We start from the raw sequence: 72,089 nt of genomic DNA on the forward strand, positions 1-72,089 counted from the left end.
CCAATCTTCAAACATAATATTATGCCCAATATCCTGTGCCCACTTTATCATAGCCGATTTAACCATTTCGTCTTGTGTGTTCCATTTCAGCAGCAAATTATACATTTTTGAGGGTTCGGCCTGCTTTCAATCATTCATGAATCACGTCCTGGGGCCATTGCTCTACAAGAACTGCGTAGCGTTCTTAGATGACGTCCTGGTGTACTCAGAGAATGAGGAGCAGCATGTGCGAGATGTAAGAGAAGTACTGAGCAAACTGCGAGAAAATCGGCTGTGGGTGAAACTGGAGAAGTGTCAGTTTCATACCAGGGAGGTGGAATTCCTGGGGTACCGGTTGTCTGACAAGGGATTGGCCATGGATCCCAGCAAGGTTCAAGCGGTACTGGAATGGAAAACACCAAAGACCAAGAAGGACGTGCAAAGATTCCTGGGCTTCGGAAACTTCTATAGGAAGTTCATCAAAAACTTTGCCCATTTAACAGCGCCCATCACGGATTGTCTTAGCAGCAAGAAAAAATTTGTTTGGACGGAAGAAGCGCAGCGGGCGTTCGAACACTTAAAGCAGGCGTTTGCGTCGGAAGAGCAACTTTTGCACGTAGATTTACAACAACCAATGAGAGTGGAGACTGACGCGTCAGACCGAGCGGTGGGGGCCGTGCTTCTCCAGCCGCGAAAAGATACGTCTGAATGGAGACCGTGTGCATTCTTCTCGCGGAAGTTGAACAAATCCGAGAGGAACTACACAGTATACGACCGAGAACTGCTCGCCATTCATGAAGCATTCCGAAGATGGCGGCACTTGCTGATTGGGGCGCAGCACAAGGTTCAAGTCCGAACTGACCACAAAAATCTGGAATACTGGAGAACAGCCCGCGTGCTGAACCAGAGACAAGTGAGATGGGCCCAGGAGTTCTCCAAATTCCACTTTGAGATTCGTTACGTGCCAGGCTCCGAGAACGTGAGGGCGGACGCTCTTTCCAGGAAACCTGAGTACTTAGAGGGGGAGGCAGCGCCTGAGGCAAGGCATGTAATCCCTGAAGACCGCTGGGTGTGTGGGGCGGCATTGGTGGGGCAGAGGGAGCTGATAGAGGGTACTGAAAACGATGAATACGCCCAAGAGAAACTCAGAGAACTCAGGAGGACAGAGGAGAACACAGGGGGGTTTGAAGAAAAGAACGGGGCGTTGTATTACAAAGGGGCACTGTACATACCCGATGGGGAACTGAGGGGCAGAGTACTCAAGCAGTTGCATGACAGCCCCACAGCGGGACATTTTGGACAGCACAAAACCATGTGGTTGGTTACCAGGGAGTTTTGGTGGCCCAAGGTGAGGGAGGACGTACGGGAATATGTCAGGGGTTGCGACAGGTGCCAGCGAGCGAAAGGGGAGAGGGTGGCGCCAGCGGGGCTATTACAACCCTTACCCACACCAGAAAGGCCATGGGAGGCAGTATCCATAGATTTTATGACGGACCTGCCAAAATCCAAGGGCAAGACGGCTGTCATGGTGGTGGTAGATCTATTAACTAAGATGTGTCATTTTATAGCCTGTTCACATGCGGTCACAGCGGAGGAAACCGCCAAGTTGTTTGTAGAGCATATTTTCAGGTTGCATGGCGCCCCCTTGAGGGTGGTCAGCGACAGAGGGAAACAGTTTACTTCCAGGTTCTGGAGGAAACTTATGAGCTTACTGCACGTGGAACTCAATTTCTCAACTGCCCGGCACCCAGAAACAAATGGGCAAGCGGAAAGGGCAAACGGGATTTTACAACAATACCTGAGGTGTTATGTAAAAGACAGAGAAAATGATTGGGTAGATAAGTTACCTCTAGCAGAATTTGCCTACAACAACGCGGAGAACGTGTCCACAGGGATGAGTCCTTTTCTGGCAAATTATGGGTGTCATCCCCGGGCATTCCCAGGAGAAGGAGGGGAGAGGTGGAGCGTGCCGGCGGCGGAACATTTTGTTGAAGAGATGGAAGCGATCCACCGTCAGCTTCAACTTAACTTAGAGAAAGCCAAGGAAGAATATAAGAAGCAAGCAGACAGAAATAGGAGGGAAGGTGAAACTATAAGGGTGGGAAACCGGGTGTGGCTATCCACCCAAGGACTACCGTTCAAGGGAGGGAGTAAGAAATTGAGACCCAAAAGATTGGGACCCTTTGAGGTCATACAGCAGGTCAACCCAGTAGCATTCAAACTCAGACTGCCCAGTCACATGAAATTGCACCCAGTATTTCACAGGTCATTACTGTCGCCGTACCGAGAGGGACGTGAGTGGGGGGAGAGTGAGAGAGAGGTCACCCAAACGCCCGTGATAGAAGAGAGAGAACGTGACATGAACGTGGCAGGAATCATTGATTCCAGGTGGAAGGGGAATCAGGTGGAATATCTGGTAGAATGGGAGGGGGAAGTAGAGTCGGAAAACACTTGGGTACCAGCAGAGGTAGTCAATGACGAGGTTTTAATAGAAACATTTCATCAGCGTTTCCCAAAAAGACCGCAACCCGTGGCACGATTTAGAAGGGAACACTTTGGGACCACCGATGAGGAAGGAGAGTTTGAAGGGTACCCAGAGTCAGGGGTGGGTGAGGAAGCCGACTCCGACGAAGAAGAGGAAGACGGGGAGAGAGACGGTACGCCGTGGCTAGAAGTGTTTGAATCCTCGGACGACGAGGAGAGTTCCTTCAGGGGCTTTCCGCCCTCACCGCCAGTGGGAGAGGAGGCGGGGGGGGTGAAGGGGGCCCTGGGGGGGAGGTGGATGTCAGGGAAATGCCATTGGAGGGACAGGTGGTGGAAAGGCTCCAGGAGAATAGGAGAGACTCTGCAGCAGAAGAAGGAACCAGCAGGGGGAGAGCAGGAGTTCCAGCGGAAGGGGAGTCGGAGGGGAGGCTCTGGGATACTTCTAGTGAGAATAGTGAAGAGGTAACAAGACCCCCGTTAGGAACTCCCACCCTTCGCCGGAAACTGTCACGCAGAGAGTCACGAAGGCGCATGTCCGTCAAACAGCTTTTATGTTGGAGTAAATTCCGTAGACGCCCACTGTCAGATTCTACCAGCGACTGACGGAGTCATGCTTTGGGGGCTCCGTTAGTGCCTCGGTTTGGTTGACCAGCCAAACCCCAGAGGGATCAAGCTTTTACGCACAAGCAGCTCATTATCCCATCACAACAGGTTTCCTGCCAGACAGGAGTCTGTTGTAGGCCGCCCCTTCTGTGATGTATGTATCGTTTTTCGCTGTATCGAATCGTATCCTTTTTGCTGTATCTTTCTCATTGACTTTAAGAATGGATCTGAATGTATTTTTCCTCAAAATGCTGTCCTTTTCTAAATGTATCCAAATGTATCCGAATGGGTTTTTGTATTTCCCCCCAATCTCATCGCCTAGAGAATGTTCCTTAAATGTAACAATCACTTGTTCCAAATGTATTTGATTCAAATGTATTTAAGGCCCCACTTTTCCCATGGTGTCCTGTTGTGTGGTCGGAAAGTACTCTTTATTGTTTGATTTGGGTTAATGTCAGAATAAAAGCGAGTTCCTTCAAAACAACACATTCCTTTTTATCTTACCAATTTCTCACATTGTAAGAAGCGGAAGAAGAAACCATAGAGAGCATTCCTATTTTCCTTCTGATCAATGAAGTCAAACGTTACAATTATCCATTTGAGAATGAGCACCTATAGGGAGAAGACAGATCTCAGTAAGCCAAAGCAAGGCCAAGACAACCAACCCCTTCTGGAATATGGTCAGCGTGTACAACATCTAGCTGAATCATCACCAGGATAACTAAGTCAGACTGGGGGAAATATCATTCTTCAGAACCAAGACATCATTGCCATGCTTTCCAAGTTACCTGAAAGTCACTAGAACACTTGCGAGCACAGAGCCAAGACGCAGCTGAAAGAAGAGAATCCTCTGTTCTTACGGAAATGGGAATCAGAGTCTTCAGTAGCCTAGTGCTTATCACTGTGCCTGCAAGACCTTGAAAGACACTGCTGAACATGCTGAACAACTTCACTCTTGATAATTTCTCACAAGTTCGAAGCAGCCCCGGTTCTTGTTAAGGGAGAAGGCAGGGCAATGCAGCTCCGTTGACATACTTTGCTGCCAAGGGGAAAGAGAAGAAGCCAAAACATGTTTTCTTTACCAAGCTTGGCACTGAGTGCGAGTTCAGCAAGTTCTGAATTTCTTCTGGTGCCAAGCCTCTCTCTTGCGCAATCTTTTCCACAGTCTCCAAAGGACTCTGCAAAGCTCCCTGCTTCCGTGAGGCACTATCTTGAATTAGGAAAAAGTCCAAGTGTGATTCAAATCCATTCGAAAAACCGTCCTCATGCATGATGGCCTCTCCAATGGCTTGCTTTACCATCAATTGGCAAGGGAGCCCCATTGAGATGCCATGGCATTTGGAAAACTCTGGAATGCTGGACTTGCCTTTTGCTTTCTTGCTCCTTCGTTCAGTGGGTAGGTAGGTGTAGGTCGGGGCAAGTCGAAAGCTTCCTTGAAATTCCTCAGCCCCAGCCAGCATTGCCAATGGGCAGGATGGTGAGAATTGTAGCTCAGCAACGTCTGGAGAGCCAGAGGTTACCCTCACCTGTTTTATCAGTTAGTGTGCTAAGATCTGGGCACAAGCCCAATTCAGCTGACGGTACTTAACAAGGGCTTGCTTTACACAAAACATGAGAGCTAATACACTATTCTGCTCCAATATACAAAACAGCCCCTTCTCTAGAGAAAGCTCAAGAAAATACAAACTTTGGGGTTTGTAGATGGTTGTAAAGGTTTCCATTTCACTAGTTGGAAACAGCTTCCAGGCTAGGCAGGACCAAGGTTGCTTTGTAACTGTTCCTGTCTGCCTGCTTGCCATCGTGCATATTTGTAAACCATTTCTGCCAAAATATCTACATCTGCAATAGTAGTTTCTGGAAGCAGACCCTGCAGTAGTGCACACTCCATGAAGTCCATATGAAGAGTGTTACGGAATGGAGGGGGGGGCATATGAATGAAGTCTTACTCCCGAGTAAGAGACGTAGAGCCCGAGGCGATGACCTCAAGGGAACCCTGCCACACTAGGGCTCCCCTCGCCCCGTCCCAACGTTGCACCAAGCACCGCACAAAAGTCCAAAACCCCGAGAAGAAAGCGCCATTTCTGACCCCGTATCCCGATGCTATACACGATTGATGCATTTTATGAATGAACAATGCATTTGTTTTTGTTTTTTTTAAAGATATTTATTAAAGTTTTGAGAGTTATACAGAAAAAAGAAAAAAACAATAGCAAAAACAAAACACAAACACAGAAAATAACAGATATATATATATATATATAAGACAAAATACAAAACTAAAAACTATTTAAAAACAAATAAGGTTTTGTTCCCTTATTTTCTTATAACTTACTTCCCCGACCTCCTCATACCTCCCCTTTCTGTATTCCAATTTCTAATTATTAATTCAACAAATCCTCTCCCTTAATTTTCATTTAATTTTTAACCTTTCTTTTCTTTTTACTTAATCATTACAGCTGAAAACCACTTACTTTCTAAACCAACATCATTCTAACATTCATTAATTTTGCAGTATTTCCTGAGATAATCCTTAAATTTCTTCCAATCTTCTTCCGCCGTCTCTCTTCCCTGGTCTCGGATTCTGCCAGTCATTTCTGCCAGTCCCATGTAGTCTATCACCTTCATCTGCCATTCTTCCAAGGTGGGTAGATCTTGTGTCTTCCAATACTTTGCGATGAGTATTCTTGTTGCTGTTGTAGCGTACATAAAGAATGTTCTATCCTTCTTTGGCACCAATTGGCCGACCATGCCCAGGAGAAAGGCCTCTGGTTTCTTCAGGAAGGTAAATTTAAATACCTTTTTCAGTTCATTATATATCATTTCCCAGAACGCCTTAATCTTTGGGCACGTCCACCAAAGGTGAAAGAACGTACCTTCATTTTCTTTGCATTTCCAACATTTATTATCAGGCAAGTGGTAAATTTTTGCAAGCTTGACTGGGGTCATGTACCACCTATAAATCATTTTCATAATATTTTCTCTTAGGGCATTACATGCCGTAAATTTCATACCGGTGGTCCACAACTGTTCCCAGTCAGCAAACATATCTTGTGCCCACTTGATCATGGCTGATTTAACTGTTTCATCCTGCGTATTCCATTTCAACAGCAAGTTATACATTTTTGACAAATTCTTAATTTTGGGTTCTAACAATTCTGTTTCCAATTTTGATTTTTCCACCTGGAAGCCAATTTTCTTGTCCAACTTGTAAGCCTCCATTATTTGATAATAATGAAGCCAGTCTCGCACTTTATCTTTTAATTTCTCAAAACTCTGCAATTTCAGTTTATCCCCTTCTTGTTCCAGAATTTCCCAATATTTCGGCCATTTGGACTCCATATTGAGTCTTTTCACAGCCTTTGCCTCCATTGGCGACAACCACCTTGGAGTCTTATTTTCCAGCAAGTCTTTATATTTCATCCAAACATTATACAATGCTTTCCTGACAATATAATTTTTAAAAGCTTTATGAGCTTTAACCTTGTCGTACCACAAGTATGCATGCCACCCAAAAATATTGTTAAAACCTTCTAAATCCAAAATGTCTGTATTCTCAAGAAGCAGCCAGTCTTTCAACCAGCAGAAAGCTGCTGATTCATAATAAAGTTTAAAATCCGGCAGGGCAAATCCCCCCCTTTCCTTTGCATCAGTTAAAATCTTAAATTTTATTCTGGGTTTCTTGCCCTGCCAGACAAATTTAGAAATGTCTTTTTGCCACTTCTTGAAACAGTCCATCTTGTCCACAATTTGCAGTGTTTGAAACAAAAACAACATTCTAGGCAATACATTCATCTTTATAGCTGCAATTCGACCAGACAAGGAAAGCTTCAAATTTGACCAGATTTCTAAATCTTTTTTCACTTCTGTCCAACATTTCTCATAGTTATCTTTAAATAAATTCACATTTTTAGCTGTCATGTTAATCCCCAAATATTTCACTTTCTTAACCACAGTTAGACCTGTCTCATTCTGAAACCTCTCTTTTTCGATAGCTGTTAAATTTTTCTCTAATACCTTAGTTTTTAACTTGTTCAGTTTAAATCCTGCTACTTGACCAAACTCTTGAATTAATTCTAAAACCCTTTTAGTACTAGATTCTGGCTCTTGTAATGTAAGTACAAGATCATCTGCAAATGCTCTCAATTTGTACTGTTTGGCTCCGACCTGTACACCTTTAACCAGCTGGTCTCTTCTGATCATGTTCAGCAAGACCTCCAGGGCTGATATAAAAAGTAGTGGGGAGATTGGGCACCCCTGACGTGGAATGAACAATGTATTTGCATGAGGATGCGCTCTAGCCTATCAGATGGTGTTGAATGTAGCCCTTCAGCCAATCGCAGCAATGCCATGGCTCTGCAGAGGCAGCTCAGCTCCAGCTGTTTTGCACGCTCCACTGAGCGCTGACAAGGTGATGACAGCTCCCGCTGCGAGAACAACGGACTGAGTCAATCGAAACCTCGTTACCCTGTTAATCCAATCAAAACTTGATGTTGTTTAGTCGTTTAGTCGTGTCCGACTCTGCGTGACCCCCTGGACCAGAGCACGCCAGGCCCTCCTGTCTTCCACTGCCTCCCGCACTTTGCTCAAACTCATGCTGGTAGCTTAGAGAACACTGTCCAACCATCTCGTCCTCTGTCGTCCCCTTCTCCTAGTGCCCCCCATCTTTCCCAACATCAGGGTCTTTTCCAGGGAGTCTTCTCTTCTCCTGAGGTGGCCAAAGTCTTGGAGCCTCAGCTTCAGGATGTGTCCTTCCAGTGAGCACTCAGGGCTGATTTCCTTCAGAATGGATAGGTTTGATCTTCTTGCAGTCCATGGGACTCTCAAGAGTCTCCTCCAGCAGCAGAATTCAAAAGAATCAATTCTTTGGTGAATGTAAGCGGTATTGGCTTAGGCATTGATTGGACCTGACTATATCTGACTCCTGCCCATTGTGCAGGAAGTCCCAGCAGGGGGAGCCCTGTCGATGCGAACCAACTCAAGCTCCCCCTGGTGCTCCCGTCGGGGTCGTGTCAAGGCCTTAGTCCCCCAGCCGGGCTTCAGACTAGATCAACACCCCCGGATTCCTTTAACGGAATACCCTTAAGCATGGAGGGGCAGGTGGTGGCCACACCTCCCCTCCCCCACACAAGGTCAAACAATGCCTAACCGCAATAGAATGTCCTGGGAGATTGAAACCAGTAGGAGAACACTTCAATCTCCCAGGACATTCTATACAAGATCTCAAAGTAGCTGTTCTACTACAAAGGAATTTCAGAAATAGACTGGAAAGAGAAGCTGCTGAATTGCAACTTATTACCAAACTTAAAACCATGGAGAGACCTGGTCTGAACAAAGACATTGGATTCTTATCTCATTATACATGACAAAGCCATTTTTCACCTTCTCACCCCTTGCTTTTTCCTGTAAGACCTATTGCAGTCGTTAAGAGTCGTCAACAGGCTCATCACAGCTATCACCCATTCCCACCACCCTTCTGAGTAATACCCCTCCCCACCTTCTCACTATATAGAAGGGTCTGGTGACTTCTGTTTCAGTGTATCTGAAGAAGTGTGCATGCACACGAAAGCTCATACCAAGAACTAACTTAGTTGGTCTTTAAGGTGCTACTGGAAGGATTTTTTTTTTGTTTTGACTATGGCAGACCAACACGGCTACCTATCTGTATGTTGCTTTAAGTGTATATTTGACATTCTTCAGATTGTTTTATTTATGTTTTAATATGCTGTAAACTGCTTTGATTTTTTTCTTGAAAATATAAAGCGCTATAGAAATGAAATAAATAATAATAATAATAATAATAATAATAATAATAATAATAATAATAACAATAATGTTCATTGAAATGTTGTGTCCAAAGACTGCAGCCGATGAAGAGATCACCCCTCCCTCAATTTTCTATCAGATTATTTAGATTTGGTAAATAATTCTTATTGCTATTCTTATTGTATTGATTATTATAATTGATTTATGTAGTTCTGACGGTTTAGCTGCCTTGAGCATGAAAATAGAAAGGCAGGATACAAACCTAATCTAATAAAGAGCCCTCCTCCTCCTCCTCCTCCTCCTGAGCCTGGGGCAGGACCGTAGCCTGAGAGAGAGAGGGTTGCACAGTTCCCTGATTCTTTTGGAGGAATTCCACACCACACATTTAAAGCTCTTACACCACTTGAAAGAGTCCAGGCTTTCCCTCAAGAATCCTGGGAACTGTAGTTTGCCAAGGGTGCTGAGAGATGTTAGATCTGTAGCAAACAGAGGTTCCCAGGATGTGTTGGGTGAATCTGTGACTCTTAGTGCAATGCTTCTTGAAATGTGTGGTTGTGACCATTGCCCTCATAACAGCACTGGGGTTCGGATTGTAGTGTGTGTGTGTGTGTGTGTGTGTGTGTGTGTGTGTGTTGCAGAATGGTTTAATTAGCTCATTCTCCTCCTAGCACATCGTCTTCATTCAACTCTGGCTGTTGAATGAATGCTTTCTTATAATCATTCTGATGTTTAAGTGGGCTTTGGCCTCCTTCCAGACAGCAGCTTGAAAGGGAAGCAGAGGAAAGCTCAAATGATGACAGAAGGCAGGGGCATCCCACAACCAAGAGTTTTGGTTTGGATGTGACACTTTGAGACTTCCCCAAGCCATCCCGAAGCCCCCATTTCACTCTGGTCCATCTGAGTATCTCCTTTCCACCCATGCCTCCCCTCCCCCCCAAATATTCACAATTAAGAAATCAGAAAACAACCCCCACCTCTCTTTCGACAGAACTAGATGGAATGATCAGGCATAGCACCTCCTGCAGAGAGGATAAAACCAAAATGTTTCCAAGGGACACATTTATCAAGCAAGATATCTGCCCATAGCTCAGTCAGTAGAGTGTGAGACTCTGCATCTCAGGGTCGTGGGTTGGAGCCCCACGTTGGGCAAAATATTCCTGCATTGCAGGGGGTGGACTAGATGACTCTTGTGGTCCCTTCCAACTCTACAATTCCATGATATCCTGTGAGGAGTAGTCTGAAGTGAAGGCAGAAGACAGGAGTTGATCATCATGTGAGCTGCGCACAGGTGGGCTGAAGCGAGCTGCTGACCAGTCCTGTGGAGCCTCCTTTTATTGAGACAAATATGCAAGCTAGGCAGATACATTTTGGCCTGTGACCTTTACACACCTTTGGTCCCGAGATCGTGGGGTGGTACAAAGTTATTTTGGCACCTGTTTCCACCGCGTCATTTTCCCCTTGCACAGTGTATGACGAAGGAGACAAAAGGTCTCAGGGACAAAGGTTACAGACAGGACACCGCAGACTGCTGAGACCGCAAAAGGTCAGACAGAGGGAACGATGTTCCAGACAGCCATGACTTTGTCTGTGAGGGGGAGTATGCTACGCACCCCAGGGTCACGCGTGCAGGCAGACTGTGGCTGCCTGCTGGTGGGGAGTGTGCTCCCTCCGGACCCCACTGCCCACTCCGCGATTATCCCTACAGTAGTCAACTGAGTTTTACTCAAAATCAACACAGCCACGTAATTTGTGCCCATCAATTTAAATAGGTCTGCTGTGGAAAGGACTGATGTTGACTACAACCCTGATGTTTTCTGATTATTTTACAGAGCGTTTCCCTCAATACCAAAAAATGGAGGCAGAGACAATTTACTGAATTTCAAAACCACCGAAGCTTTATTGAATGAACGAATCAGTTTATTACAGTCACAAACCAGAATATGGACTTCTACAGAGATAGAGAAAATGTGGAAGAAGAAGAGTTTGGATTTGATATCCCGCTTTATCACTACCCTAAGGAGTCTCAAAGCAGCTAACATTCTCCTTTCCCTTCCTCCCCCACAACAAACAGGTGAGTGGGGCTGAGAGACTTCAGAGAAGTGTGACTGGCCCAAGGTCAGCCAGCAGCTGCATGTGGAGGAGCGGAGACGCGAAGCCGGTTCCCCAGATTACGAGACTACCGCTCTTAACCACTACACCACACTGGCTCTCATATATATGTAGGTTAAAATCAAAATCTATAAGCTAGAACACAGTAAAGAATACAGATGTGAAACTATTAAAATGTGTAGTTTAAGACCTTAACCGCTAATTTAAAATATGCATGTCAATGCTTTATTATAATTAAGGCAGGTAAAATAATTATTACTCTTAATAGTAGTCATTGCTATGAGGCTTCTTGAAGCAATTCAGAATACAATCAACATTAGCAGAACACTTTCCTTTACAAGGACAACTTAAAAAGCAACAATTTAAAAGCAATAAAAAAGTAATATTGCATAGGAAAGAATTCTAAAACAACAGCAACAAGACACAATGAAACAGCAAGCAACAATTGCCACTCCATCATCGCTGAGCCTTGAAACTTGTGTCTTCTCCCCATAATCGAAACTGACATCAAGTCTTATGTCATCTGGAAGAGAATGAAGGAGAAGAGAGATGAATTTCTGCCACCTTTACTGATTCACCAAATTGACCTGGCCCCCATTTACAAGGAGGCTTCCAGGGCTGGGGTTCTATTTATGGATCCTGCCTTTGGTGGCAACGACTCCTTCCAAGCCTGCAGTTTGGCCATCTTTGTGCTGTGGCAGGATTGCACAGCCACATGACCCAGGAGGTCTGCATCAAGCAAGGATGCTGCAGCTACTGAGTGGGCTCTCCTTAGTCTGGAAAGTGCGACTGAGGGAAGCGGCTGGCTCAGGGGGCGTGACCAGCCCTATTTATCGCTGGCGGGGCCGGGGATCTCCCTCTTTTGCCCGACTTGGTTTTTCGCCTGGGGGGGGGGGTGCGAGTTGACGTGCATCAGCAGGACTCCCCCTACTGGTGGTTAACCCTTCCCGGACCTCAAGCGGACGGGCTGAAGCCGGATAGTCGGTTAGGACCAATGCCTAAGCCAATACCACTCATCACCTGTAACCAATAAAGTTGTGGCCATATTTAGCCCATTGACCTGAAATAATTGTGGCATGTGTCTTTATTTCCACAGGCCCCAAACGGCTCTCCACAGGAACACAGTGGTGCATCTCATGTATGTGGGGGGGATTCCAACACTCCCCCCCCCCAATCCCCAGCAAAGGAAAGATAAGGGAAGCATTTCCAGCATTTAAAAGAGCCCTCAGCACAATGCTGTTAGGACAGCAGCCCTGCCTGGAGAGCGAAGGGGGCTGCTAGGAAGGTCGTCAAAGCATCAAGGCATAGATGAGCCAAAGAATGCAATGAAAACTCTCTTAGAGTCAGAGTGACTGACAGGAAGACTGACAGAACCCCTGTCTGTTGCAGTTGATGGCTGAAGAGTTGAGAAACGGAGAAGGGGTAGAGAGAGGGGGGTGTATAGTGGCTAGAATTCTGGACTAGGAGGACCTGGGAGATCCGAGCGCAAATCCCCACTCAGTCATGAAGTGCACTGTTTGATGTTGGGTCCAGTCACTCTCATCCTAGCCTGCCTAACAGGTTTGTTGTGAGGGGAGAAACAGGGGGAAAGGCAAGCCATCAATGCCACCTTGAACTGCTTGGATGAAAAGTGGGCTACGAATGTAATAAAAAGCATCCCCAAATAATGATCATGGAAGGTCTAGTCCAACCCCCTGCAATGCAGGAATCTGCAGCTGTACCTTCTGGGAATCGGGCCTGCAACCTTGGTGCTATCCGCAGCTCCCTCTAACCAGCTGAGCTGCAATGAGATTGGAGGGAGAATGGGAAGGCGGGTGGGAAGAGAAGTTAAGCTGTTCAGGAAGGGGTTAAATTCCATGGGGATGCTGGCCGTGTGGGGGACCCCAAGCCCTCGCCCCAGAAGATTAAAAGAAAGAAGCAGAAGACATCCTACTTACAGATTCACGATGCTGGCCATCTCTTCAGCTGAAATCCCCTCCTGTTTAAACTCAACTGCTTTAAAATGCTCACACAACACTAACTGTGAACCTTGCCTCCAACCCTATTGCTACTCCTCTCTGTCTAAAGTATACAGGAAAATAGGTGCACAAAATATACAGAGGAAAATGAAATGATAAAGTGAAAGCATTTGCTGAAATACAGTAGAGAACTCACGCCTCCCGAGTTGAGGGAGGCCTTGCTTTGCATGCAGGAGATCCCAGGTTCAGTCCAGGATCTCCACTAGACAGGGCTGGGACTGCCCCCGTCTGAAAACCCTGCAGCGCTGCTGCCAGTCAGTGTAGGCAGTGCTAGGCTAGATTGACTCTGTCAAGTGCAACTTCCTATGAATGCTCCTCTTATACGATTTCTCGAGACACAAGCAAGCTACCTTATCAACGAGTTGTGAGAGTTCATTCATGACTTTTAACAAACAGCAGAAACCATTTTATTATTTCTATGTGAGTACAGAAATCCTGAATATGAAAGGAAGGAAACCTCCTGCCTCTGCAATAAAGGCAGCTGCACTGCTAGGTGAGCTGTCCCGATGCCAACTGAAACAGACCCTCCAAAGGTGAAAAGGGAATTTTGAGCATCTGAGCACAACTGGGCCGTCTTCTGCGTTAACGTGAAGTGCAGGAAGTGATTGCCTTGAGCAGGGGTAGGCAAGCGAAGGCCCGGGGGCCGGACAGTCCGGGAATCAATGTGTTTTTCCATGAGCAGAATGTGTCCTTTCATTTAAAATGCATCTCTGGGTTCTTGGTGGGGCATAGGAATTCGTTCATTTTCTCTCTCCAAAATATAGTCCAGCCCCCCACATGCTGTGAGGGACGGTGGACCAGCCCATGGCTGAAAAAGGTTGCTGGCCTCTGGCCCTTGCTGATTCTACTGAGTCCATCAGTAGATTGTTGTGAAGTGACCTGGCATTTTTAATGAAGTGCAATATAGGCTTGTCTTACATCTTTAACAACAACAACAACAACACAGTAAATTGCACAGAAGAATTCCATGTTGCCTGTGGGAGCGGCTGGGTAGACCTCTTTGCAGCTGCATGATCCATGCATTTGATCTATAAGCAACTGGTCAATCTTCATAATTGGCTCTGGCTTCGTGTAGGAGATTGAACGCATTCTTCTAGTTCTCAGCCCTGTATTCCACCCCCACCCCCCTCCTCCTATACTCGGACGGTGCCGACTACTCATCTCTACAGAGTGAAATGTTTATGAGTCCTGCAGATCTAGTCTCAGACGTCAAAGCTCTACCCCAAAGACGGGGGAGCCTGTGACCTTCTAGAGCATACATTTCTTTGGACTGCTATATGCTGAAGTGAACAAATGTTTTGTCTGAAACCCTTGAGAGCTTCTGTGGGCCGCCCTAGAGACCACTGGGCTAGAGGGATCATGGGGATGACTTGTTCCACAACAGCAGATGGCATGCAGAAATTTAAACTGTAGCAAAGGGAGGTAAACTGTCTAGCTAGCATGCACTCCTCTTAGCCAAAGCCCCAAGAATTGCAAGCGTGGAGCCACACAAACACGCCTGATCTCGACACTGTCTTGGGGGAAACTCCTGATGCTGGAAAATTCATGTGCTCAATTTCTGCTCATTGAGACAGGAGCCAAAGAAAGCACACGCAGAGTAGGGGAGCTCATAAAAAAGGTTTCTTTGGGAGGGGGTGGGTTGAGGTTTGCTCCCATGTGAAAGCGAAAGAGCAGGCTTTCACAGAGAAAAGAGCAGAGTAAGGCGGAACCTACTGGGACCCGTGCTTTCCAGGCACGCTGACGGGAGGGATGAGTCCAGCATTGCATTGTTGGGTCGTATTTCCAGTGACAACTATTTATGACAGAGGTTTACAGAAAATTGATCTAAACCCTCTGCTTGTAAGAGGCTATGGGCATTTGAAGAAGCCCATCATAATCTTTACATGAAATGTATCTTTAGAACACCGGTGGCGTCATGTCCCCATTTGTTGCCTTAGTTTCTCCATCAATGCACCACCCACAATTTGCCATCATATTGGCATCAGGTGTTCTCCAGGCCAGTGAATGTCAGCAACCCCTTCTTCTCAAGCTGCTTCCCCAGTTTCATCCAAAATAGAAAGAAATGCCATTTGGTGGCCCAGTGAGAAGCTTTGGGAAGTAATGAAATACATTTCTGAAAGTTACTTATGGATGCACAAGGTCACCACATCTTTGCTTAAGGTGAATGGAAAGGAACATTTCCCCAGGCGGCACACCACTGTCCCCGAATCTCGTCCGCTGCTTGGTCATTTCAACAGATTGTGTGTACATTTCAGAAAGCTTCCCCTTGCCTACAAATGAAGTGCATGATTTTTCAAAAACTTATTAATGCCCCGTGCTTTTACTTCTGGTGTGGTAAAAAATGGCAGAATCTGGCTATCATTTAAAGCAGTGTAAGACGCTGGTTTACGTTTCCCCTCACATTTGGTGACTAGGTAGGGATATGCAGTTTTGTGTTTTGTTTTTTGAAGAGTTGCTAAGGAGTCCTGCTGCTTCCGAGTTTTATTTTGGGGGTTGTTGTTGTTTTTGTTTACAAAAAGGTAGTCCAGTTGTAACCCTTTTCTAGGTACAATTCTGTACATTCTGGTACTACCTGTTCACTCATGGTCCCTCCAAATCCCTTTGTTTCTTTTAGCAATGTGCCCTTGTGTATCTGCACAAGCTTTTCAAAGCCTGCTACCTTTGCTTACAGAATTTCTCCTGAGGGGCGCTTTGAACATGTCCCGTAATACATGTGGATAAAAGGAATCGCCTTTGTTAATTTCAAAAGCCATTTTATTTCTTCCATGATTTTCCTCTCTTGTTAATTTATTTTGTAAAAGCAAGTGGGGTTTAGTCACCAAAGAGGTGGAGTCTGTGGTTTTGCTCAATAGGTCATGGTCATTTCAAGAGCCATAGGGCCTGAGATGGTTCCAGCTCTAATTTACGTGTAAGATTAGGAGTCCAAGAATGTGGAATCAGTACTGCAGAAGGTCAGTTCTGACATACTTCCCCCCTAAATAGTGGGTGAAGTCCTTTTGGAAAGGACTCAAAGGTTTCAAAGTGTCAAGTTTTGCTGTACTGAAGGACTGTCCATATCTAATCTATTAGAACACTGAACCCTCCTCCCCACTCCAGGAATTTTGCTATCCAGTTGCTCATCTCATTTCCATGGAGGACATTCCAAGAAAGAAAAGTGGGTTTGAATTTGGATAATAAAAGTTTCCAGTCGAGTAGATTTATATATTTTAGTGAAGGTAAGCAACTTAAAATGACCCCAGACCCAGTAAAACTCATTACAAAGAGAAGAGAAACAACATTTAAAAGCAGATACAAATAATGAGGCATTATTCTTTTCTCAAGAAGCCAGCAAAATTTCATCTTTCCTGTTTTATTTTAAGCATGCTTTTTATTCAAGTTTTTAACAAACAACAAGGTGGTAAGCTGCTGACTATAGGCAGACCATCCTTTCTCAAGGGCCATTCCAAATGGGATGAGGTACATCCTGGATAGCATGAAGAACAATCCAGCCCTGGGGTGCATAACGTGAGGTCGAGGAATGCCACAATGGAGAGAAGCCCCTCACCAAGAGAGCTGGCACAAGGGCTGAGAATTGTATCCCGCCTGCTTTCCACAGTAGCATTCCTACTACCCTTCTCCTGATTTGGGGCAATGGGAGAGTCAAATCATTCCCCGCGTCTTCTAGTGGCGAGTCTCAGAGAGCCGCTTTGCTAGGGATAGACAGACAATGGTTGGGAACACTTGGGTTCTTCTGAGCCGCTCTAAGGAAGACCGTATGCTGGATGTCCCACCCGCTGCGCTCCACCAAGGTGCCACTATACTCACAGCAGGAGCTCGTAAGAGCGAGTCGGTAGCTAAGATATAAATCAATTGGGACGTTTGGAACCTGCACACCCCAAAACTGGTACTGGATTCCAGCCCACACCCATCCTTTCAATGGTACCCTCCCCCTCAGCTCACCTGGTGGCAGGCATTCTTGAAGAGGTGGTCCACCAAAAGCCAGATCTCCTTGGCCGCTCAGTGGAGTCATCACCATCCTGGGGTACGATATCCAGAAACTGCTTCTCCTGGAGGTCCAATGACAAGGGGGACTGGCATGAGAGCCTGACAGAATGTGTGCCAGTATGCATTCTTTCCTTGCTCCAGCTGGGTGGACAACTCTTGCCCTCTGAGGCCAGAACTAGGGCTGGGTGATAGCTGACTTTCAACACGGTGATATATCACTAGCTAAACATTGCAATACACCAATATATCACGATGTCTGAAATAAGATGGAGCTATGTAGAGGCATTGGCTGGCTTCACGGTTTCCCCCGCATTGTGATTTCGGCTGCCCCCTGCAGGAGGGCAGGGGAAAGCTGAACCGGCAGAGTCCACAGGGGCTGCAGGAATCTAAAGAAGCATTGTCTGGCTTCACAGTTTCCCCCCACATGGTGTTTTTTGCATAGCACACACACACACATCATGATTCGCAATATATTGCCAGGTCAGAAATTATGAAACCAGTCTCACTATCTAGACTTCAAGCTGATTTGAAAATATATCGCCCGGCCCTAGCCACAGCAAGCATCTCAAGTGGGGAAACAAAAAACTAATTGCTCGCACCCCAAATCCAAGCTCCCCCTCCCCCTATTAATATGCAGCTAGTAATCCTCCCACTCCGGATGTGCAGTTCACCCAAAAGCTTACTGAATATGCAGCTGTGGACATGAGGTTTGGCTAACATTTTATTTAAATTGTTGGAACCTGCCCTGGGACCTTAGGGTGAAGGGCAGGAAATAAGTAACAAAAACAGCAACAGAACATGGATGGGCCTTCATAGGTTGATGGGCTGCAGCCCCAGCCAGCATGATGAGATGAGGGGGTCACATGTTCACCACCCCTTGTCTAGAGCACGTTGCAGAGGCAGGGGTAGAAACTGAGCAACAGCTGGAGCCCCAGCCCACGACTTTGTCTGGGCAATGCAGCACACAGCAGCTGGTGAACAATGCCTCCGGCCTCCTTCCCATCTTCCTCTCCAGGAATGTTCAGGGTGGTTATTTCTATCTCAAGCTACCACATTCAAGAGAAAGAGAAAGAGAGGAGGGGGGAGCAAGAGAGCTTTAGGAGCACAGCAGTGGCAAGCAGCCCATCACTGAAAGTGAGGCATCTAATGATAAGCCTGCATTTTTATCAAAGCTTATATATTTTATTAAGGCTTGCTTGTATTTAAAAATGAGCTTTAAAAAAAGGATTTTCAAATGTTTCATGCCAGGCAGAGAAAAAACCTTGGCTTTTCTCCTAAGACAAGAGGGCCCCATTGATTTATAGTAGAAAAACAATTCTCAAAGTCATAAAAAGGGGAAATTACATATGCTGCCCTTGCAGGCTGAGAAAACACAATTAGGAATGAGTAAATAGTAAAATAATACCAATGTGCCTCCCAGTAAAATGAGCCATATCTTCTTCCTAAGGTTGAAAGGCCAAGAGCAGTGAAAAAGACAACTGACTTGGCTGGAAGAATGAGAGTATTTTTTGGGAAATCTTTTAAAACATTTAGCTGACAGAAAAGAGAGCATTTTTGAAAAGTCTTTTCTAAAGCTGTTTCTTTCTTAAACTGAGAGAGTTAAAAAGGGCAATAAATGTTGGGAAAAGGCAACTGGCTTGGCTGGAGAAGAAGCTTCTTTCTACTTTATTTTTAGGCTGGAAAGGGGGGTGAAAGGGGGAGGTGTAAACTGAAGAGGTTTCTTTTTAAAAGCTGTTTTTTTACTGAGTTCCTTCCTTTTTACTTTGAGAAGCTTTATTCTTTTAAGAGGCTACCTATGATAATGTATGAAATATAATAGCTTAAATATATTGGCTTAAATGTAATTATGCAAAGGATTTAAGGAATGCTAGATTCTTATTTCATATGGTTGTAAGAGTTGTATTTATCCTGAAATTAAGTCAGCCACCAGCCTAGCCCCCCTGCCAGACAGAAGACGCCATCCAAGCACTCTTGATATATAGTTGTCAGGCATTTGTTTAGAAACCTTAAATGAAGGAAATCTTTCAATGTTGATGTGAACTCAAGATCCTTGACATCTGTTGAACATAAAAATGTAAGATTAAACATTTGTTTTAGAAGGCAATAGGGCAAGGAGGGCAAGAGGTGAGCTGGTAATTAAGATTCCATGTAAGATATATTATTACTTATTTGTCATATATATAGCTCTTTGTCTCCCTTATAAGGGCAAGGAAATGGGTGTATCTTTTGTGGGTGTATCTTTTGTGATTGGTTCTACCAAACAGCCAATAGGAATTTCAACCAGGCTGATTGGACAGAGGCAGCCACAGGAGGAGCAAAGGGGGCTGGATTAAGGGAATATAAGTGCTGGCCAGGATGGCAGGAGGCCAGGCCAGAGCTTGGTAACCATATACCACTGAGCCTCTCATTTATTTGTCTGACAAATAAATTAATATTTTAATTTCTCTATTGCTGCGTTGAATATTTCATTCCAGCTAAGCGTTAACCACAAGCAGAGGTGCTACATTTTATGGTGCCCTGTGACTCGGATAAGTGGTCTGCTGGAACGCAGTCCCTTCGCCCTACTGGGCAGGGTACAAGAGAGAGGACAACTGCTTACCCAAAGCGCGCACTGGTAAATTTTTCCAGGGGGAACGCAGAAGACTCGTCTGTCTGATACCCTGCTCACTGGCGGCGACGGACCGGGGGAAACAGGGAACCAACCAAGGGTAAGTGCACAAAGGGATTTTTGGCCCTCCAATTAATTAGGAGGAAGAGAAGTCTTGATCAAACTTCTGCGTCTCAGTAAGGGGAAACTGAGTACGCTAGGTGGTTGGGTACATCAGATGGTGGTCTGGTGGAGGAAAAGGGAAAATTGGGAGGTAGAGTGTGGTGAAGTATCCAGCGCATTGTATGTGTGAGAAAGTACAGAGCAATCTGTAGCTGACCTGAGTGTGGAGTGGGCAGTACTTCGGTTCCTAGTGAGGCGACTCCATCTAGGCAAGGAAACCCACAAAGCGCGTCTGTGAGTGACTGAGTGGATACTTCACAGGGCCATACAATGGGAGTTGGGGGTTCAAAGGGGGAAAATACACCTCTTGAGTGTATGTTAAATAATTTTAAGAAAGCCTTCTCAGGGGCATATGGAGTCAAAATGACGCCAGAGCGCTTGAGAACGTTATGTGAACTAGAATGGCCAAAACAAAGTACTGGATGGCCATCCCAGGGAACCTTTGATATAAATTTAGTAAGCAAACTTTGGTCTGATATCGCCAAAGAAACTGGAGGGTGCCCAGAACAATTTCCATATATAGATTCCTGGCTGAGCACATTAAATAAAAATCCTCCATGGATAAGGGAATGCAAAGTCAAACGATGCAAATTATTGGCTGTAAAAGCCGAAGCTAGGAAAGGAATCTTGCCAAATAAACTTAAACCCATTTTTGAGGGGCCAGAGGAAGAGGTGCTTCCACCCCCACCCTATGCTCCACATCGAAGGGAGCCTAATCCAAACACTCCACCAGTTGTAACCCCAAGGCAAGAAAGTGGAATGAATAATGGGGGTGGAGTCACAGAGCTTGATTCCTTGATAGATTATGATAAATATCTTCAGGAGGCATTGGAGTCCTATAATAAAGCCCAAGCAGAAGTGGTTATTCCACCTGTGACTCCTAATAGACCTCCATCTACAGTCTCCTTTAGTGGAACAACTGATTGCCCACCCCAAACCCCTGTACATCCAAGTCCCAGAGAAATATTACAGAAGTTACAGGGAGACCTTAATCGGTCAGCAAGCAATACAGCCAGGCGTATAAAGCTGCTAAAAGAACGCCTTGGAACAGATACCATCCCTTATGATTTGAGGCCCCTAGAGCAAAGTGAAGAAAAAGGTCACGTAGTAGCCCCTCTTAGAAGAGTATTTGATGCACTTGAGGAGCCTGTGCTGGTTAACGGGCAACCCGGACCACGGCCACCTCGAACTTCGACCCTGCAGTACATTCCATTCACAACTACAGATCTGATGAATTGGAAAACACACACCCCATCTTTTGCAGAAAAACCTCAGGCTATGATGGACTTGGTGACTTCAATAGTAAATACTCATAGCCCTACTTGGACAGATTGTCGCCAGCTCCTAAATACTCTTTTCACCACTGAGGAAAGGAGAGACATAATTGAAAAGGCACAGATATATTTGCGTGAGCAGGCCAGAGTGGGAAATATTTTTAATATTGACCGTCATCTCCAAGACAACTTTCCCTTGGAAGATCCTAATTGGGATCCAAACAATGCAATTCACCTGACCAGACTTACCACCTACCGCCAGACGCTTGTGCAAGGTATCCGCAGGGCATGTCAGAAGCCCACTAATATGTCTAAAGTTTCAGAAGTAGAACAGAAACCAAATGAGAGTCCGGGAAACTTTTTAGAGAGGCTGCAGGAAGCCTATCGTATATGGACTCCTTTTGACCCTGAAGCCCCTGAAAACAGTAGAATGATTACTGCTACATTTGTGGCCCAGTGCGCTTCTGATATTCGTAAGAAAATTCAGAAATCAGAAGGATGGGAAGGGATGCTGATGAGCCAAATTATGGCCATTGCACGCCGAGTTTATCGGAATAGGGATGAGGCTGAGAAACAAGAGAAGAAGAAGTGGCAGAAGGAAAAGATGGTGATGCTAGCCACAGCAGTGAAGCAAGACCACCGCCCCTTAAATGGAGGGAGAGGGCGAGGAAGGAATCCACCATTGGGAAGGAATCAATGTGCAAATTGCAAGAAGGAGGGTCACTGGAAGCGGGAATGTCCTGAACCCTTGAGGTTGGAAGAAGTACGCCCAGGCCCAGGCCCAGGCCCAGGCTCCGGCCCAAGAAACCAGGGACGGGGACGGGGAATGATCCGAGATGGAAGATATCAGAGACCAGGACAGGGACGGAGTAGAGACAATTTCATTGGACTGGCAGAAGAGGATTTTACCCAAGACTAGGAACGACCGGACTCCATAAAGTTAGGCTTCCAGGAGCCCACGGTCACGATTCAATTAGGGAGCCATTTAATAGACTTTATGATTGATACTGGGGCTGAATACTCAGTACTCCCAGAACTATTGCAGAAAAAGGCATCCAAAAGTGTAGTCATTAAAAGTGCCACTGGACAGTCAGCTAAGAGGTCTTTCCTCCAACCTTTGGAATGCCAGATTGGGGGACATCGTTTAACCCATCAGTTTTTGTATATACCTGAGTGTCCAATACCTCTCTTAGGCAGAGATATGCTGTCCAAATTGCAGGCCCAAATCACCTTCACTCCTCGAGGTCCAGAAATGAAACTGCCATCAAAAGCAGCAGGAATAATTACTCTCTCAGTACCTAAGGAACAATCATGGCGCCTAATGTCAGCCTTGCAAGTCCAACCCACATTGGATACAGAATTAAACAAGCTCCTCCGAACTCTACAGGTGCCACCAGGAGTATGGGCCGAAAATAGCCCACCAGGAATGGCTAAGAATATAGCTCCAATTGTAGTAACCCTAAAACCTATGGCTACCCCTGTATCTGTAAGGCAATATCCCTTACCCCGGCGAGCAGCAGAGGGCATCCAGAAACATTTGGACCGCCTATTAAAATATGGTCTGCTTAAGCCTTGCCAATCAGAATGGAACACACCCCTTTTGCCTGTTCGAAAACCTGGGACAGATGAATACAGGCCAGTGCAGGACTTGAGGCTCGTAAACCAGGCTATCGAGACCTTGCACCCAAATGTACCAAACCCATATACCTTGCTGAGTTTGATCCCACCAGAAGCAACATTTTTTACTGTATTGGACTTGAAAGATGCATTCTTCTGTTGCCGGCTGGCACCACAGAGCCAACCTATATTTGCCTTCCAGTGGGAAGACCCTTTGACAGGAACAAAAGGCCAGCTAACCTGGACAAGATTGCCCCAAGGATTCAAAAATTCCCCAACTTTATTTGGCACTGCCTTGGCGAGGGATCTAACAAGTTACCCCTCAATACCGGGAGAAAAGGTGGTTCTGCAATATGTAGATGACCTTATATTAGCGGCAAAGGATTTTGATACCTGTAAAGAAGGGACAGAGGAACTGCTCCACTTGCTCTGGGAAGCTGGCTACCGAGTTTCCCAGAAAAAGGCACAGTTATGTTTAGAAAAGGTCAAATATTTGGGCTTTGACATCTCACACCAACAACGAGCATTGAGACCAGAGAGGAAAGAAGCTATTTGCCTTATCAAGGAACCTACCACAAGAAAACAACTTAGAGGATTCCTGGGAACAGCAGGGTTTTGTAGACTATGGATACCTGATTTCAGCAGTCTGGCCAAGCCCTTACATGAAAGCACTCGAGGTGCAGAAAAGGACCCATTCGTATGGGGACCTGAGCAGAAACAAGCCTTTTTAGTTATCAAACAACGACTTATGGAGGCACCAGCCCTTGGATTGCCTAATTCGGAAAAACCCTTTCAGCTGTATGTACATGAACAGAATGGGATTGCAGCGGAAGTCCTGACCCAGAGACTAGGAAGTTGGAACCGTCCAGTAGCTTATTTGTCTAAACAATTGGACTCAGTAGCAAAAGGATGGCCTCCATGCCTAAGGGCAGTAGCGGCCACTGCGAGCCTTGTCAAAGAAGCTGATAAATTTACCTTTGGCCAGACGATGTATGTGAATGTACCTCATGCTGTTCTGACACTCATGGAATATAAGGGTAGTTATTGGCTAACGAACCCAAGGATGGCTAGATACCAAGGCCTATTGTGTGAAAATCCCAGGATTCATCTACGAGTAGTGAATATGCTCAATCCAGCGACTTTGCTGCCCCTACCAGAGGTAGATGATGAAGAATCACATGATTGTCTCCAAATAATGGATGAAGTTTATTCCAGTAGACCTGATCTGAAAGATGAGCCATTGAAAAATCCAGATGTTGTATATTATACGGATGGTAGCAGTTACCTGCATGAAGGTGCCAGACGAGCAGGATATGCTGTGGTCACCAATGAGGAAGTTGTGGAAGCTGAAGCTTTGCCTGCTGGCACCTCAGCACAAAAGGCTGAACTTATAGGCTTAACTAGAGCTCTGCAGTTGGCAGCTGGATGTAAGGCAAACATCTATACTGATTCTAAATATGCCTTCTTAACCCTGCATGCACATGGAGCTCTATGGAAAGAAAGAGGTCTAATCGGAGCCCACGGGAAGGCCTTGAAATATGGACCTGAAGTAGAAATCCTGTTAGAAGCAGTATGGGCTCCAGAACAGATTGCTGTAATGCACTGCAAAGGTCATGGACGAGGAAGGGATCCAATAACCAGAGGAAATCATGCTGCTGACAAAGCAGCCCGAGAGGCAGCCCAAAAGCCTGTGGGAGGATTTATAGCAGCCCTCATACCAGAGGTAGTTCCAGAAGAAGTTAAACCTCACTATACCCCAGAAGAGAGGAAGTGGGCTGAACAGGAAGGAGCGGTTGTGAAGGACGGTTGGATGATCCTGCCGGACAATAGGATTTATGTACCTCATCATCTAGCAGGCACAATTGTAAGAAATTATCATGAATCTACTCACCTTGGCGGTACTGCAACCAGAGAGAGTCTCAGTCGGAAGTTGTATATTATTAATCTATCACAATTAGCAACTTGCATTTCACAGAAATGTGTTCTTTGTGCTAAAAACAATCCCAGGCAGGGACCGGTACAACCTCCTGGAATTCAGCATGTGGGATACGTCCCCATGGAAAGCCTAATTGTGGACTTCACAGAGCTGGTCCCTTCTAAGGGATTCAAGTATCTCCTTGTGTTTGTAGATACTCTTACCGGATGGGTTGAAGCTTTTCCCACCCGAACTGAAAAGGCACGAGAGGTAACTAAGAGACTCCTCACTGAATTGATCCCGAGGTTTGGATTACCTAGATGCATTGGAAGTGATAATGGGCCAGCGTTCATTGATCAAGTAGTACAAGAAGTATGTCGAGTCCTACAAGTAAAATGGAGACTGCATGCAGCATATAGGCCTCAGAGTTCAGGGAAAACTGAAAGAATGAATCGGACTCTGAAAACCCAATTGGCAAAATTAACCCAGGAAACGGGATTGGGATGGGTAGATGTGTTACCCATAACACTGTTTCGTGTTAGGTGTGCACCCACAAAAAGACTTAAGTTGTCACCTTTTGAGCTCCTGTATGGGAGACCGCCCTCCTTTGTTCAGGATATTCCAGCTGATCTTAAACAAATAGGAGACTATGTGACACAGGGACAAGTGCAATCTCTCTCCCGTGTTTTTGTTTCTCTTAACAGGTGGGCCCTCGAACGCACGCCGTGCAGCATTGCCGAGCCGATTCATCAGTTCCAGGCTGGCGATAGCGTATGGGTGAAAGAGTGGAAACGCGATCCACTTGCACCTAAATGGCGTGGACCTTACACCGTCTTGCTCTCTACTCCAACAGCGGTGAAGGTAGCTGAGGTGACCCCCTGGATTCATCACTCTCGTTTGAAGAAGTCTGAAGGCAGTTGGACGTGCAAAGGTGACCCCTCTAATCCTTTAAAACTGACTCTCTCCAAAAACCCCTGTATCTAGCCCTACCGGGAACGGGCTAGGTCACGGGCAACATTTGACGACCGGCCTGCTGCAGCCACTACCTGGAAGCTGGCTGACCTGCGCACGCCTGAAGCTTGAGGAGCGTCTGAACCAGCGACTGTGAACGGGAAGATTCTCTTATACAATCGATTGACTGCCCCCTTGTGGAACAATTATAAGTGATATTACTCATTGGGGATCCTCGGGATATATGTTTTGGTCTTGGTGGTTCCCCATTTCTGTCATTGGGGGAATTATATTGGGGCTAATAATTATTTGCTATCACAATAAGGTAATCTTTTGTGGAAGGAATGCATATGCTAGACATCAACATGATTTCATTATTAATCCTGATCCCTTGGGAAGGGGAAGGGTCCATGAATCTGACCAAATTTGCTAAATATGGATTCCGCCATGACCACAATATGTGGGTAGGCTTAGCTGAGATGGTAGCCAATGTTGCAAATAGGACTAATTGCCTTGTTTGCTCTCTTGGGCCAGATGATTCAGAGGGAGGTATGCCCTTATTACCAATACCATTAAGTGCCATTGGTATGGTAAGCGAAATGCCACACCAAACAGAAGTACAGAATTTCCCCGGTTGGAACTCAACTAAACCAATACGAGTTATACCTGTGCAAGGGGAAATCTGTGTGCATAAATCATCAGATGCAGCTGATCCTACCATGATAGGCTCTTCTCATTGCCACTATACTTGGGATTATATTAAGAATAGTCAAACCTGGGCAAACGGTACTACGTATCGAACTCGGAATACCTTGCCCTGTGCACCTCCTTTTATTCATGCATGGAAAGTGGTGTGGAACATAACTGTGACAGAAAAAGGCAATCTAACATACTGCACTGTGAACTCTCTACCCCTTTTGATATTTCGCCTTATGCACTCCACGTACCAAAAACCTCAGACCCGATGGTTGTGGTGGATATGTGGAGAATGGGCATACAAGAAACTCCCTTCCAAATGGAGTGGGACTTGTTTCTTGGGTTGGGTATTACCACCAATGTGGATTATGCCCACTAGTTCGGTCAAGCGTACACGAAGAAACGCTGATATTTCTCATATAGCAGGAGGAAGTACCCAAAGTTGGAGCGGTACTGATGATTGGCCACCAGAGCGCATTATAGCCTATTATGATCCTGCCTCCTGGAATCCTGGTGAGCTCATACAAGGGGCACGGGATCCTATTTATAATCTAAATAGAATAATTCGATTGCAAGCAGTAGTGGAACTTGTAAGCAATGCAACGGCCCAGAGTTTGAGACTTATTGCACAACAGTTGGATGAAAGTAGAGCCGCCATTTTGCAGCTGAAAATGGGAATGGATTATGTACTTGCCAGGCAGGGAGGCCTATGTGGAGTCTTGAACTTGACAGGGAATGCCTGTTGCTTTAACATTTCAGATAATGGTGAGGCAATCCGTGTGTTGGCCACAAAGATGGAGAATATAGCACATGTCCCAGTACAAACATGGGAAGGATGGGATATGGGATGGCTCACCAATTGGTTACCTAATGTCACAGGACTCAAAGGGATACTATTGTCTTGCTTGTTTTTCTTGACAGTAGTAGTAATGGTTTTATGTATGATGCCATGTATAATTTCATGTTTTAGAAGTACAATTAGCAAGATGGTTTCAAATGAAACTCTACCTCATATCATGGCCCTATACAGAGCTTTACCTCAGGAATATGATGAAGGTCAAGCTATCAAGGACACTTGGGATGAAGGTCCTTGAGCTTGAAAGGGGGGAATGAGGCATCTAATGATAAGCCTGCATTTTTATCAAAGCTTATATATTTTATTAAGGCTTGCTTGTATTTAAAAATGAGCTTTAAAAAAAGGATTTTCAAATGTTTCATGCCAGGCAGAGAAAAAACCTTGGCTTTTCTCCTAAGACAAGAGGGCCCCATTGATTTATAGTAGAAAAACAATTCTCAAAGTCATAAAAAGGGGAAATTACATATGCTGCCCTTGCAGGCTGAGAAAACACAATTAGGAATGAGTAAATAGTAAAATAATACCAATGTGCCTCCCAGTAAAATGAGCCATATCTTCTTCCTAAGGTTGAAAGGCCAAGAGCAGTGAAAAAGACAACTGACTTGGCTGGAAGAATGAGAGTATTTTTTGGGAAATCTTTTAAAACATTTAGCTGACAGAAAAGAGAGCATTTTTGAAAAGTCTTTTCTAAAGCTGTTTCTTTCTTAAACTGAGAGAGTTAAAAAGGGCAATAAATGTTGGGAAAAGGCAACTGGCTTGGCTGGAGAAGAAGCTTCTTTCTACTTTATTTTTAGGCTGGAAAGGGGGGTGAAAGGGGGAGGTGTAAACTGAAGAGGTTTCTTTTTAAAAGCTGTTTTTTTACTGAGTTCCTTCCTTTTTACTTTGAGAAGCTTTATTCTTTTAAGAGGCTACCTATGATAATGTATGAAATATAATAGCTTAAATATATTGGCTTAAATGTAATTATGCAAAGGATTTAAGGAATGCTAGATTCTTATTTCATATGGTTGTAAGAGTTGTATTTATCCTGAAATTAAGTCAGCCACCAGCCTAGCCCCCCTGCCAGACAGAAGACGCCATCCAAGCACTCTTGATATATAGTTGTCAGGCATTTGTTTAGAAACCTTAAATGAAGGAAATCTTTCAATGTTGATGTGAACTCAAGATCCTTGACATCTGTTGAACATAAAAATGTAAGATTAAACATTTGTTTTAGAAGGCAATAGGGCAAGGAGGGCAAGAGGTGAGCTGGTAATTAAGATTCCATGTAAGATATATTATTACTTATTTGTCATATATATAGCTCTTTGTCTCCCTTATAAGGGCAAGGAAATGGGTGTATCTTTTGTGGGTGTATCTTTTGTGATTGGTTCTACCAAACAGCCAATAGGAATTTCAACCAGGCTGATTGGACAGAGGCAGCCACAGGAGGAGCAAAGGGGGCTGGATTAAGGGAATATAAGTGCTGGCCAGGATGGCAGGAGGCCAGGCCAGAGCTTGGTAACCATATACCACTGAGCCTCTCATTTATTTGTCTGACAAATAAATTAATATTTTAATTTCTCTATTGCTGCGTTGAATATTTCATTCCAGCTAAGCGTTAACCACAAGCAGAGGTGCTACAAAAGGAGTTGGCAAGGATGGAGAATTTGATCCCCTCATCCCCAGGGCAGCTGTTGATTAGGACCCAGTTCATCCCCCCTCCCCCCCCGCCAATACTCCCCGCCCCTGGAGAGAGAGAGAGAGAGAGAGAGAGAGAGAGAGAGAGAGTGTGAGTATTGGTGTGGGGAATGACACATGCTGTATCAGAGTCTTAGTGCAAGAGTAGCTGGTGCATGCTAAAGAACACAGGAGCCTTGCTGGGTTAGATCAGCATTCTGTTCCCACAATGGCCAACCACATGCCCTTGGGAGTCCATAGGGACACGGGGACAAGAGCACTCTGTCCATCATGTTCCCCAGAAACTGGTAATCAAAAGCATGTGGTTTGTGATAATAGTGGCAAGAAATAGCCCTGACCGGAGCCACTGATCAACATATCCTCCATGATTCTAAATGTCTACAGCTGTCCAAATTGACAGTCACCACGGTCTCCTTGTGGCTAGGATAATACACCCAAGTTGATCTGATTTCGAGAGGAGTGACATTTCCCTGAGCCACCCCAAAGCAGCCACTACCGCTTCCCAAATGCCAGTGCTCAGGTGGTGAGAGTAAGCCAGAGTGGCACAGCCTGTGCAGCAGTTGCTGAGCACAGAGACAAGGAGAAAACTGGCTCTTGGGGCCAGAGGGGGCTGGCGCCTGCATCATGAGACTGGGCTTTCTGCCTCCCGTGCTGCCAATCGCAAGCGGACCCAGAGTCAAGCAGCGATGGCAAATTCTGGTTTCGTCTCCGTTCTCCTCTGCCGAGTTCTACAAGGGCCACGTTGAGACTAGGGGAGAGACCAAAGCAGAGAGCTAGAGCCACCACCTGGACTGGATTTGAGTCAGAAGGCAGGCAGGTGCGGGTACCTGAGAGGAAAGTCCGGTTGGTGGGGTAGTGCCTGGTTTGCCCTAAGGGACCAGCTGCCACTGCATGGAGCAGCTGCTGATCGTTGACAAGGGCAACTCCATTTACGTGCCTTCGAGGCACATGCACACTGCCGCAGAGCTGGAAGGGGCACTGGAGGGGGCAAAAATGTCCCCCCCCCAAAAGCACAAAAGCGGCAAAGTGGCATGGAAACAGCATCTCGACTCCCTCCCAGGAGCTTTGGCACCGACCTTTCAGACCTGTGGAGAGTTGGAGCAAGGAGTTTTGCAGGGAGGCTGCTGGTTTTCAAAAGGCCTTTCAAAAGGGCTTCCGGGAGTTTAGAGGGTGTTTGCAGGCTTTTCCAATGCTGCCCCCAATATACGCAATTTCATTTAAATGCACGGCACCTCGGAACGCAACCCCCGTGTAAACCTGCTTTGAGCCCGCTACAAGAACATCTAGAGGATAGCAAACCAACTGTTACCTTTTCTAGGAAGCCGTCTTCTCCCTGAGATCAGAGGAGGAAGGCAAGAGCAACAGACAACCAAGGGTGTTAATGGCACAGGCCCTGAGAAGAGAAAGAAACAGCCCATTGGCTGAACAGAATCTGGGCAGATGGCAGGGAAATGCACACGGTTCAGTGGCCCTGCGAAAGGGCAGGTGGGAGGACCAGAACCTGGGATGACTCAGTCAAGGCAAACAAAGGGCATGAACAGCACACAGGAAGCGGATGCAGAGCTACAGAAGCTGAAGCTGAATGCAGCGGAGGACCCCCAGCCCCCACATTGCTGAGTGGAAGAGCAGCTGTTTTCCAAGCAGGCAAGCAGAGTGGGAAGGGTAGACATCCAGCACATGAACCTGCCAGGTAAATCAACCCCTTTCCCTACCAGGTCAATAAGTCTGGTGACGGGAACTCCGCCAAGCGGCTGCCTCATCCAGCACAAGGCTTCCAAGGAGGTCCCGAAGCAGCTTGGTAGGTAGCTCCCACCGATGGTGAGGAAATAGTCCTTGCCAGGGTCAAGGTGAAGGACAAAGATAGCCTCAATCTTCTCTTCCTTGCTGACGTACACATCCAGGGAAATGTCCACCGTCTCACCTAAAACGGGAGGAGGTCAGGTAGATACACTCTTGGGCACAGCCAAGTTGCCTTGTCTGTAAATTAAAAGTGAAGACGGTGAAGAATTGAACAGAAGGACACAATAGGAGGCTGCTGGATCAGGCCAACGGCCCATCTAGTACAGCATCCTGTTCTCACAGGTGTATGGGGCAAACCTTAACTTCAAGAATTAGGAGAAGAAGCGACTCAGTTCCCACCCCCACCCCACTTTCCTCTCTAGTCCTCCAAAGCAGCAGCTGCACAGAAGATGGTGACAGGATACTGGGGGGTGAGAGAAAGTGATCCTAACAAAAGAATATCAAAAGGGAAAGGATTTTTGCGCCCCCAATGTAACTTTCTTTTTTAGTTTACATTTCATTGAGTTTTTAAAGGTTTGGCTAGTTCTATATGTTCCCCAAGATATTTTTGTGCCTCCACAACATAAAAATACGATTATTTTTTTAAAAAAGTAATTTTTGGACGGACTGCTCTCACTGGTTCCCTGCGATGCCAAAAGGTGTTTGGGGACCCTCCAGCATTGCTTGGCTTCAATTCATTTGTCTGTGTGTCTTTGTTTAAAGCTGGTCACACACACTTTTACACTTTGGGCTCAGCTGCTTTGACGTGTGGCCCTTGGAGGCTTGAGCATGGGGCAATGCAGCCCACAAATGTTAAGCCTCCCCTGCTCTACCAAACTCCCAAGGTTTGAGGGAGGAGGGTTGGGAAGAGGAGGGGAAAAGGAAGGCCTTCCCTAGATGAGCCTTGGGGTCCCTTTCCAACTCTACAGTTCTCTGATTCCAGAGAGAGACGCGCTGGGCTCCAAGTATCCCTCGCAGGGCTCAGCACGAAGCCATGCCTTCCAATACTGGCTGTCACTGAGCTTGGGGATAAAGGAGAAGTGGAGGGTGACCTGCCCGTTGTTTGTGATCTGGAACCTCTCCTTCTGCAGCTGCCGGAACTTCACATTCTCAAACGGAAACTGCAGAGCAAAACGGGGGGGGGGGGGGAGGAAAGAGAGTGTTTGCCTTCAGCAGAGGCAAGGAAACGTGCTCCAGGGGGGAGTTTGTCCTTGGCCCCGGCCTCTCATTTAGGGGACTGCACATGCCACAGGTCCACGTGGGGCTCTCCAGATATTGCTGCACTTGCCACTGGCCATGTTGGCTGGGGATGATGGGAGTTGTAGTCCAGCATCTGGAGGGCACCACGCTGGCGACCCCTGGAGTCTTTGCCTGTGAGGAAGAGGAAGAGGCTGCCGCTCAGTGGAAGGGCATCTGCCTTGCATGCAAAGGTCCCAGGTTCTATCCCCAGCATCTTCAGGTAGGGCTGGGAGAGATCCCCCGGAAATCCTGGGGAACCGCTCAAGACTGAGCTAGATGGGCCAAGGCCTTCTTTCCCCCCTGGTCTTTTTGCAGCAAACCCTCTTTAAGGGGTTGGAGAGGATCCTATTCGTCCTTACCTCCCTCCAGGGAGGGAAGGAATTCGTTCTCCATCCTGTCCATCAACTGAACAATATCCTCAATCACTTTCCGGTACCGTCGGTCATCCACAACCTTCACCTATCGGGGGGGGGGGGCAGAGCACATTTGTTGGGGCTATGGACTAAAAAGGGGGGGCATGAGTTAAGAGCAATAAGGCCTGATGCACCCCCTGTTCCCAGCCCTGAAAGAGGCAAGTACTGTAACTCTGAGAGCTTCCCCAGGATGGCAGCGGCTGTGACTTCCAGAGCCAATGGGCTGAAGCCCAATGCTCCAAGCCAAGTACCACAGAAGCTCCATTGCATGAATGGAGCCAACGGTTAAGGTATACAGTTCAGCCCATGTGGTCTGCCATGCCTGCAGGAGCAGCGTGTACTCAGAACAGTGGAGAATGGAAGCCTAGGGATTTAACAGAGCCAAAACCTGCCCACTCCTTGCACCGGAAGTCATTGGCCAAGGAGGAGCTCTGTGGAAAGGGGCCTGGTTGTTGGTCAGGGCCTGCCCAGATTCGAGGAGGTGCCACATAGCAGGCAACTAAAAAGCCTGAATAGACGATAGCCCTGGCCAGGGCAGGTGTTACCCTGTGAGGAAGAGGGAGCTGGCGGGCTTGTGGTCGCTCCTTTTCAATTCCATGTGGCTTCGGTAGCTGAGCTGATTCACGCTGCCTCCTCGCCAGAGGATTGGCTCACACCATGCTGGCACACGGCACTTCCCACTGCAAGGAGACAGTTGGACTGGCTGAGGCAACACACAAGGCTCACACAGTCAAACTTTGGCTCCACACACGGCCTGTGATCTTGACCACGGTCAAGAGCTGGAGATGATGGGGCTTGGGAGTCCAACTTCTGAAGGGGCGGACCTTGCAGGTGTGCAGGCATTTTGCCTCATGGAGAGAGTTGTCAGGAAATCAAAAGCTGCCTTCTACCAGGTCAGAATGATTTTCTGACCTCCCCCAGTTTGGATTCCTACATTGCAAGGGATTGGACGAGATGACCCTCGTGATCCCTTCCAACCCCACAATTCATTAATTAAGTCTCCTCTGGCTGGCAGCAGCTCTCTGTGGCCCAATCCTTTTTCAGGTGGAGGTGCCTTTCAACTTGAGACTCTGCATACAAAGCATATGGCACACCACCAAATGATGATCCTTCCCCAAAGCAAGGGGCCCCGTTATTCTTGTTCAGACACTATTTTTTCAGTGACCCAAAAGACCCTTTCTGGCACCTGAAATGCTGCCCAAAGGAGCCTGCCGTTTTCCGGCTTCGTCACTACATGTTCCGCCTGTCCTTTTGATTTCCCCATTACCACAGCAAGAGCAATGAAACTAGCAGGCCTAGGTGGCTTCTGACAGTTGTCAAGAACCACAAGAATATGCCACATCCTGGATGGTGAGGCTCAATGGCTACTAGCCATAATGGCCAGAGAACATACTCCACCAAGAGAAGCAGTATGGCTTGGAGGAGGGGAGCGTGCTGTTGCACCCAGGTCCTGTTTGTGGGCTGCCCGAGAGGCATCTCATTGGCCAATGTGAGAACAGGATGCTGGGCCAGATGGACCAATGGCCTGATCCAGCAGGGCTGCTCTCATGCTCTTATGCCCTGGCAGACTCATCTTGAGAGAGCACCAAGTCTCATTCCCAGACTTCCTTGACACAAACAGGATTCTCTGCTTAAACACGCCATGAAACAGGATGCTGATTATCAGGACAAATGTGGGGGAAAGGCTGCTTGTGGAAAAGGAGCCAAAACATTTCCAGAGACTTTGAGCAGGGATGGCTTGAGGAAGACAACATATCACAGCCTTGCATTTCACAACTCGCCTAGCAGCCTTTGGCAACCGGGAATTCCATGCAAGCAAAGTGAGCAGGTGAAGGAGAGCTGGATCTCTCTCTTCCTCCGTGGCTTGGTGTCCATTCTGGCTGCAGAGGAAAGGAAGTCCGTCCAGCCCTCAACTCTAGCCCTCCTCCAACAGCTTGCTTAGCAGAAAGCCATGTTTAAAATATATGTTTTACTAGCCTGCTCAGGAGGATGGAAAGGCAGGACACTACTAGCATCTCAGCAGACTAGGAAAAACAAACAAGCCTTGCAGAAGAATGATTGAGAGGACTTACTTACAAAGGCTCAACTATCAAGCAGGATCTGTTTTAGAGTCGAATTTGTACGTCGGGATGAACTTGATCTCTCCCTCTGTGAAATCAGCAAAAGCTGTCTTTTGGGTACGCTGAATGTTTAGCTAAAGCCAAAAAGAAATCGCTTATCAGCAGAGAAGCAGAAGACCCCCTGTTGCCTGACAATGGAGTCTATTAACAGCCACTGTTGTGCTGGAAGACCAAGGTGAAGTACTAGTAGGTTAAAGGTAAAGGTAAAGGGACCCCTGACCATTAGGTCCAGTCGTGACCGACTCTGGGGTTGCGGCGCTCATCTCGCGTTATTGGCCGAGGGAGCCGGCGTACAGCTTCCGGGTCATGTGGCCAGCATGACTAAGCCGCTTCTGGTGAACCAGAACAGCACACAGAAACAGCGTTTACCTTCCCGCCAGAGCGGTACCTATTGATCTACTTGCACTTGGACGTGCTTTCAAACTGCTAGGTTGGCAGGAGCAGGGACAGAGCAAGGGGAGCTCACCCCGTCGCGGGGATTCGAACCGCTGACCTTCTGATCGGCAAGCCCTAGGCTCTGTGGTTTAACCCACAGCGCCACCCGCGTCCCTACTAGTAGGTTAGCCAAGTGCAAAAAAGGGGTATACCTGCTGAGATCCTATCTTATACCCAATTCTTAAAGGTACAGGATGCTTGTGCATTTTTGCCCCATGTCATCTTAAATTACTTTGCTGCATCACACGACAGGAAAATCCTCTAACTCAGGAGTAGCAGACACGTGGCCCTCACAATGCTGCAGAACTACAATTCCCATCATCCCTGATTACTGGCCATGATGGCTGGAGCCAACAGGAACTGCAGCTCAGTAACATCCGGCAGACCACAGGTTAGCTATACCTCCAATAGACAATCTTATATGTACCAATAATCCATACAAACTGTTAACAACCACCAGAATACACCCCCGACACTAAGAGCAACTGCAAAACCACCCTTTTGCATCCTACGTTGGCTCCCAGGACGTTTCTGAGCACAATTCTCAGTGTTGGCGCCAACCTTTAAAGCCCTAAATGGCCTCAGCCCTGAAAGAGTGTCTCCATCCCCATTGTTCAGCCCAGGCATCAGGGTCCAGCACCGAGGGCCTTCTGGCCTTTTCCTCACTGTGAGAAGCGAAGTTACAGGGAACCAGGCAGAGGGCCTTCTGAGTAGTGGCACCTGCCCTGTGGGACACCCTCCCGTCAGATGTCAAGGAGATAAGTAACTATACAGCCTTTAGGGAAGTTTTTAATGTTTTATGATGGTTTTGCATATGTTGGAAGTCCCCCCCTTGCCTTCCTTGCAGCATCCTTCTCAAAGGGCTAAGGCACGACTACGCTCACAGAGTTTAAATCCACCGTAAGGTGCAGCAATCAGGCCTGTTTCAACACAAAATACCAATGCTCCTTATGCCAAGTGGGAGAAAGGTCGTCAACATGATGAACACACAAACCTTGGAGAGAAAAATGTAAAACAAAAAGCACCAGCAATTTAATTGGACTTAATGGAAGTCTCTGCTGATAAGAACATGTGAGCAACGCAGATTTTCCAGACAGATGCAAAACCTAGAGCAGGAAACCTTAGACCTTTCGATATTGCTGGACAGCAGCTATGCTGGGGCTGATGGGAGTCCAACAACATCTGGAGCGTGTGCTGAGCTAGGAAAGCCCTCTAACTGGGAAACGGCAGAGCAGTCCTACTTATTCCAAGGCAACCCTCCAACTTAATTGGGACTTGCTTCTAATTCAGGTTGCACAAACCGGCAACCTTAAAAAGCATTTGTAGAAGTCGCAGTCATCCTATGTTATAGCTACACTTTGCTCCTAACTGCCTGAAAGTGGTTTCTCTAGCCTAGGCTGGGGTATCCCAGACAAAGGAAATAAACAGGGCAATATCCTAAACCACCACATATAACACAAAGATGTCTCTCACCTGGTCGTAGGTCAGAAGTCTCTGAAGCTCATTTTTAGTGATCAGATGACAATGCTGGAAAAAAGCAAAGCAACCACAGCTACAGGCTAGCTCACGGGGTCGGGGGTCGGGGGTCGGGAGGCAGCCTGCTGCCACTTCCTGCAATATGTAGTAAGACTGATAACTAGGATTGGGCAGTATGATCATATTAGGCTAGTGCTCTGTGAACTAGACTGGCTCTTGAACTGCTTCCAGGCCCAATTCAGAGCATCCCATTTGGCCTTTCAAGTGTTTCAAGGTTTGGGGAAAGGGTACCAGAAGAAGGCCCACTTATGTTTGCACTGCCTCTCCACTGACTAGAATCCCTTTCCCAGGGAACTCCTGCTCTTTCAAGCATGGCAGGGCCTTTTCAGTCATGGCACCCGACCTTTCAGAATAATCTCCCAAAGAGGTTCACCTGGCCCCTGCTTTGATGTCCTTTCAGCAAAGACTTTTAGAATTTCCCCTGGTTCTTGAATTCATGGGCAGGGCGCTTGTGGCCCTCCAAACCCTGCTGTAGTACACAGGAACATGGGAAGCGACCTTATATTGAGGCAGACCATTGACCCATCAAGCTCAGGACGGACTACATGGACTGGCAGCAGCTTTCAGGCAGAGATCATGCCCAGCCCTAGCTGCACACACTGGTGACTGAGCCGGGAACCTTCTCCATGCAAAATGGCCGCTCTGCTTTCGCGTTACTGCCCTTAACAAACTGCAACTCCCACCCCGATCACTGGAGAAGTTGCCCACATTTGCTATAATCTCATCTAATACATCTCTGCCACTCGGTTTATGTTGCTCTCTCCTGGCTGCTCTAGTAGAAACCTTAGTGGTGCAGCTGCAGCAGCAGGGATCGCCGACACTGCACCCTCCTGGTGTTGCTGAAGTGGAACTCTCATGAGCCCGTCAGCAAGGCCAATTCTTAGCAATTATGGGAATTTTGGTCAATCAACATTTGGAGAGCACAATGCTGCCTGCCATAAAGAAGGCTGATCACCGAAGAATTGATGCTTTTGAATTCTGGTGCCGGAGGAGACTCTTGAGAGTCCCAAGGACTGCAAGAAGATCAAACCTCTCCATTCTGAAGGAAATCAGCCCTGAGTGCTCACTGGAAGGACAGATCCTGAAGCTGAGGCTCCAAGACTTTGGCCACCTCATGAGTGGCCAATGGATCCAAACTACAAGAAAGAAGATTCCACCTAAACATTAGGAAGAACTTCCTGACAGTAAGAGCTGTTCGACAGTGGAATTTGCTGCCAAGGAGTGTGGTGGAGTCTCCTTCTTTGGAGGTCTTTAAGCAGAGGCTTGACAACCATATGTCAGGAGTGCTCTGATGGTCTTTCCTGCTTGGCAGGGGGTTGGACTCGATGGCCCTTGTGGTCTCTTCCAACTCTATGATTCTATGAGAAGAGAAGACTCCCTGGAAAAGACTCTGATGGATGAATGTATTGCCAAAAATGTTATTTTTGTTTCAGTCATTGCAAATTCTGGACAAGATGGACTGTTTCAAGAAGTGGCAGAAAGACATTTCTAGATTTGTCTGGCAGGGCAAGAAGCCCAGAATAAAATTTAAAATACTAACTGACGCAAAGGAAAGAGGTGGATTTGCCCTGCCAGACCTTAAACTTTACTATGAATCAGCAGCATTCTGCTGGTTGAGAGATTGGCTGCTTCTTGAGAACACAGACATTTTGGACTTAGAAGGTTTCAACAATGTTTTTGGGTGGCATGCATATTTGTGGTACGACAAGGTTAAAGCACATAAAGCATTTAAAAACCATATTGTCAGGAAAGCATTGTTTAATGTCTGGATAAGATACAAAGACTTACTGGAAAATAAAACCCCAAGGTGGTTGTCACCAATGGAAGCAAAGGCTCAGAAAAAACTCAATATGGAGGCCAAATGGCCGCAATATTGGGAAATATTGGAACAAGAAGGAGACAAATTGAAATTGCAGAGTTTTGAGAAATTAAAAGATAAAGTGCAAGACTGGCTTCATTATTACCAAATAAGAGAGGCCTATAATTTGGACAAAAAAAATGGCTTCCAGGTGGAAAAATCAAAATTGGAAACAGAACTGTTAGATCCCAAAACTAAGATACTTTCAAGAATGTATAACTTGCTGTTAAAATGGAATACGCAGGATGAAATGGTTAAATCTGCTATGATTAAATGGGCACAAGACATTGGTCATAACATTATGTTTGCTGACTGGGAACAATTGTGGACCACCGGTATGAAATTTATGGCATGGCATGTAATGCATTGAGAGAGAATATTATGAAAATGATATACAGGTGGTACATGACACCAGTCAAGCTTGCAAAAATATATCATTTGCCCAACAATAAATGTTGGAAATGTAAAGAAAATGAAGGTACATTCTTTCACCTTTGGTGGACGTGCCCAAAGATTAAGGCCTTCTGGGAGATGATCTATAATGAAATGAAAAAGGTATTTAAATATACCTTCCTGAAGAAACCAGAGGCCTTCCTCCTGGGCATAGTCGGCCAATTGGTGCCAAAGAAGGATAGAGCTTTTTTCATGTATGCAACAACAGCAGCAAGAATACTTATTGCAAAGTATTGGAAGACACAAGATTTACCCACCCTGGAAGAGTGGCAGATGAAGGTGATGGACTATATGGAATTGGCGGAAATGACTGGCAGAATACGAGACCTGGGAGAAGAGTTGGTGGAAGAAGACTGGAAGAAATTTAAAGACTATTTGCAGAAACACTGTAAAATTAACGAATGTTAAAATGATGTTGGATTGAAAATAAGTGGCATTAGCAACAAAGTTATTAAGAATATGCAAAAATGAATTGATAATGGTTGGAAATAAAGAGTTATAATATGTTAAGATATAGAGATAAGACAATGAATGAGGGTAAGGATTTGCTGATTTGATTATGTAAAGGGGATACAAAAAGGGGAGGTGAGAGGAGGTCAAGGAAACAAGCAAATGAGTTTAAAGTTATAAAAAAACAGATTTGTTTTTATTTTTTCTTATTTTCTTTTTGTCTTTTGTCTTTTGTATGTTGTATTTTTATTTTTATTTTTTCATGTATTTTTGTACTTATGTTTTTGTAAAACTTTAATAATTATTTCTTTAAAAAAGAGAAAAGACTCTGATGTTGGGAAAGATGGAGGGCACAAGGAGAAGGGGACGACAGAGGACGAGATGGTGGGACAGTGTTCTCGAAGCTACCAGCATGAGTTTGACCAAACTGCGGGAGGCAGTGGAAGACAGGAGGGCCTGGCGTGCTCTGGTCCAGGGGGTCACGAAGAGGCGGACACGACTAAACGACTAAACAACAACAAATGCTGCCTACCCTGAGCTACACACAGGCAGGAAAGTTACAGAAACGTGACTCAATTTGCTTCTCCAGATAGCGGAGACCAGCAAGTTACATCAGCCAAGGCTCTCTCCCTCCAAGCCCTCGAAACGCACTCGTGTTTCATGATTGTCAGCTGCGGCAGACCCTGGTCAGGGGGCAGGAAGCTCATCTGGGCACCGATATCCTTGTAATCCTGGTTTCGGCGCCCGAAGTCTTCCACGTGGGCAGCAAGGTGGGAATTGACCATGCAGAAGCTGGTATTGTTGCAGACAAGCCTCACGGCCACACACCCCTTGTTACCCTGCAGGGGCGGAGCAAAGATGGCTGTTAGTGAGCAAGCAGGAAAGAGGGGGAACTGGTTGGCAGAGATTAGAAAAACAGACAGACAGACAGACAGACAGACAGAAAGATCGACGTAGGGAATTCCGCTGTCAGGGTCTACTCCCCATCTTCCCCATGATGCCTGTGGCCACTGTCTCCCTCATCACTTCCTTGATGCGCCTGAGCTGGTCCTTCCTGACAAAGATGAGCACCAGCTGCACCTAGAAGATGCAAGTTACTGGGATGTCTACCAGCTCTGTTCATTGCTTGCTGTCCTGGGCCGGCTGGATGCAGATAGGAGTGGCAGGTGGCACCAACTGGGGATCCCCCAAGGGAAGAAGGCTCAGAGCCAGGGAACTGGTGGGGGGTCGTCCGAGGGAGAAGAGGGAGCAGACTGTGAGCAAGAGGAGGTGTTGGAAACTGAAGAGGCAGGAGGGCAGGAAGATTCTGTGGCAAACAGCAGCCCAGAATCCGAGGCAGAAGTGGAGGCTGGAGGCGGGGGTCAAGAGGCAGAGATCAGGCAGGCTGCTGAAGAAGCCAGGGGGTCTCCCCATCCTGCTGCGATCAGCTCCCCTCCCTGCTGGTCTCCCAGAACACAGAGAAATTAAGAGGAGGGAGCAAAGACAGGCAAGGTGTCAGAGTCTCAGGATGCTTGGGAAGGACCAGGGGGAGGAGGAGACTTCAGAGAGTGGTGGGTGGGTAGCAACCTTCAGCCTTCACAACTACCTCACTGGGGCAAGACCTGTTGGGAAAGGTTTCTGTGATCACGAGGCCTGCACGGTTTGGGTTTCTTTGAATAAAGAATGTGGGCTTCTTTTGAATAAAACACCACTGACACCAGGTGTTTTTTCTTGCTGACCTCCTCCTCCTCCTCCTCCTCCTCACTCCAGCTCCTGACAGCTGTCTGGCTGCTGAAGAAATGGGTGGGGTTGGACTTACTTTCTTGTACTTGGATTTGGAACGCAAAGCCTTTTCCACAGCTGTCAGCCACTCTTGCTCCTTTGTCGAGTCCAAGTAGAAGAAAGCCTCTGTGCTCAGGTCCAGCTCCTGGAACCGAATGCCCAAGTGCCAAAGAGAAGGATGTGGAAGTGCAGGAATAGGACTCCAATCGGAACAGACGTGCTGGTCAAATATGCAAAGACAACAGGAGTGTGCAAGGGCAGGCAAGATCAGGACCAAGAACAAACAAGTAATACCAGCCACTTCTTCCTCAGCTTAGCTATTCGGGGCCCCAAAGGAGCTTTGCTAATGAAAGAAAAAAAGCTTTTCCCTTGTATTTTTAAAGATGTGTCAGCCAGCCTGATATCTAAGCACTATCCCAGTAGCCACAGGCAACCAGAAATTCTTTGAAGGCAAGTGAGTTGGTTGATCTCTCCATTCTTCCTTCACCTGGCAACCTGGTTTCCAGGCTGGCTTTCCGGGAGCAGAAAACCACCTCTCAGATCTGTTGTGCCAAGCTTGTTTGCTAGAAGATTACCCCGTAACACCCTTGTCCTCTTTGCAAACCTCCTAAAAGGCTAGCCTTCTGTGTTTCCATGCTGGCCATGAAGGAATGGGCATTCCCGACTCTGAAAACAGCACAGAAATACAGCCTGTCTAGTAAAGGGGTAAAAAGAGCAAGCTAAACAGCCTCTGTAAAACAGTAGCATCTGAAGCTGCTAACCACATACTGATAAACATATCATAAAAGGAGACATGAAAAACAAATGGCCACTGGGTACTACTAACAGTGGGACACGGGTGGCGCTGTGGGTTAAACCACAGAGCCTAGCACTTGCAGATCAGAAGGCCGGCGGTTCGAATCTCCGTGACGGGGTGAGCTCCCGTTGCTCGGTCCCTGCTCCTGCCAACCTAGCAGTTCAAAAGCACGTCCAAGTGCAAGTAGATCAATAGGTGCCGCTCCGGCGGGAAGGTAAACGGCATTTCCGTGTGCTGCTCTGGTTCACCAGAAGCGGCTTAGTCCTGCTGGCCACATGACCCAGAAGCTGCACACCAGCTCCCTCGGCCAGTAAAGCGAGATGAGCGCCGCAACCCCAGAGTCGGTCACGACTGGACCTAATGGTCAGGGGTCCCTTTAACTTTACCTTACTACTAACAGTACGAGGAAATAACCAAAGCAAAAACTCAAAAACTTTGTTTGAAGTAGTAAGCTTAGCATTATAAGGATGACCCACACCAAGTGTTGGGGGGGGGGGTGTCACACCTCCCTTTCCTCCAGCACAGCTTTTAGGAGGAGTTCCAAAGGTTTTGCTTCAGTTTTGGATTAACTGCATCTTGTCACAATGTCTGAAGCTGCACAAACCGCTTCATTTGAACCATGGCTCCTTGAAACAAGCCCATTTCCAATCGTGGGTTTACAAAGCTGGTCAAATGAACCACCTTAGGATCTGGACACACCAAACTGTGGTTAATTTAAAATCCAAGTGGAAGCTTCCCAATAGGCTTGGGGTGGGGGAGAGGTGTGCAAACCTGGAGGAGAGGCTGCCGTCCTGCTCATAATATGAAGCCACGGTTCAGTATGTGGCACCAAGGGAAATTGCCCACCACAACTAATACTTTCAATTACCCACCCATGTGGCCTGAGTGAACAGGACAGACTTTGCCTGGCACCCAACAATAAAGCTGTCATGTAGATGTCGCTTTCTCCAGCCCCAACTCTGATACAGGTTATAATAATAATAATAATAATAATAATAATAATAATAATAATAATTTATTATTTATACCCCGCCCATCTGGCTGAGTTTCCCCAGCCACTCTGGGCGGCTCCCAATCAGTGTTAAAAACAGTACAGCATTACATATTAAAAACTTCCCTGAACAGGGCTGCCTTAAGATGTCTTCTGAACGTCAGGTAATTCTTTATCTCTTTGACATCTGATGGGAGGGCGTTCCACAGGGCGGGCGCCACTACCGAGAAGGCCCTCTGTCTGGTTCCCTGTAGCCTCACTTCTCGCAATGAGGGAACCGCCAGAAGGCCCTCGGCGCTGGATCTCAGTGTCCGGGCTGAACGATGGGGGTGGAGACGCTCCTTCAGGTATACAGGACCGAGGCCGTTTAGGGCTTTAAAGGTCAGCACCAACACTTTGAATCGTGCTCGGAAACGTACTGGGAGCCAATGCAGATCTCTCAGAATCGGTGTTATGTGGTCCCGGTGGCCACTCCCAGTCACCAGTCTAGCTGCCGCATTCTGGATTAATTGCAGTTTCCGGGTCACCTTCAAAGGTAGCCCCACGTAGAGCGCGTTGCAGTAGTCCAAGCGGGAGATAACTAGAGCATGCACCACTCTGATGAGACAGTCCGCGGGCAGGGAGGGTCTTAGCCTGCGTACCAGTTGGAGCTGGTAGACAGCTGCCCTGGACACAGAGTTAATCTGCGCCTCCATGGACAGCTGTGAGTCCAAAATGACTCCCAGGCTTCGCACCTGGTCCTTCAGGGGCACAGTTACCCCATTCAGGACCAGGGAATCCTCCACACCTGCCCGCCTCCTGTCCCCCCAAAACAGTACTTCTGTCTTGTCAGGATTCAACCTCAATCTGTTAGCCGCCATCCAACCTCCAACCGCCTCCAGGCACTCACACAGGACCTTCACCGCCTTCACTGGTTCTGATTTAAAGGAGAGGTAGAGCTGGGTGTCATCTGCATACTGATGAACACCCAGTCCAAACCCCCTGATGATCTCTCCCAGCGGCTTCATATAGATATTAAAAAGCATGGGGGAGAGGACAGAACCCTGAGGCACCCCACAAGTGAGAGCCCAGGGGTCTGAACACTCACCCCCCACCACCACCTTCTGAACACGGCCCAGGAGGAAGGAGCGGAACCACGGTATGACAGTGCCCCCAGCTCCCAGCCCCTCTAGACGGTCCAGAAGGATGTTATGGTCGATGGTGTCAAAGGCCGCTGAGAGATCCAGCAGAACTAGGAAACAGCTCTCACCTTTGTCCCTAGCCCGCCGGAGATCATCAACCAGCGCGACCAAGGCAGTTTCAGTCCCATGGTGAGGCCTGAATCCCGATTGGAAGGGATCCAAATGGTCCGTTTCCTCCAGGCGTGCTTGGAGTTGTTCAGCAACCACCCGCTCAATCACCTTGCCCAAGAATGGCAGATTTGAGACTGGGCGATAGTTGGCCATTCACCACCCCGCAGAGCCCATCGCCCAGCCCTTCCCGGCTCGCTTTTATCAGCCAGGATGGGCAAGGATCAGGGAGACAGGTGGTCGGTTTCACTCGTCCAAGCAGCCTGTCCACATCCTCGGAGGTAACAGATTGGAATTGATCCCATGTAACAGGACCAGACAGAACTCTAGCACTCTCCCGCCCTGGCCCTGCTCCCACGGTGGAGTCTAGCTCCTTCTGAATCTGAGCGATTTTATTCGCAAAAAACTTTGCAAAAGCATTGCAGGAGGTCTTGGGGTCCCTACCAGGCCCCGGTGGTACAGGTGGTTCTGATAGATTGCGAACCACCTGAAAAAGTCTCCTGCTGCTGTTTTCTGCAGATGCAATGGAGGCGGCGAAGAAGGCCCTCTTCGCCGTCGCCATTGCCACTTGGTAGGCTCGACGTTGAGCTCTAACCCGTGTCCGGTCTGATTCAGAATGAGTTTTCCGCCACTGGCGCTCTAGCCGTCTCAACGATTGTTTCATCACCCTCAGCTCCGGGGAAAACCACGGGGCTGTCCGGGCTCCATGCAATCGGAGAGGGTGCTTCGGAGCCAGACAGTCAATAGCCCTGGTTAACTCCGCATTCCAGCGTGCCACCAGGGAATCAGCTGAAAGGCCATCAACTTGGGATAAAGCATCCCCTACCACTCTCTGGAAGCCAATTGGATCCCTTAAGTGGCGGGGGCGGACCATCCGAATCGGTCCCACCTCCCTGCGTAGGGGAAGGGTTGCGGAGAAGTCCAGTTGCACCAGGAAGTGATCTGACCATGGCACTTCTTTTGTTTCGCTTTTAGTTAATGTCAGATCACCAACATCCGTAGAGGTAAACACCAAGTCTAAGGCATGTCCGTGGCTATGAGTTGGGCCAGACTTATTCAGGGACAGCCCCATGGAGGCCATGCTTTCCACGAAGTCCCGAGCGGCCCCTTGTAAGGTCGTGTCGGCATGGATGTTAAAATCCCCCAGGACAACCAAGCTAGGTGTCTCCAGGAGCATATCCGCCACGACCTGAAGCAGCTCGGGCAGGGAATCCTTGGTGCAGCGGGGAGGTCGGTACACCAGTAGGAATCCTGTACTGCCCCTATTGCCCAACTTCCAGAACATGCACTCAGAAAACTGGGTCTTCCCAATAGGACGCCTGGTGCAGACTAATGACTTCCTAAAAATCACTGCAACACCCCCCCCCCCCGCCCACATGACCTGGGTTGCTGTGCGTAAGAGAAACCTGGTGGGCAAGCAGCGGCAAGGACAGGCCCATCTGCTTCATCCAACCAGGTCTCTGTCACACATGCCAGATCAAATCCTCCATCCACAATCAGGTCGTGGATGGCAGTGGTTTTATTCATCATTGACCTGGCATTGCACAGCAACACCTTCAGGTCATGTGGGTTTCCCTTGCTGATTACTGTATCCTTCCGGTCAGGACCAGACCTGGAGGCAGGGATAGTCCTCAAACAACGACTAAACCTGCCTCCTCGGTAATGACATGGTCTGGTCTTAGCATAATTCCTCCTCCTGCCCGTGATCACTGAGAACGGGTGTCCCAATACATCTCCCCCTGTGGAACCTGCCCCACCCAATCTATTGGCTGAGGCCCACTCCCAGGCAGCCATGACCCTTCCCCTTAAAAGGCAAAATACAAACTATATAATAATTTAACAGAATAATAATAATAATAAAACAAAACAGAACAGAACAAAACAAAACAAAGCAAGAAACAATAGCCCTGACTAAATGCTTATCCCACCCCAAGCAAAAATAAAGTAATGAAATAATATAATATTATAAAAAAAAAACAACCACCATTTAAAGTGCTGCAAATTAAAAGCGATTAAAACATTTAAAACCATTGTGTCCATTGCTGCTGGTAGCTGCTCTAAACTGTAGTGGTAGTGCAGGCCCCGCCCCCTAGGCCGGATGGAGTTGGCAGGAGAGGGAGCGGTCCTCCCAACACTCACGCAAGCAGCAGCAGCAGCAGCCGTGTCCCGGAAGCCTCTCTCAGGCCTCTTATGCTGTGGTGGTTCCACTGGTCTTTGCACTTTGGCATGATCTGAGCTGAAATTCTGGGTGTTGACATATTCCTTCTCTCTCTTGGCGAGGACGTGCTGGATGAGTCCCTCTCTCTGTCCGGACTGCGGATGTGTGGAAGGCACAAAGAGCTGGCGCATAGTGTGGGTCATTGGGGTTGCTTCTTGCTCATGCTCTCCTTGTCACGGATACGCCTCAGGGAGATGAGAACACAACTCAAGTAGTCCTTCAAAGCAAGGAGGCGGGAGGGCACAGTACACCTCTAAGGCAACTTACAGCCTGCTTGGTGGCAGCGGTGGGGGTGGAGGCTCCCCATTTGCTGATTCTGCAGGTTTCTTTCCTTCTCCATGAAGTTATCCTCGAATCCCAGAATTCCCGAGAGAGGAAAAGACTTCTGAGGTTAGAGAGGCTTGTCGCCGGAAATCACCCCCCCCCCTCCATTAACACGTGTAACGCACAAGCACCACACTCACACATGCACGCAGCTCCCCTCCCTGACCCCAGAGATGTCCCTTTAGAGGGCCATCTCTTAACAGCCTTCCGTAAATAAGGAAGCGCTAGTCTGACAGCTCTTCTCTACAGCGCTCCGCATCGCCCTATCTTTATTGTGAGTAGACCGGCCGCCTGAACTTTAGGTCAAACGGCGGCCGCCTCAGCCAATCAACATTGCCGAACAGCGCCCCTTGCGGCGGCCACGCTGGTACTGCAGGCTGCAAGCGCCTTTTCCTCACCTTTTGACAGCTCTCGATACAATGTTTCCGAGTTTAATTGACCGTGACTGATGTAATCAAAATGTAGCAAGTAACTTCCGAAAGGCGAAAGTACTTTGAACTTCAAGGACAATATTCTTTATAAATTCACCAAAAATCAGCCGTACATCGGATTTTCACCGGACCACTTTTATTTTGCTACATATTACAAGGACTATCAAAGGGGGGTGACCTGATGTGGGGCAGCCATAATCCCTTGACCGAGCGGTCACGTAGTCAGCGGCCCTTCTCAGCGGACGTGACTACCTTGATAGCCATCATGATGGGCTCAGACAGAAGGCTATCAAGGACACAATAAACTGCACCCTTTAGTGTATTCCATGCGGACTCGCACAAAAGGACTCTGACCGGATTCCCCTCAGGGGGCAGGAAACTTCGCCCTTCTCTTTTGTTCTTGTAAATAACTCATATGGGGAGGGGAGAGGAGGCTCCGACCAGGTGTCAGGTCACTCAGATTACCTGTGTAGCCCCTCCTCGACTCCTCCTAATATTAATGTAATCATGATGTAAATGTGATGTAATTCTGGGGGTGTAGCATAGGGGATTAGCAACTAATAAAAGTTAGGGTCTCCCTTTGTTCGGGGCTTCCATCTTGCTTCACCTCGTGGGCGGTGGGAGTCCTGTCGCGACAGTCTTTTCTTGAATAAAGACCGAGCCTACTGGCTGCTGTTTTGCTCTGAATTGCTCTGGTCGGTGTCTTCATTTGTCCAAGAGAGCCCTCGGACTTTCCTGTAACAGGCTTCAGAACCGTTTGGGGAAGTTTCGGGAAAGGAACTTAGAAAATACTTAACTGCAGGAAAATGTTCCTGCCTCCCCACAGCACCACATTTGCCGGACAATTGCCTCTCAGCTTATGCATGTTTAGGAAGGATTGTGGAGGCAAGAGGTCCTCCCCTCAAGGCCTTTTCCTCTAAAGGAGGTAGACTGGTCTTCTCCAATCCTCTGGCCACTGCTGAGTTTTCCAAACTTGCTGGCATATTGCGTGTAGCACCTTAACAGCATCATCTTTAACAAAATTTAATAGTTCAGCTGGAATACCATCACTTCCACTGGCCTTGTTATTAGCAGTGCTTTCTAAGGCCCATTTGACTTTGCTCTCCAGGATGTCAGGCTCAAGGTCAGCAACCACACTACCTGGGGTGTATGAGACATCCATATCTTTCTGGTATAATTCCTCTGTGTATTCTTGCCACCTCTTCTTGACGTCTTCTGCTTCTGTGAGGGTCTTTCCACCTTTGTCCTTTATTATGGTACTCTTTGTATGAAATGTTCCTTTCATAGCTCCAGTTTTCTTGAACAGATCTCTGGTTCTTCCCATTCTGTTGTTTTCCTCTATTTCTTTGCATTGCTCGTTTAAGAAGGCCCTCCTGTCTCTCCTTGCTATTTTTTGGAAATCTGCATTCAATTTCCTGTATCTTTCACTATCTCCCTCGCATTTTGCTTGCCTTCTCCAAGTCCACCTTTCCTTTTGAAGCAAAATGTCATTGAAATGGGGGAGAAATGCCCTGCATGAAGTCTTGGGTTTGCAATTTGGGGAGAGGGAAGACTGTCTGCGGCGCTGGGGAGCAGGCAGGCTAGCGAGGCCCCCTAGATCTAGAGGCCCATGGCTTCTGCCTACTTAGCCTATACATAAATCCGGCCCTGCCTATGTCACAGTGAGCACAGGCCCATCGATCACGTGCAAGGCATTCTGCATGTTGGGAAGGAGCCTCCTGTTCTGGGCCAGGTGGAAGAGTGACACCAGCAGAAGACTGGGTGGTGGGGTCGAAGCTGATCCCGGGGAGCACGTGAGGAGTCAAGGCTTCCCGCATGAAGGCCTCGCTTCCCCTAGAAGTCCCTGCCTCCTGGTCTGTGTTCGCTTTCTTCTTCAGGTACAGCGCCAGCATGTTCTGGATGGTGCACCTGCTTTCGGGGGAGAGCTTGTCGAACTGGTCCACACTAGAAGAATAGCCATGAGACGGGTGAGACTCCTGCAAGGCGTCCCCAAAGTCAGGGGAACATAAGCGCATTTGAAGAGCCTTGCTGGCTCAGGCCAAGGCCCATTCAGTCCGACATCCTGTTGGCATGTAGTTGGTCCACCACAATTGCAAGATTATTGCATCCTTCAGGAATGGTGTGTCCAGCTCCATCTGAGTCATCATCCAGGCACGCTGTGGAGCTGCATGGATGAGAGATGGGCATCTTCGGCCAGTCAGGGCTGAAGAGCTGGCAAGATCCCCTGTACTGAGCCGGAAAGCAAACTCTTTGGCCTCCGAGATCTCTCCCGACTCTCAGCAGCCCTCACTGTGAGCCATACTAGAGGAATGTTGTCCTGCTTTTGCTGAGCTACAACACAGGAGCGCACCCCCAGGGGGCCATGATGTGGTAACCCTGGCGAAGCATTGCAGAGCAACTGAGAAAGCAGAATGATGTTTGCGTGGACAGTCCATTAGAACGCTGCACTATTATTGCATCGATAGCACATTGCAGAATACGGCCCCCCTCCAGGCAAAAACATCCGTCTGGCGGGACAGTAGCTTTGATTTCGGAGGTTGTGGTTTTACATCTTCCTATTTATTTATTTATTTATTTATTTATTTATTTATTTATTTATTTAAAATTATTTATTTATTTCATAAAATTAAACGCTGAAGAAGTGAATACCAGAATAGATCAGAACTCACTCCCAAGGTAAGGGGAAGAGACATGGCTAAGATGGCAGGACAGCTTACTCTATGGTGTTAACCCCTTCATGCACTAATTAGACTGAAGCATGATGGTTATATGAGACTGGTTATCCCGCACAATATGCTCTCACACAACCCATGCCCTCCAACTGAAAACCCATTTCCTGGACAATATCAACATTGTGTTTTGTGCCTGTGAACTGCACAGTGAATATTTTTATTAGAAAAGAAAACAGCCCGGTGTTTCAGCTTCTCAGAGTTGTTTTATTCAGTGCGCTGCTACAGCTTGTCACACCCAAATCCTCCAAAGGAATCTGCCAAAGTGCTTTTCCAGGCAAAAGGGGGCAGAGGGAGAGAAACCAAGAACCTCAAATTCACTAGACCAGGGGTGGGGAATTGTGTGGCCGTCTAGATGTTGTTGGATTCCATCACCCCTGACCGTCAGCCATGCTGCCTGAGGCAGAAGGCCATTGGATCTGGCAATATCTGGGAGCCCACAAGATTCCCTGCCCCCGCCCTACACAAACAACCAGGCACTCAGCTGTGAGGCACACCTCTTACCGGAGGGAGGGTCACTCCAGAGGCAGCTGTGGCATGAGGGTGCTGGATCATGCCTTTGTGGGCCCATCTGAGGATTAAAGAGGACCCCCTAGGAAGCGTGCTTGGAGATCTTCCTTACCACGTGGCTCTCTGGCAAAAACACAACAGTACTAACGGCCATATGGAACCACACCTCAAAGCTGGATCAGACTTCCCAGATCCTGTAGCCTACATCAGGAGGAAGACTGGGGCAGAGGGGCCTAGAGTGGGAGTCAGAGCTGCTCTTAGGGCTGCATGTCTGAAGCATGGGCAGAAATCTTTGGGTGTGAGGTTGCATGGGGCTGTCTCTTTGTGTTTTGGTGATGCCAGGCCGCCAGCCAGCCAGAGGCAGGCAACCAACTGGCTTCAGGGGCAAGCTCCTTTGCAAAGCCAGTCTGATTTCACCAAATGCAATGGCAGAGTGACCATTCGGCCCGTGTTCTGCTTCGCTGTGAAATGGCGTGTGTTCCTCAACCCAGAGAACCTCTTGTTCAACGTCAAGCTGGTCTAAGGAAGAAAAGCATAAGAGTCAGTCTTGAATCCCCACACAGATGTGCTGGGAGATGCCTGCACACCACACACGTAAAGCACATCTCCTCCCACCCACACCCAAAACGTCCTGGGAACAATGGTTTGTTAAGGGTGCTGGGAATCGTAGCACTGTGAAAGGAAAAGTAAGGTTCTTAGGATGCTTTGGAGGGGGTGGAATGTTGAATACACAGCGGCCACATGGACGGATGGACACACCCACACCCACACACCCCAGCATAGCTTCAGCGTTTAGCACCAAAAGTCTTCAGCCAGATGTCATGCAACCCTTTGGCAGGGGCAACTTATCATTTTATTGATTTTCCATAACAAAGAATTAAAAAGGCGGCCAATCTTGCAAAGGAGTGTTGCCATTTAAACTGCAGGTGTGACGTAGGAACCCGAACAAAGAGAAGGAACCAGCTACCCAGAGTCTGCTTCCGATTGCCCTTGTTCTCCACCTCCCTCTTTCCTAATCAGCCGCAAACAAGAGTTCAGATTTGAAAGCCTTGTTATCACCTCATTCCCTTCAATTAGCCAGCTGCTCTGGCAGATGACATCAGTTCCTTCCCGCTCCCAATATTCCTGCTCCTAACCTGGTTAGCCATAGCCCGGAAGCTGAATCTCAGGGGAACGCCTTTGGGCTGGGAAGGGCTCCTGGCCTGTGAAATGCGCTCAAAATGTAAAGATGCCTTCTTTCCAGGGAGCCAAGGGAGAAGGGGGGAATTTGAAATACCTCCCAAACTTCCCACGTCAGAGATGCAGGAGTTGCATCACCTCCAACTTCCTCGGGGATGAAGCAGCTACGAAAAACGAAGCATCCCACCTGGGCACGGTTTCTGAGAGAGCAACAGCAGAAGACCCAGACTCTGGCAAGATGAGCATTTGTCCAGTGGATTCTGGCCGCTCCATGAGGGCAGACAGGGGATGGCTGAGGTGGCCGCCAGCCCCTTCCCACTCCATCTCAGATACAGAACACATTTGCTCTGCCACTCCTTGGCTCTGGCGCCACCTACTGTTGGCCTCCTTGCCTTCCACCCTCCCAGTCCCAATGAGCACCATCCACCCCTGCTCCAGAGGCGCAGAGCAGTAGTTAGGTGATCTTGCGCCCCGGCAGAACTGTCCAGATTGCGCCCCCAGCCAGGGACAAGTTAGCTCTTCTTTCTGCCTCTCCTCCACCCCACCCCCCAACCATTCAATTCACCCTGGAAGTACAAGTATCAAAAAGTAAAATGTTAGAGGCTTCCCCCCACCCCATAGCAATATAATTGGATTCAGCTAGCTGGTCAGTCTACTTTCGGTTTCACTCCTGGCTCCTTGTTAAATTAATACTGCATCAGAAACTTCCCAAGCAGATATCCAAAGTTCTTTGGCATTTCTCCAGTTGTTAATGAGATGTCTCTTCTAGTCCAGGGGAGTCTTTTCATCTTCTTCCAGGAAACTAAGAGTCGAAAGCCTTGATTTTCCGTTTTTTTTTTTCTTTTTCCAGTCATTTCCACAGTTAGTCATTATTAGAGTTATTAAAACCTTATTATATTAACAATTTTTTTAAGTCTCCCTTGCTTTCCTGGTGACCTTCAGCTTAAACACAAACTGCTCTGGAGTGAGAAAAACCCTTCACACTCCAAAAGCCCAGCTGGAGGGACCTGGAAGTGTGCGGGGAAGAGCAGTTTTGTAGTGGGTTTGTTGCACAGGAGCACCAAGTTCACTAACTGGCTGATTCAGATTGAATCCCATTCAAAAAGAGTGCAATGGTGTGTGTTTCAGCCAGCCATCCGGCTGCTGCAACTATTCCCTGGGTGCCACCACACTGTCCTGTCTGTGTGTTTGGAAGGGAATGGGAGCTATGCTCCCCCCAGAGACACTCCACTCCTTCTTCCTTAGCTGTGTTGCTCAACAGTTGAGGCAACCTTCACAGTTCTGGGATGCCGAGGAAGCGAACCAATAGTCATGTTCATCTGTACTGGCTCAGTTACAGATAGGTAGCTGTGTTGGTCTGCCATAGTCAAAACAAAAAAATTCCTTCCAGTAGCACCTTAAAGACCAACTAAGTTAGTTCTTGGTATGAGCTTTCGTGTGCATGCACACTTCTTCAGCAAGGTATCTGAAGAAGTGTGCATGCACACGAAAGCTCATACCAAGAACTAACTTAGTTGGTCTTTAAGGTGCTACTGGAAGGATTTTTTTTTTTTTGTACTGGCTCAGTATGACCTATTCTGACAGGTGCTGCCTTTCATATTCACGCCCAAGAGCCTTTCCGCTCCAGAGATCTGGGGCTGAACCCGGGATCCCTAAAGAGGGCTGCCTTCAGTTGTCTTTTAAAAGTAAAATAGTTGTTTATTGGTTTGACATCTGCTGGGAGGGCGTTCCACAGGGCAGGTGCCACTACCGAGAAGGCCCTCTGCCTGGTTCCCTGTAACCTTACTTCTCACAATGAGGGAACCGCCAGAAGACCCTCGGCGCTGGATCTCAGTGTCCGGGCTGAACGATGGGGGTGGAGACGCTCCTTCAGGTATACAGGACTGAGGCCGTTTAGGGCTTTAAAGGTCAGCACCAACACTTTGAATTGTGCTCAGAAACGTACTGGGAGCCAATGCAGATCTCACAGAACCGGTGTTATGTGGTCCCGGTGGCCACTCCCAGTCACCAGTCTAGCTGCCGCATTCTGGATTAATTGCAGTTTCCGGGTCACCTTCAAAGGTAGCCCCACGTAGAGCGCGTTGCAGTAGTCCAAGCGGGAGATAACTAGAGCATGCACCACTCTGATGAGACAGTCCGCGGGCAGGGAGGGTCTTAGCCTGCGTACCAGGTGGAGCTGGTAGACAGCTGCCCTGGGCACAGAATTAACCTGTGCCTCCATGGACAGCTGTGAGTCCAAAATGACTCCCAGGCTGCGCACCTGGTCCTGCGCACCTGATCCTCTCAAGAGAGGAGAGTTTCCTGCAGAGTCTGGCCAGCTGCTCATCCCTTCTCCCTGCAATCTCCTTCTTCACCTCTTCCACATGATTCAGCAGACGCTCTTCTTCTTCTTCTTCTTCTTCTTCTTCTTCTTCTTCTTCTTCTTCTTCTTCTTCTTCTTCTTCTTCTTCTTCTTCTTCTTCTTCTTCCAGGAACTGGCGCAGTTGTCTCAACTTCTCCACAGTCTTCAGCCTCTCCACTCACAATTAGGATTGGGATTTGAATTGAACTGCTTCCACCCTCTCAGCTCACAAGTCCTCAGGCTTCTCCTTGACTGCTTTTCACATAATAAACAACAATGGGAAATAAACTCCATTTAGCTGCATTCAAAGGTGAACTTACCTAATTCACCATTCTTGGGAAAATATGGAGACCAAAACAGCATTCTTTTGAAATTCACACCTCTGAATTTCTCAAGGTTGACCCAGCCAGGTAATGTTCACAAAAAATGAATTTATGAGGGTAAAGCACGTATCAACATATTTATACGAGAAGGTAGCCACCCTAGCATTTGTTTTTTTTAAAAAAAATATTTATTACTTTTAAAGATTACAAAAAAGGAAAAGAAAAGAAAAAAAAGACAAAAGAGAAAAAACAAAGGAGAAAAAAACAATACAATATATAGACAATACAAAACACAACCTAAACCCGTTAAACTAAACACATTAAACTAAACTAAACAAAACCGAATCCCTAACCCTAACCCTAAATAAAACAAAACAAAAACAATTTAAAAACATACACCACACCTTTTCCATACTCTTATCTTTCATTCCCTTGTTTCCTCGACCTCCTCTCACCTCCCTTTTTGTATTCCACTTCTATTAATTGTTTCAGCAAATCCTTTCCATCTTTCTCTATTTTCTATCATATTATAAATAACATATTTTTTAACCTTATTTTCCATTAAAACTAAAATACTTATATATGCTTAACTCTTTATAACATTTCTGCTAAGGCCATAAAATATCATTCCACCATTTTTCTATCACTCATTAATTTTACAATATTTCTAATCTTCTTTCACCATCTCCTCTCCCTGGTTTCGGATTCTGCCAGTCCTTTCCGTCAATTCCATATAGTCCATCAACCTGGAGATCTTATGTCCGAGGCTCTTAACTCTTTTCCAGGTCCCTTCTGCAGGTCTTCTTCATATTCTTTAATGCTAAAGAGCAAATCTCGGGAAAACTCCAACCTAACAATACTTTTATTCCTTCTGGACAGGTCAGCCAAATTTCCATATTTGAAGCTAAGATCCATAAAGTGTTTCAGAACATGTTTCAGGATTCCTCCAAATCCAAAGGCCCCCAGAACTTCAATCTCCTCCAGACCCAAGTCCATGTCAGTTAATCCCTGCATAGAGGGATCTTTCCAACTTTCCTTCTTCAGTCCAAGCCGGGATCCGATCCTCAAAATCTGACTTCTTCTAGATTCAATCATAAAAGGCCTCAATTTGTAGTCCTCAATTTGCTTCCGTAAGACTAAGGATCCCGCTTGTATTACTTTAGGTTCAACAACAACAGCTTTCTCCTTCTCCTCCACAATTTGTCCTGCCCAAGTAGATTCCTGTACCAAGTCCTGAATTACTTCTGTGTTGATGCTCACTTTTTGTCTCAAATTAATCACTTTCTGTTCCAAGTTATCAATTTTAAAAGTCATGTCATCCGTCTTCTTATGAAGCTGTTCCAGCGAATAGCTTATCTTACATAATACAGTCACTATGGCTTCTCCTGTCAACATTTTAAAATGGTCCAAGGTCAATCTCTGGTTCTCACAATTCCTTATCTTGCAGCTGGCGATTCCCCAGTTACACTCCTGTAACAGTTTCAAAAGCTCCCTCTAGAGGGAAACAGTCTCCACTTGTATCAATCCTTTCAAACACAACTCAAACCATAAAAATAGTTTCCATTTTCAGTTACTTTTCCTCCTTTTTAAGAGCAGAAGAGGGCAATGGAAACAGTATCTTTCTCTTATTTAGCTAGCTGTCAAATATGGTCTGTTCGCAGTTAATGAACTCTTTTCTTTCCAGGTTCAGAGCAGTGGTAATTTGATTTTTCACTCTCTCCTGCAGGCTCGCTAGGTCCAAAATTTCCCCCCTCTTCTCCTGCTTCCAAGGGGGGTTTTGTAATTTTAACCGATGGAAATTTAATCCTTTGCCAAAAGCTTTCAAAGACTTTAGCTTGTACCGTCTTTGCTTCAATGTATTTACAAAAGCGGAAGGCGGACTTCCTGTTTAAGACCTTCCCGCTTTGGTGCCAAATTAAGGTATTTAAAGATCCAATTTTCCGTTCTACTCACGGGTAGTTGTTTAAAGTCCAATTGTCCACAGGAAAAAGTCAGCGCTCTCCGGCAACAGCAATGCGGCTTCACTCCGTGAAAGAAGCAGTCAATTCGAAGCACCGCGCCACTCACCCCACGTCACTCTGGATCCCCAAAACAGGGTTTCCCCGCGAGTAGGGGAGGCGCAAAGGGTGCCAGCCGAATCCCAGGTTCACAAGCTTCTCCCGCTTGTGATTTCAGTGGGTCTCCGCCTTCGCCGTGGTGGTCAGACCCTGCTTTCCATGGAGCAAGTTCCTCCTGATCGGAGGAGCTCCGCCATTGCCGGAGGCGGGTAGCCACCCTAGCATTTGATTCATTTTCAGAATAATAAATAAATAGCAAACCGATATGGGAAAAGGAGAAATGGGGAGAAGTTGAAATGAGAAGTCAGTCCGGACTTGCTTCTTGAAGTGCTTGTTCCCTCACTAGTAACAAGAGGGACACTTCCAAGGAGGTCTTTGCTTTCCTTGTCCAGGTCTGCTTGATAGGCCAGAATTTCCCCTCTCTCTTTCCTCCGAATCTCCAGGCGGCGACAGATCTCTCCCTGACAAGAAAAGGGAAAACTCAGCTTTGATTGAGACACAAAAAGAGGAGATGAATATTATACTGGCTTCTTGGGTCCAGTGGCCTTGCTATATATATATATTTTAAATAATATTTATTAAAGTTTCAAAAAAGTTACAAAAATGAGAAAAGAAAAGGAATAAAAAAAATAAAAAGAGAGCACAAAATACAAAATACAGCAAAATAAAAACAATTAAAAACATTTCCTTCTTTCCATGTCTTGTCTTTCATTTACTTGTTTCCCTGACCTCCTCACACCTCCCTTTTTTGTATTCTAGTTCAATTAAATATTTCAGCAAATCCTTTCCAGCTTGGTTTTTATCCTAATAATTTATCTTAGTGTACTATAATTTTACATTCTCATTTCACCAATTAAAAAATCAATTTTTACCTAATCTTTTATATCGTTTCTGCTAAAACCACATTACTTCATTCCAACATCCTTCTAACATTCCTGGATCTTACAATGTTTCTGTAAATAAATTTTAATTTTTTTCCAATCTTCTTCCACCAACTCTTCACCTTGGTCTCGGATTCTGCCAGTCATCTCCGCCAGTTCCATATAGTCCATCACTTTCATCTGCCATTCTTCCCGGGTGGGTAAATCTTGTGTCTTCCAGTATTTTGCGATGAGTATTCTTGCTGCTGTTGTTGCATACATAATAAAGTTCTATCCTTCTTTGGCACCAATTGGCCGACCATGCCCAGGAGAAAGGCCTCTGGTTTCTTCTGAAAGGTATATTTAAGTACCTTTTTCATTTCATTATAGATCATCTCCCAGAAGGTCTTAATCCTTGGGCACGTCCACCAAAGGTGAAAGAATGTACCTTCAATCTCTTTACATTTCCAACATTTATTATCGGGCAAATGATAGATTTTTGCAAGCTTGACTGGTGTTATGTACCACCTGTATATCATTTTCATTATATTCTCTCTTAAGGCATTGCATGCCGTAAACTTAATACCTGTGGTCCATAACTGTTCCCAGTCAGCCATCATAATGTTATGTCCAACATCTTGAGCCCATTTAATCATAGCTGATTTCACCGTTTCATCCTGAGTGTTCCATTTCAACAGCAAGTTATACATTCTTGACAGATTCTTAGTTTTAGGATCTAACAATTCTGTTTCCAATTTTGATTTCTCCACTTGAAACCCAATTTTCTTATCCAAATTATAAACCTCCATTATTTGATAATAATGAAGCCAATCCCTTACTTTGTTTTTTAGTTTTTCAAAACTCTGCAGCTTTAAGCTGTCTCCTTCCTGTTCCAATATCTCCCAATATTTTGGCCAGTTGGCCTCCATATTGAGGCCTTAGCTTCCATTGGTGACAACCACCTTGGGGTTTTATTTTCAAGCAGATCCATGTATCTTATCCAAACGTTAAACAAAGCTTTCTTGACAATATGGTTTTTAAATGCTTTATGTGCTTTGACCTTGTCATACCACAAATATGCATGCCACCCAAATACATTGTTGAAACCTTCTAAGTCCAAAATGTCTGTGTTCTCATGAAGCAGCCATTCTTTCAGCCAGCAAAATGCGGCTGATTGATAGTAAAGTTTGAGGTCTGGCAGGGCAAATCCACCTCTTTCTTTTGCATCAGTTAATATTTTAAATTTTATTCAGGGCTTCTTGCCCTGCCACACAAATCTAGAAATATCTTTCTGCCACTTCTTGAAACAGTCCATTTTGTCCAAAATTTGCAATGTTTGAAACAAAAACAACATCCTTGGCAATACATTCATTTTTATCGCTGCAATTCGGCCTAGCAATGAAAGCTTCAAATTTGACCATATTTCTAAGTCCTTTTTCACTTCCGTCCAACATTTTTCATAATTATCTTTAAATAGGTTCACATTCTTAGCAGTCATGTTAACCCCAAGGTATTTCACTTTCTTAACCAATGTTAATCCTGTCTCTTTCTGAAACCTCTCTCTCACAATCGGTGTTAGATTTTTCTCTAAAACCTTAGTTTTCAACTTATTCAACTTGAAACCTGCTACCTGACCAAATTCTTGAATCAATTCCAATACTCTTTTAGTACTAGATTCTGGCTCCTGTAATGTCAATACCAAATCATCCGCAAATGCTTTCAATTTGTACTGTTTAGCTCCGACTTGTATGCCTTTAACTAATTGGTCCTTTCTAATCATATTTAGCAAAACCTCCAGGACCGATATAAAAAGCAATGGAGAGATTGGGCACCCCTGCCGTGTTCCTTTCTCAATCTTAAACTCTTCTGTAACTACGTTATTCACAACCAATTTGGCTTTTTGTTCTGAATAAATTGCACCTATACCGTTTTCAAAACCTTGGCCTACCCCCATTCCCTGTAATTTTTTCTTCATAAAACTCCAAGAAATATTGTCAAAGGCTTTCTCCGCGTCCACAAACATCAAAACTGCTTTTGTGTTGACCTTCACTTGTAATTTTTCTAATGTAATTTTTTCTAATGTTAATTATATTCCTCGTATTGTCAGACAAGTGTCTCCCCGGGAGAAAGCCCGCTTGATCTTTATGGCTTTCTTCTACCAGTATCTTTCTTAACCTTTTAGCCATAATATCAGCAATAGTATAACAGCAAAGTAATTTACTGGAGGAAAGAAAAGTACAGAACACATACATAAATACCATAAGTAGTTCTCATCACAAAAGAATATGCAGGTAAACCCATGAACAGCCAGGTAAACCCATCAACAGGTTTCCTGCCAGACAGGAGTCTGTTGTAGGCCGCCCCTTCTATGATGTATGTATGATGTATGGAGGGATGGTCTTGGGCTCCAGGGTGGGCAATTTCAAATGTCTATATAAGGACTTGGTTCGGGGTCTCCTCCTCCCTCCTGCGTGGGGGGGTGTGAGCACCCTGTTGCAACAGGTAATAAAGATCTGGCTTACTAGCTGCTTTGCTTCTCAGTATTCTCTGGTTGGCCTCTGTTATTTTCTCCTACCGATAGAGAAGCTACAAAAGGACCCTATATGGGCTCTGAGGTACCCCAGAAGGGAAAAGGAGCCCCCAGTCCCCACCCCCTTGCAGCTGACCCCTTGCTGCTCTCTGCTTGGCAGGGTATTGAGGAGGCATCCTGCTAGCCAAAGGAGACATGTGCAATTCACATTTGTAGTGTTCTAAATGTGTACAAAGCAACCTTGCTGGGGGATGTGGATGAGGTTAACCCTTTCTCTCCCTGCCATGGTCCCAACCCAAATCTTTGAAGCTGCTGTATTTCAAGGGAAGATCCCTTGGCCCCCCTGGCAGAGAGAAAGACTTTGACTCCCTCCTCCCAGCCATCCCAGCAGCCCTCAGGCTTCCCCTTGGCTGCTTCTAAGGTAATAAACAACCACCAAGGAATACCATGCCTACTCTGGATCTGAGAATTAAGAAGATCACCTGCCAAGAAGAATACACAGCTATTTCTCCCCCTCAAGGTACCTTGTATTCCTCGGCAGCCTCTTCCAGAGGAATCACCTCGTGGTGTTGGTGCTTCTTGGATCTGCCCCAAACCACACAGAGAAGGACCCTACCAATATCAAATAGACCGTATTCTGCCTTCACACCCTACAAGAAGGTCAACGGTGCCTTGGGGAATGGATCCTTTTTCGCTGTATCTTTCTCATTGACTTTAAGAATGGATCTGAATGTATTTTTCGACTCAAATGTATTTTTCCTCAAAATGCTGTCCTTTTCTAAATGTATCCAAATGTATCCGAATGGGTTTTTGTATTTTCCCCCAATCTCATCGCCTAGAGAATGTTCCTTAAATGTAACAATCACTTGTTCCAAATGTATTTGATTCAAATGTATTCGAGTGTATACTTTTATGGGGAAACGTAGCTAGGACAATGTGGAGATATATATATCTTGCTTATAGTGCCTTTGAACGGTCAACGTTCCACCCTCTATCCTTTCAGGAGCTGCCAAAAACACTCTCCACACCACACTGCCATCTACTGGGTCTACAAATGATACCATGAATACACACAAATACAAGCTTTAAAATAAATTAGTTGTATTTCCCCATAAGTATGCAAACATAAGACTATCACACCCAAATTGATAGCTATGCAGAACAGGATTCCCCCCTCCCTCCATCGGATAGCTGCCTGCGCGGCTGTCTTTGGGGGGGTGGAGGGAGGAACGGGCGGGATCGACATCCGATAGCTGCCTGCCTGTCTGAAGATGCCGTGCCCCCGGGGGGCGCTGTGACATTTGGTCAAGTAGCAGGATTTAAACTGAACAAACAGAAAACGAAAGTGCTGGAAAAAAATTTAACAATGGAAGAAAGAGAGAGATTTCAGAGTGAAACAGGGTTGGAAATAACAAAAAAAGTGAAATACCTGGGGGTGAACTTAACATCTAAGAATGTGAATTTATTTAAAGACAATTATGAAAAGTGTTGGACATAAGTAAAGAAAGATTTAGAAATATGGTCTAGACTGAGACTTTCCTTGTTAGGCCGAATTGCTGTTATTAAGATGAATGTATTGTCAGGAAAGCATTATACAATGTTTGGATTCGATATAAAGACTTGTTGGAAAGTAAAACTCCCAGGTGGTTGTCACCAATGGAAGCTAAGGCGGTGAAAAAACTTAATATGGATTCTAATTGGCCAAAATACTGTGAAATCCTAGAACAAGATGGTGAGAAGCTTAAACTTCAGAGTTATGAGAAACTAAAGTTCAAAGTTCGAGACTGGTTACATTACCATCAGATAAATGAGACATTTAAGCAGGACAGGAAAATAGGATTTCAGAAGGAGAGGTCAAAGTTAGAAACAGAACTGTTAGAACCCAATACTAAGAATTTGTCAAGAATGTATAACTTGCTGTTGAAATGGAATACACAGGATGAAACGGTGAAATCAGCTATGATTAAATGGGCACAGGATATCGGTCATGACATTATGTTTGCTGACTGGGAACAGTTATGGACCACTGGTGTTAAGTTCACGGCATGTAATGCCTTAAAAGAGAACATAATGAAAATGATTTATAGGTGGTACATGACCCCAGTCAAGCTTGCAAAAATTTACCATTTGCCCAATAATAAATGCTGGAAATGTAATGAGACTGAAGGTACCTTTTACCACCTTTGGTGGACCTGCCCAAAGATTAAAGCCTTTTGGGAAATGATCTATAATGAAATTAAGAAGGTCCTTAAGTGGACTTTTCCTAAGAAACCTGAGGCTTTTCTCCTGGGCATGGTTGGCCAACTGGTGCCAAAGAAGGATAGGACTTTTTTCATGTATGCTACTACAGCAGCAAGAATTCTTCTGGCAAAGTATTGGAAGATGCAAGAACTACCTACTCTGGAAGAATGGCAGACAAAGGTGACAGACTTCATGGGACTAGCAGAAATGACCAGCAGGATCCGAGACCAGGGGAAAGAGACAGTGGAAGAGGACTGGAAGAAGTTTAAATTATATCTTAAAAACTGTTGTAAAATTGAGGAGTGTTAAGATGTCAAGGGGTAAGAAGTAGAGAATTACAGCTGTAACTAATAAGTTTAAGGAAATTTAATGAAAGGGAACTAATAGATAAATTGACTAAAGGGTTGCTAAAGAATTGTGGAATAAGGATGCAGCGAAAGGGAGGTATGGGGAAGTCGGTATATGTTTAATGTTGTGTATGTTTTTGTTTTGTGTTGTGTTTGTTTTTTATTATGTGTTTGAAAAATGAATATTTTTTTTTTTTTAAAGAGGATGTTCCTTAAATGTAACAATCAGTTGTTCCAAATGTATTTGATTCAAATGTATTCGAGTGGATACCTTTATGGGGAAACGTAGCTAGGACAATGTGGAGATATATATATCTTGCTTATAGTGCCTTTGAACGGTCAACGTTCCACCCTCTATCCTTTCAGGAGCTGCCAAAAACACTCTCCACACCACACTGCCATCTACTGGGTCTACAAATGATACCATGAATACACACAAATACAAGCTCTAAAATAAATTAGTTGTATTTCCCCATAAGTATGCAAACATAAGACTATCACACCCGAATTGATAGCTATGCAGAACAGGATTCCCCCCTCCCTCCATCGGATAGCTGCCTGCGCGGCTGTCTTTGGGGGGGTGGAGGGAGGAACGGGCGGGATCGACATCCGATGCCTGCCTGCCTGCCTGAAGATGCCGTGCCCCCGGGGGGCGCTGTGACCGGCGCCCATTGGGAAGGAACAAGACAGGAAAAGGAAGGAAATGGGAGAGGTATTTGTAAGGCCCCACTTTTCCCATGGTGTCCTCTTGTGTGGTCGGAAAGTACTCTTTATTGTTTGATTTGGGTTAATGTCAGAATAAAAGCGAGTTCCTTCAAAACAACACATTCCTTTTTATCTTACCAATTTCTCACATTGTAAGAAGCGGAAGAAGAAACCATAGAGAGCATTCCTATTTTCCTTCTGATCAATGAAGTCAAACGTTACAATTATCCATTTGAGAATGAGCACCTATAGGGAGAAGACAGATCTCAGTAAGCCAAAGCAAGGCCAAGACAACCAACCCCTTCTGGAATATGGTCAGCGTGTACAACATCTAGCTGAATCATCACCAGGATAACTAAGTCAGGCTGGGGGAAATATCATTCTTCAGAACCAAGACATCATTACCATGCTTTCCAAGTTACCTGAAAGTCACTACAACACTTGCGAGCACAGAGCCAAGACACAGCTGAAAGAAGAGAATCCTCTGTTCTTACGGAAATGGGAATCAGAGTCTTCAGTAGCCTAGTGCTTATCACTGTGCCTGCAAAACCTTGAAAGACACTGCTGAACATGCTGAACAACTTCACTCTTGATAATTTCTCACAAGTTCGAAGCAGCCCCGGTTCTTGTTAAGGGAGAAGGCAGGGCAATGCAGCTCCATTGACATACTTTGCTGCCAAGGGGAAAGAGAAGAAGCCAAAACATGTTTTCTTTACCAAGCTTGGCACTGAGTGCGAGTTCAGCAAGTTCTGAATTTCTTCTGGTGCCAAGCCTCTCTCTTGCGCAATCTTTTCCACAGTCTCCAAAGGACTCTGCAAAGCTCCCTGCTTCCGTGAGGCACTATCTTGAATTAGGAAAAAGTCCAAGTGTGATTCAAATCCATTCGAAAAACCGTCCTCATGCATGATGGCCTCTCCAATGGCTTGCTTTACCATCAATTGGCAAGGGAGCCCCATTGAGATGCCATGGCATTTGGAAAACTCTGGAATGCTGAACTTGCCTTTTGCTTTCTTGCTCCTTCGTTCAGTGGGTAGGTAGGTGTAGGTCGGGGCAAGTCGAAAGCTTCCTTGAAATTCCTCAGCCCCAGCCAGCATTGCCAATGGGCAGGATGGTGAGAATTGTAGCTCAGCAACGTCTGGAGAGCCAGAGGTTACCCTCACCTGTTTTATCAGTTAGTGTGCTAAGATCTGGGCACAAGCCCAATTCAGCTGACGGTACTTAACAAGGGCTTGCTTTACACAAAACATGAGAGCTAATACACTATTCTGCTCCAATATACAAAACAGCCCCTTCTCTAGAGAAAGCTCAAGAAAATACAAACTTTGGGGTTTGTAGATGGTTGTAAAGGTTTCCATTTCACTAGTTGGAAACAGCTTCCAGGCTAGGCAGGACCAAGGTTGCTTTGTAACTGTTCCTGTCTGCCTGCTTGCCATCGTGCATATTTGTAAACCATTTCTGCCAAAATATCTACATCTGCAGTTTCTGGAAGCAGACCCTGCAGTAGTGCACACTCCATGAAGTCCATATGAAGAGTGTTACGGAATGGAGGGGGGGCATATGAACAAAGTCTTACTCCCGAGTAAGAGACGTAGAGCCCGAGGCGATGACCTCAAGGGAACCCTACCACACTAGGGCTCCCCTCGCCCCGTCCCAACGTTGCACCAAGCACCGCACAAAAGTCCAAAACCCCGAGAAGAAAGCGCCATTTCTGACCCCGTATCCCGATGCTATACACGATTGATGCATTTTATGAATGAACAATGTATTTGCATGAGGATGCGCTCTAGCCAATCAGATGGCGTTGATTGTAGCCCTTCAGCCAATCGCAGCAATGCCATGGCTCTGCAGAGGCAGCTCAGCTCCAGCTGTTTTGCACACTCCACTGAGCGCTGACAAGGTGATGACAGCTCCAGCTGCGAGAACAACGGACTGAGGCAATCGAAACCTCGTTACCCTGTTAATCCAATCAAAACTAGATGTTGTTTAGTCGTTTAGTCGTGTCCGACTCTGCGTGACCCCCTGGACCAGAGCACGCCAGGCCCTCCTGTCTTCCACTGCCTCCCGCACTTTGCTCAAACTCATGCTGGTAGCTTCGAGAACACTGTCCAACCATCTCGTCCTCTGTTGTCCCCTACTCCTTGCGCCCTCCATCTTTCCCAACATCAGGGTCTTTTCCAGGGAGTCTTCTCTTCTCATGAGGTGGCCAAAATATTGGAGCCTCAGCTTCAGGATCTGTCCTTCCAGTGATCACTCAGGGCTGATTTCCTTCAGAATGGAGAGGTTGGATCTTCTTGCAGTCCATGGGACTCTCAAGAGTTTCCTCCAGCACCAGAATTCAAAAGCATCCATTCTTCGGCGAACAGCCTTCTTTATGGTCCAGCTAGATACAAAGTAGCAATGTCAGGCCAGGCCACTTCCCAAAAGAACCGTCTGTATTAAAAAAGCCTAAAAACGCTTGGAAATTCATAGAAAACCACTGGTTTCACCGATTCTCTTCATTCCACCGCCAGTCTGCGTTGTTGGCCAAGGACTTGGGAACCCCTGGGTCCCCGCCAGAATTCCCCAAGCAGGAGGTCACCTACTCACAGGAAGGTACTTTACCCGTAGGTGACAATCGCTGGGCAAAAGCTCTCCTCCGGACTTACCCAGGCGGCAGACTATGCAAACCAAAGTTCTATTGTCCTCTTCCAGTAGGTGCTTAGAATGTACTTGGGTGTCGAGACCCCGCAGCCACCCCCTCGTTGGAAATGACTCACACAAGGACACGGATATTAGGTTTATGTTACTGGGCAAATTTTGGCCACAACTTTATTGAAATTAAAGAATGTGAGCGGTATTGGCCAAGGCACTGATTGGACCTGACTATATCTGACTCCTGCCCATTGTGCAGGAAGTCCCAGTAGGGGGAGCCCTGTCGATGCGAACCAACTCAAGCTCCCCCTGGTGTTCCCGTCGGGGTCGTGTCAAGGCCTTAGCCCCCCAGCCGGGCTTCAGACTAGATCAACACCCTTTAACGGAATACCCTTAAGCATGGAGGGGCAGGTGGTGGCCACACCTCCCCTCCCCCACACAAGGTCAAACAATGCCTAACCACAACCCTAACAAAGTTGTGACGATTGCTACGAGGTAGGCGAAAAGTGTGGGATGTAAACACAGGAGCAGTCAATGACAACATTCCTAGAGTGTACATGTTAGAACATGGGGAGGGATGTCTGTCTAGCAAGCAGGTAAACTTCCTGGGTACGGACTTCCTCCGCATGTGACCAGAGGTGGGTGTGGCCTCACCTGTGCAGGTAAATGTTAAAAGCACAGGGCAGGCAGCCATCTCTCTCTCTCTGCCATCTTCCTTCGATGGGGAAACATCTAAGGATGCTCTCTTGGCTCCCAGCCAAGAGAGGAGATAAGGACTATCTTGCTACAAGATAGATTCTAAATGTATTTTACCTTTTTAAGTCTGTGTGCCTTCTGGGATCATATTGTGAACAGAATGTGAGTAAACTCTTTTATACTTTTATAAAGACTGTGTTGTGTCTTGTATTTTAAGAGGGAACAAAGGGGAAATTACCAGAGTAATTATTATAGAGGTTCTAGCGAACCTGTGCAGACGTTACCGTTGCGAACTTAAAGGGGAATGTCTATAAACTCTGCTGATATTTTGGGAACTTGTTAGCACAAGTTGGATAAGGATATAATTAGTCAATATATCCTCTCCTGCACCCCTGAACATTCCCACAAAAACCAAGTGTCCAGTGCCAATTTGCCAAGTGGAAAAATTCCTACCAGGCCCCTCGGACAACCAAGGCGACCAACCAAAGTCCATAGCAAGGCCATTGCCTAACCTGCAAAATCGGGAGGGAGGGCGGGTGATTGAGGAAGCGAGCCAAAGAGGAAGTTCTCTGGGGGTTGGCTGGCCGGACTCTGACGTGGGCAGGATCCCATAGGCAACGGGGGACAGAGTCCCCCGCCCCTGGTGGGGAGTGGGTGGCCACGTGGTCCACCGCAATTCCTCCCCACTGGGAAGTGGAGCGGATTTCCCAAGACATATCCTGTATTTGCATGTTACCCCAACACATTCCTCCTATGTTAATCATGCATAACCCGCCCCTTTTCTGATGGAGTGGTGATGTTTAGCGAACTGCCTGCTGGGATAAGATAGGAACATTTAAAAGTCCTTGTCACCCCGTTCTCGGGGTTCAATTCCTCTCTGAACCTGTTGTGCGATAAACTTTGGTCTCCGCTATTTGCTCCGGTTGGGGGCTGGACTCCTTCTTTGTTCCGCAGGGACCCACGGGCTCTGAGCAGCCTCCCAGCTGCAATGTTGTAATCTAAATGAGCACATCTTCCTACAAGTGAATAGTAGCCACCTATCTGGGGGGAAATAAAGTGGTATGCTGAGAGACATGGTTACGGTGGAGAGCAAATCTGTGTTCCACAATCCGAACATCCCGAGAGAAACCAGATGGCAGCTATGTTTTACTGTGTCCACAGAACTCAATGAAAGCCAACCAATGGTTTGGGTCAGGTTAAGTAGAAGCATGTTGAAATCTGCAGATGGCACAAAGTTCATTGGCAGTAAATCAGAAAGAGGGGCAGTCCTTAAACAGCTGAAGAGAAGGGGATAAACCTCAACTGAGCATCCAAGTATTAACATCCTGACGGTAAGGACCTTACCCAACCCTAGTCACATGGAAACACCATTTTAAAGTATGGCTTGATGAGCTAAAAGATGAAGAGGAGTACCCATTCAGAAGCACATCATATTGGAAACAATGCAGTTCAGTACTAACACTCAGATATGCACCAGCTTTATTCCCAGTTCGTGACCCAGCAAGAGACAAATGTACTGGAGCTGATTTACATGTCTTGTTCTTCTTTGCTGGATTGGGGCATAAGCACTGAGCCCTATCTTTCTTCTTACCTTTATTCAAACGGGTCAAGGCTTCTTCAATGGAAAGTCGGTCATCTTCTGTCTCTTCTGGTTTGTTTACTACCAGTAGCCAGCAAAGCTTGTTCTGGCACCTTAGAATTCTCGTGTCTCTTCATTTTTTTCTTATTCCAGGAAAGAAACACAAGACAAGGTCAGCTTTTTTCCCCCTTTTCTTTTGCTAGTATTTTCCTGTCCTCCAATAATCAAGTTTGGTGCAGAAAAGGAATGGAGAGCTTTGTTGTTGTTGTTGTTTAGTCGTGCCCGCCTCTGTGTGACCCCCTGGACCAGAGCACGCCAGGCCTCCCGCAGTTTGGTCAAACTCATGCTGGTAGCTTCGAGAACACTGTCCAACCATCTCGTCCTCTGTCATCCCCTTCTCCTAGTGCCCTCCATCTTTCCCAGCATCAGGGTCTTTTATAATTCCTCATAGTAATCCCATCTGATCACTACATCTCTGGATATTTGCACTCCTACATAGGCTGAGCCTGTGACCTGGCTCAGGAACTAAGTCTTTGTCATTACAAAAGACTGGCCAGGCTCCCCAGGGTACCCAATCAAGTGAGCACTAACAGGTCACCTGCCAGACAGGAGGTAAACAACACACTCAGATGTCTGTTGTAGACCGCCCTTTCTGTGATGTAGGTACGATGTATCTGGGGGTGGTCTTGGCCTCCAAGGCGGGCAATTTAAAATGTCTCTATAAGGGCAGGCACATCTTTGTTGTGGGTCCTCCTCCTTCTCCTGCCTGTGGGGGGAGCACCCTGTTGCAACAGTTCAATAAAGATCAGGCTTACTAGCTGCTTTGCTTCTCAATCTTCTCTGCTTGGCCTCTGCTATTTTCTCCGACCGATGGAGAGCCTACAAAGGACTCTAGAAGGGCTCTTGTGTTCCCCATAAGGGAATAAGGACAGGTTTTTGCTTATTACAATATGCAGGAGTGGGCTGCAAAAGGCGGAGTTTGGCCTCATTAGGTCCCCCTACCATGAACTCCTTAGGTGGGCCACCCTGCGTCCGCCTCGGCATCGCGCCTCGCTATTCTGCAACTCGAGATAACACTGAACTGCTCTGCAGGGTTGTTGTAGGGATTGCAAGTCAAGGCATCCAAAGTGCCTTTGAACATTGAACAGCCCCTAGTCAATGCTTTGAACTACTGTCGCTTTAAAAAGGAAACTCTGATTAGTAAGTGTTTGGGGGATTAAAAATTGGTTTGTCCTGGGGGCGCTGAAGCTGTGTTCTGGCTTGAAAAGCCAGTGAGACCACTGGGCCATCTAGCTCTGTATGGTCTGCCACTCCAGGTCTGCTCTCCAGGATTTCAGAGCTCTCTTTCCCATGAATGGGTTGGAACTGCCGCTTTTTGCATCATGTGCCTCTCCCAGTGGGCCACCCCGAGCCATTTGCTGTATAGCGTTCTACATCCCATGTAGTCCTGCTTCTTCCAGCTCAGTTCAGTTCATTCTGCAACTGTGCAAGTTAGGCCGCATCTGCTTTATGCATTCAAAGCACCATCATGCCCCTTGACATGCTAACAGTTGCATCTTGGTATTCAATCCCTTCAGCACCTTGGACAGCAGTCTCTCAAGGCTCAGCCACAGGTTCCTGGTGCCCCATGCTTCCTAGGCCCAGGTCCGTGCTTTAAAGGCACTGTGTCCGAGTCTTTTGTTGTCCCAGGGCTTTCTAATTTTCAGCATCCCTTTCCAGGGCAGCTTTATTTATTTCATGTCTGAAAGGAGTCCTCTGTGCGTGGCAAAGGCTTCTTGCTGGGACAATAGGAGGCTGCCTTATACTGAGTCCCACTATGGCTCTATCTAGCTCAGTCTTGTCCACAATGGATGGCAAAAACTCTCCAGGGTTTCAGACAGAGGACATTCTAGCTGGAGATACAACAGATTGAACCGGAGAGCTTCTGCATGTAAGCAGCTGCTTTACCACTAAGCTATGGCCCTTCTCCCATTGCTTCCGCCCTGAATGAACTGCAAGCCTGTCCTCCAGTCCTCCCAAAACTCTCTTTTGTGGCTACACTCTGCAGGAGGTCATTGGTTGCAGAAGTTGAGCTGTCTGCACAAGTGACTGAATCCGTGAGAAGGCTGATCTGGAATGAAATGCTGACTTTCAAGCATCTCTTGAAGACCTTTTTTATGCCAACAGCTCTGTGCTATCATTTAAACATTTCCTGAGCACCCAGACATTTGAATTCTTTGGACTGATTTTAATGTCCACCCTCCACCCGCTTTTGTACATTGCTGTCTTTTATGACATGCCCTAGCTTCTGAGAAGCCTTTCGCTCAAACCAGTTAGACATGTATGGAACAGACCCTGACGAATCAAATGACAAGGCATAATTAATCCCCCAGCTGAACTGAACAGGGAGCAGCAGCTGGGGTAGAACATGCAAACAAGAAATTATTAGTTCAAGGTACAGAAGCCCCAGAATACCCCAGCCACATGGAGGTCTTGCTCAGATGGAGATGTCTTATTTCCTTTGAAGATATAAGCTGATTAGAATTTTAGGCTGCCGGGGGTGGGGCAAAATCTGAGGATGGGAAAAATGACATCACTGGCAGTCACATGGGAGGCTGCTGAAAATGCACATGGAGAAACAATGGGTCCTTGAACTGAGGGGACTGTCTGACCTGCAGGAGGAAGCCAGTTGTTGAAAGGGAACATGGATCTGAGAAGGAGCTTAGAGGGAGATTTCCACCTCCAGCTGGAGCCATCAATAGCAGTTCGTCACTAGTTTGGAGTTGGGGACTCTTTTTCAGTCTTAAGGGCCATATTCTCCTCTGGGAAGCCTTCCAGGGGCCGTGTGCCTGTGGTGGAAGGGGCCACAGGTGAAAGTGGGTGGAGTGATGAATGTAAACTTTGGTTTCCTAAGGAAGGCTGGTTTCTACACACATTCAACTCTCCACTCTCTGTCCTTCATGACTCAAGGGTGTGAGGGGAGGGGTAGTACCTCTGGTGGGGGGCACGTTGTGCTCCTTCTGGGGTAGTTTGTCCACCTTTGGTCACTACAGTTCTTCTCTTAGAAACTGTCAGCCTGCAGCAGCAGCCACACCCCAGGAATGGCTTCAACTGGTGGGCTAACCAGGTGAGGGGTGTAGATGGGTCTCAAACCCTCAGTGAGTTAGGGGCTTCCTCTGTAGACAAAGCTAGTGTCGGGTACTGGCTAGAGGAGGAGGAATGGTGGGAGGCTACAGCCAGGGAACCCCCGAGGGAAGCATCAAAGTGGGAAGGCTCCAAGCCAAGAGACTGCTGGTGGGGTGCAGGAGACAGGTCAGAAGAAGAAGGGGGAGCAGATGGCTTGGAGGCTAAACAAGCAACAGGTTTAAGGGAGACTGAGGCAGCTGAGGAGGAGGAGAAGGAGGTGGAGGCTGAGGCTGCAACAGATCCCCAGGCACCTGCCATGTCCACTGTTCCCTTCTCCCCTCCTCCTCTGTCCCCAGGAACAAGGGAGGCATTACATGGAGCAGAACAAAAGGCACAGAGAGCCCCTCCATGACTGTTGGGAAGTCAGCCGACTGAGGAGGAGTCTTAGGATAGGGATGCCATATTTCTAATAGTAGAAACCAAGACACCCCGAAAGCTGTGGCGCTATTTTTAGGAAGACCCCCAAATTGTTGAGCTTCTTAAAGGAAGACCCAGAAGCTGTTGATGTCTGATAGCCCTACCTTAAGAGGAGGCTAAGATCCTCCGTTCTGGCAACTGGGGCTAGTCCTGCCTGTGGAGTTTCTCTGTCGGGTTTTGTCTCTCTGAAGAAAGAGTCCACCTTACTGCTCATCTCTGAGTTTTGATGCTGAACTGCAGCTGAATCAGCCCTGACAGCCAGGCTCCGGCCAATTGGGCTGATGAGACCACTAGGGGGTCCAACAGTCAAGAAGGTGGTTTCTGCCCGTGCTGTAGAGGGAAGTGACGAGCAGTGGGGCTCATCCACCTGGGAAGGTAGCTCATTTAAGAGAAGCAAGTCCCTGATCCTAAACCTGATTGATCCATTTAGCCCAGTATTGCCCACTTCCGGCCTGAGTGGCAGAAGCTCTCCAAGGTCTTGGGCAGAGAGAGGCTCCTACCTACATTGAGCTTCTAACTGCAGGTGCTAGGGACTGCACCTGGGACCTTCTGCATGCAATGCAGGTGCTGAGACACTGAGGCTCTGGCGCCTCCACAAAACCTTCAGGTATGGGCAGGAGGCACTACTCGGCCTCCTTATATTATCCCACCCTTCCTCCCAAAGGAGTCCAGGGCAGCAAAGACACAACAGTTAAACAACCAAAACATCCAAAAACGGTTCCTACACAGAAGCAGACTAAGAAAAATCTCTCCTTAGAAGGCTTCTTGAAAGAGGAAGAGGAAGTAGGCATTGAAAAGATAGCAGAGAAGGGACCCCCGATAAGATGGTACCTGCAGGAAGCCGTCATCTGCAGAGCAGAGCCATCCATTAAGGGGTGATATGATTTTTCAGGTGCCTTAGCCTCAACCAATACCTCAAACTATCAATCAACCTCCTCAGTCTCCTATATGCTTCTGATGAAATAGGCTATGCCTGCATAAGTTTTT

The 72,089-nt window shown here is 46.7% G+C and overlaps 1 pseudogene across 1 annotated transcript; it reads right to left on the minus strand.

Moving 5' to 3' along the window:
• Positions 1 to 16,886: 16,886 nt before the first annotated feature.
• On the minus strand, positions 16,887 to 46,401 carry LOC309361248 (inositol polyphosphate 5-phosphatase OCRL-like; annotated as a pseudogene). Its single transcript has 13 exons — positions 46,305 to 46,401; positions 46,028 to 46,222; positions 40,781 to 40,963; positions 39,963 to 40,062; positions 39,594 to 39,844; positions 36,159 to 36,212; positions 34,221 to 34,324; positions 32,676 to 32,810; positions 32,066 to 32,176; positions 31,434 to 31,599; positions 30,412 to 30,620; positions 30,009 to 30,032; positions 16,887 to 17,002 (listed from the first exon to the last, which is right to left on the minus strand). The product of its transcript is annotated as an inositol polyphosphate 5-phosphatase OCRL-like (transcript).
• Between the last annotated feature and the right edge of the window lie 25,688 nt (positions 46,402 to 72,089).

The sequence above is a fragment of the Podarcis melisellensis genome, assembly GCF_964234715.1.
Source record: "Podarcis melisellensis genome assembly, chromosome: W".
In the NCBI taxonomy this organism is placed as follows: domain Eukaryota; kingdom Metazoa; phylum Chordata; class Lepidosauria; order Squamata; family Lacertidae; genus Podarcis; species Podarcis melisellensis.